Source organism: Heterodontus francisci, chromosome 36, assembly GCF_036365525.1.
Source record: "Heterodontus francisci isolate sHetFra1 chromosome 36, sHetFra1.hap1, whole genome shotgun sequence".
Lineage (NCBI taxonomy): Eukaryota > Metazoa > Chordata > Chondrichthyes > Heterodontiformes > Heterodontidae > Heterodontus > Heterodontus francisci.
In genome coordinates, this window is record NC_090406.1 from 27722748 (window position 1) to 27794836 (window position 72089).

Below are 72089 nucleotides of genomic sequence, written 5' to 3' on the forward strand. Positions count from 1 at the left end.
GTGCTGTTGTTGTATGGCGTACCGACCTCTACCTTGCAGAGGCTCAGAGCCAACTCTCAGACACTTCTTCCTACCTCCCCGGACCGTGACCTCACCACCAAACATCAAGCTACTGTCCAAAGGACTGTCACTGAACTCATCTCCTCTGGAGATCTTCCCTCTACAGCTTCCTACCTCATGGTCCCAAAACCCTGGACAGCCCGCTTCTACCTCCTTCCCAAAATCCACAAACAGGACTGTCCCACCAGACCCATTGTGTTAGCCTGCTCCTGCCCCGCTGAACTTCTTCCTATCTTGACTCTATCTTTTCTCCGCTGGTCCAGTCTCTTCCCACCTACATCCATGACTCTTCTGACGCCCTACGTCATTTTGACAATTTCCAGTTTCCTGGCCCCAAACGCCTCCTCTTCACTATGGATGTCCAATCTCTCTACACCTCCATCCCCCACCAGGACGGTTTGAGGGCTCTCCGCTTCTTCCTTGAACAGAGGGCCAACCAGTCCACCACCACCCTCCTCCGCCTGGCTGAACTTGATCTCACACTGAACAACTTCTCCTTCAACTCCACTCACTTCCTTCAAGTAAAGGGTGTTGCTATGGGTACCCGCATGGGTCCTAGTTATGCCTGTCTTTTTGTGGGATATGTCGAACATTCCTTGTTCCAGTCCTACTCAGGACCCCTCCCCCAACTCTTTTTCTGGTACATCGATGACTGTATTGGTGCCGTTTCCTGCTCCCGCCCCGAACTGGAAAATTTTATCAACTTTGCTTCTAATTTCCACCCTTTCTCACCTTTACATGGTCCATCTCCAACACTTCCCTTCCCTTCCTCGACTTCTCTGTCTCCATCTCTGGGGATAGGCTGTCTACTAATATCCATTATAAGCCCACCGACTCCCACAGCTACCTCGACTACACTCCTTCACACCCTGCCTCCTGTAAGGACTCCATTCCATTCTCCCAGTTTCTCCGTCTCAGACACATCTACTCTGATGATGCTACCTTCCATGACAGTGCTCCTGATATGTCTTCCTTTTTCCTCAACCGAGGATTCCCCCCCACTGTGGTTGACAGGGCCCTCTACCGTGTCCGGTCCATTTCCCGCACCTCTACCCTCACCCCTTCCCCTCCCTCCCAGAACCGTGACAGGGTTTCCCTTGTCCTCACTTTCCACCCCATCAGCCTCCATATTCAAAGGATCATCCTCCGCCATTTCCGCCACCTCCAGCGTGATGCCCACTACCAAACGCATCTTCCCCTCCCTTCCTCTGTCAGGATTCCGAAGGGATCGTTCCCACCGTGACACCCTGGTCCACTCCATTACCCCAACCACCCCGTCCCCTTCCCACGGCACCTTCCCCTGCAATCGCAGGAGGTGTAATACTTGCCCATTTACCTCCTCTCTCCTCACTATCCCAGGCCCCAAACACTCCTTTCAGACCAAGCAGCGATTTACTTGTACTTATTTCAATTTAGTATACTGTATTCGCTGCTCACAATGTGGTCACAATTGGGGAGACCAAACGCAGACTGGGTGACCGCTTTGTGGAACACCTCCGCTCAGTCCGAAAGCATGACCCCGAGCTTCCGGTTGCTTGCCATTTCAACACTCCTCCCTGCTCTCATGCTCACATCTCTGTCCTGGGATTGCTGCAGTGTTCCAGTGTACATCAATGCAAGCTCGAGGAACAGCATCTCATTTACCGATTAGGCACACTACAGCCTGCCGGACTGAACGTTGAGTTCAATAATCTCAGAGCATGATGGGCCCCCCATTTTACTTTTATTTTTAGTTATTTTTTCTTTTTTTTTGTTTTATTTAATTTCATCTTAGCTTGTTCAGTTTGCTTACCCACTGTTTTTTTTCATGTTTATACTTGTGGCTGTTCGATTTTCAGTCCGGTAACACCTTATCTGTACGAATGCTTTGTCTTTCAACACACCATTGACATATTGTTTGCCTTTGCTCCATGACCTTCTGGTCAGCTATTCTGTGACTCTGTCCTATCTACACCTTCTCCTTTGTTACCTCTTGTCCCACTCCTGCTTTACTTGCTTAAAATTTTTCACATTTCTAATATTTCCAGTTCTGAAGAAGGGTCACTGACCTGAAACGTTAACTCTGCTTCTCTCTCCACAGATGCTGCCAGACCTGCTGAGTATTTCCAGCATTTCTTGTTTTTATTAAAGTAGTAGTAGCAGGGCACCTGGAAAATCACAATATAATTAGGCAGAGTCAACATGGTTTTGTGAAAGGGAAGTCATATTTGACAAATTTATTAGAGTTCTTTGAGGATGTAACAATCAGGGTGAATAAAGGGGAACCAGCAGATGTAGTATATTTGGATTTCCAAAAGGCATTTGATAAGGTGCCACATAAAAGGTTACTACACAAGATGGGAGCTCATGGTGTTGGGGTGGTTTGTTAGCATGGATAGAGGACTGGATAAATCACAGGAATCAGAGGCCATAATTTTTTTGTTGGGCGGGAGGCCCAGTCCACCCATCGAAAAGTCGATGGAGAGTTGGAGCCAGACTGGGATTTTGCACTCCCAGGCTTTTAATTGGTCTTGGGCAGGACATCCACCTCCTTGAGGCAGGAAGTCACGCCTAATGGAACTGCCGGCCAATCAGTGGGCCGGCAGCTCTTAGTCCCAGCAGTGCCACTGGGAGTGGTGACCACTCCTGGGTTTACACCCAGCTCCAGGAGGAAGAGGAAGGACAACCCAGGAAAGGAAGTAGGTTTTTGAGGCCTCATCAGGGACAATCGGTCAGGCACCAGCAAGGCAAGGGGGGTTGGTTGGGGGTTGCGGGGGGGGGGGGGGGCGCGTGGGGAGTTTTGTGCATTGGGGGCAGTTGGGACTCTGGGGCGGCCCTCCGTGGGGCACAGGGTGCCCAATCAGGAGGGACCCCGACCAGCCCGCAAGAAGGCTGCCTGGTTTCATCAGGTGGGCTTTTTGAGGCTTCTGCCGTCCAGCTGCCCCAGCAGCAGGCGGAGGCCCTTAAGTGCCAGTTAATTGGCCACTTAAGGGCCTTGATTGGCTTGGGGTGGGCAGGCGAGCCATTTCTTGCTGCCACCCCGCGTAAAGTTACAGTAGGGGTGGGAGGGCGTCAGGAACGGCCCCCCTACATCCCAATTAATTTTGCCCTACATGCCTCCCCACCACCAGCCCGCCGTTTGTGGGGCATAAAATTCTGGCAAGAGGGTCAGGATAAATGGGTTATTTTCAGGATGGCAAACTGTAACTAGTGGAGTGCCACAGGGATCTGTGCCAGGGCCGCAACTATTTACAATCTATATTAATGACTTGGATGAAGGGACCGACTGTATTGTAGCCAAATTTGCTACATAGTCAGTGGGCATAAAATTGGCAGGTGGAGTATAATGTGGGAAAATGTGAGGTTGTCCATTTTGGCAGGAAGAACAGGAAAGTAGAATATTACTTAAATGGAGAGAGACTGCAGAATGCTGCGATACAGAGGGACCTGGGTGTCCTTGTACATGAATCACAAAAAGTCTGCATGCAGGTATAGCAAGTAATTAGGATGGCAAATGGATTATTAGCTTTTATTGCAAAGGGGATGGAGTATAGAAGTAGGGAAGTCTTGCTACAACTGTACGAGACATTGGTGACACCACACCGAGAGGACTGTGCAGTTGCAGTCACCTTATTTAAGGAGAGACATACTTGCATTGGAAACAGTTCAGAGAAGGTTCATGAGGCTAATTCCTGAGATGAGGGAAAGGTTGAGCTGATTGGGCCTATACTCATTGCAGTTTACAAGATGGAGAGGTGATCTTATTGAAACGTATAAGATTCTGAGGAAACGTGACAGAGGAGATGCTGAGAGGATGTTTCCCCTCATGTGGGAATCTGGAACGAGGGGGCACAGTTTCAAATTAAGGGATCTCCCATTTAAGATGGAAATAAGGAGGAATTTCTTCTCTCAGAGGGTCATTAGTGTTTGGAATTCTCTTCCCCAGGGAGAAGTGGAGGCTGAGTCATTGAATATATTCAAAGCTGAGTTAGACAGATTTTCATTTGACAAGGGAGTCAAGGGTTGGCAGGGGCAGACAGGAAAGTGGAGTTAAGGCCACAATCACATCAGCCATGATCTTATTGAATGGGAGAGCAGGCCCGAGGGGCTGAATAGTCTACTCCTGCTCCTATTTCTTATGTTTTTATATGAATTGCATATTAATTGTGTTTAATTGTATGCAGGTGGTGGGTATTAACAGGGGATTCACTTGTGTCCCTATAAATAGGCACAGACTGAAATTATGGTTGTTGGGTTAGGTGGTATGTGCTTCTAATGTGTAACTCTGTACATAAATGCTTATAAAATGTATGTAAAGATTGGCTCCACTTCTACCCTTCAACTGGCCTTCTGGATTACAACACTGTAATAGTGATGATGGGCAATCTTGACCGGCTGCTATCCATGTGGCTTTTTTTAAAAATTCATTTAAAGGATGTGTGTGTCACTGGCAATGCCAGCATTTATTGCACATCATTAACTGCCCTTAAGAAGGTGGTGGAGAGCCACCTTTGAAAGCGCTGTAGTCCGTGTGGTGAAGGTACGTCCATAATGCCATTAGCGAGGGAATTTCAGGATTTTGACCTAGTGTCAGTGAAGGAACAGCAATATATTTCCAAGTCAGGATGGTGTGTGACTTGGAGGGAATCTTGCAGGTGGTGGTGTTCCCATGCATCTGCTGCCTCATTCTTCTCCGTGGTAGAGGTCACAGGTTAGAGAAGTGCTGTGGAAGAAGCCTTGCGAGTTGCTGCTTGCATGTTGTAGATGGTACACGCTGCAGCCATGGTGCATTACTGGTGCAGGGAATGGATGTGTAAGATAATGGATGGGGTACCAATCAAGCATGCTACTTTGTCCTGGATGGTGTCGATTTGCTTGAGTATTGTTGGAGCTGCACTCATTCGAGCAAATGGAGAGTATTCCATCACATTCCTGACTTGTGCCTTGTAGATGGTGGAAAGGCAGGGATAGTCAGGAATCGAGTCACTGGCTGCAGAATACCCAGCTTCTGACCTACTGTTTTACTTTCATTCATTCGTTCATGGGATGCGGAGATTGCTGCACATCCCTAATTGCCCTCAAGAAAAAACAATCACAGTAATTATGTGGCTGTTCCAGTTAAGTTTCTGGTCAATGATGATGCCCCAGGATGTTATGTTAGGGTTTTCAATGATGGTGATGCCAGCGACTGTCAAGGGGAGGTGGTTCGACCCTCTCTTGTTGGAGATCATCATTGACTGGGACTTGTGTGATGAGAATGTTATCAGCCCAAGGCTGAATGTTGTCCAAGTTTCACTGCATGCAAGCATGGAGTTCTTCATTATCTGAGGAGTTGGAAATGGAACTGAACATTGTGCAATCATCAATGAACATTCACACTTCTGACTTTATGATGGAGAGAAGGTCATCGATGAAGCAGCTAAAGATGGTTGGGTCCAGGATACGGCCGTGACGGACTCTTGCAGTGATGTCTCTGGGGCTGAGATGATAGGCCTTCAACAACCACAACCATCTCTCTTTGTGATAGGTAAGACTCCAGCCAGGGAATATTTTTCCCTGATTCCCAGTGACATCAATCTTACTAGGGCTGCTTGATGCCACGCTTAGTCAAATGCTGCCTTGATGTCAAGGACAGTTACTGTCATCTCACATCTGGAATTCAGCTGTCCATGTTTGGATCGAAGCTGTAATGAGGTCTGAAGCTGAGAGCTCCTGGCAGAACCCAAAGTGAGCACAGTCAGCAGGTTATTGCTGACTAAGTGATGCTTGAGAGCACTGCCAATGGCCCATTCCATCACTTTGCTGATGATCAAAAGTGATCTGATGGAGCGGTAATTGGCCAGATTAGATTTGTCCTACTTTTTGTGGACAGGACATCTTCTTCTTCTTTGGCCTCCTTGTCTCGAGAGACAATGGGTAAGCGCCTGAAGGTGGTCAGTAGTTTGTGAAGCAGCGCCTGGAGTGGCTATAAAGGCCAATTCTAGAGTGACAGACTCTTCCCCAGGTGCTGCAGATAAAATTGGTTGTCGGGGCTGTTACACAGTTGGCTCTCCCGCGATCACCTTTGTGCTTATAGAGGGTGATGATATTGGCATCGCGCATGTCCTGTGGTACTGCTCCCTCATCCCAGCACAGGCAAAGCAGTTCATGGAGTGCTGAAAGTATAGCAGGCTTGGCACTCTTGATTATTTCAGGGGTAATGCCGTCCTTCCCAGGGGCCTTTCCACTAGCTAGAGAATCAATGGCATAACTGAGTTCCGATTTTGTTGACTGTTCGTCCAGCTCATCCATGACTGGCAGAGACTGGGCTGCATTGAGGCGATCTCAGTAACAACATTTTCCCTGGAGTATAGTACTAGGTAGTGCTCAACCCAGCAGTCCGTTTGCTTGCGTTGGACATACCTGGGCAATTTTCCATATTGTCATGTAGATGCCAGTATTGTAGCTGTACTGGAACAGTTTGGCTAAATGCGCGACTAGTTCTAGAGCACAAGTCTTCAGCACTGCAGATGGGATGTTATTGAGGCCCACTGCTTTGCTGTATGCAGTGCACTCAGCTGTTTCTTGATAGGACGTGGAGTGAATCGAACTGGATGAGGACTGACTACTGTAATGGTGGAACCTCAGGAGGAGGCCAAGATGGATCACTGACTCGTCACTTCTGGCTGAAGATGGTTGCAAATGCTTCAGCCTTGTCTGTTACTCCCGCCTGTTGAAATCCACCATCAATGAGGATGGGGATGTTCATGGAGTCTCCTCCGCTCGTTAGTTGTTTAATTTTCCATCACCATTCATGACTGTATGAGGAAGGACTGCAAAGCTTTGATCTGATCCACTGGTTGTGGGATCGCTTACCTCTATGTATAGCATGCTGCTTCTTCTGTACAGCATGCATGTAGCTCTGTGTTGTAGCTTCCCCAGTTTGGCACCTCATTTTTAGGTATACCTGGTGCTGCTCCTTCTAAACTCCTCATTGAACCCGGGTTGATTCCTTGGCTTCGTTGTAACGGTAGAGTGAGGGATATTCCTGGCTGTGAGGTTACAAATTGTGGTAGAATATAATTCTGCTGCTGCTGATGGCCCACTATGCCTCATGGATGCCCAGTTTTGGGCTGCTAAATCTGATAATTTAGCATGGTGGCAGTGCCAGACAACAGGATGGAGGGTGTCCTCAATGTGAAGATGGGACTTTATCTCCACAAGGAATGTGCGGTGGACACGACAACCAATACGGTCATGGAAAGATGCATCTGTGACAGATTGATGAGAACAAGGTCAAATATATGTTTTTCCCTCATTTTTGGTGCTCTCACGATCTGTTGCAAACCGAGTCTGGCAGCTAGGTCCTTCAACGTTTGGCCAGCTCAGTCAATAGTGGTGCTACCGAGCCACTTTTAGTGATAGAGTATGTTCTGTGCCCTTGCTGCCCTTAGTGCTTCTTTCTAGTCGTATTCAACATGGAGCAAAACTGAATTGTCAGCTGAGGAAGGGCAGTAGGCAGTAATCAGCATATTTCCTGCTGATAACAACCTACATACAACTCATTTGTAATCATGTAGTCAGCTCTTTTAAGGTGCATAATTCATTATTTCCATTCAACCACCGAATCCATTATATTAATGTATGTAGAAGATGAGTCTCTTAAAAGACAAACTCTATTTGTAACCTTTGCAATCCTTTGTTGCATATAGCCGAAAGTTCTTCACCAATCTATCGCAGAATAAACGTTACTGAAATGAATGGTCAAGCATATTTTCCTTTGTTATCACTCACCAGGCAACAAGCCTTTGGGGCAACTTGTAACTTCCATTCTAATCCGGTGTAGAGTTCACAGAGTGGCTGCAACCTGCCCGAAGCCAGAGTCAGGAGGCTCGATTGGAAATATGCGCACACATCTCAGACTCAATTTTCAAGAATTAGGAGGCCATATAGCACCTAAAAATGGGTGCTACAGAGCCCAATGTATCCCCCAATTTCCTACAAAAAGCATTTGGAAAAGAGTTACATTTAAACTTTGTGTTTTTGAAGCAAAACTTGTTCATGTAGGGTAAACAAAGCACTAAGGTGAAAGGTGGTTAAAATGCTAATGATATAGGCTTTTAAGTTGTTTTCCCAGAGACTGAAAACAGTGAGTAACTCTTTAACCTGTATTAATAATCCATAAACAGCTCTTACCCATTGTGTTGGGAGATCCCTGATCCCAGAGACTCGGCAGGGGTGCAAGAACACAAGAAATAGGAGCAGGAGTAGACCATATGGCCCATCAAGTCTGCTCCACCATTCAAAACAATCATGGCTGACCTTAGGCTTTAACTCCACTTTCCTGCCCGCTCTGCATATTCCTCGAATCCCTGAGAGACGAAGAATCTGTCTATCCCAGCCTTAAATGTATTAATTGATGGAGCATCCACAACCCTCTGGGTAGAGAATTCCAAAGATTTGCAACCCTTTGAGTGAAGTAATTTCTCCTCATCTCAGTCCTAAATGATCGGCCCCTTATTCTGAGACTATGCCCCCGTGTTTTAGATTCCTCGACCAGCGGAAACAATCTGTCAGTGTCTATCCTATCCAGCTCCTTCAGAATCTTATGTGGTTCAATGAGATCGCCTCTCATTCTTCTATACTCGAGAATCTAGGCCCAATTTACTTAGCCTCTCATCAGAGGACAACCCCCTCATCCCAGGGACCAATTTAGTGAACCTTCACTGTACTACTTCCAATGCAAGTATATCCTTTCTTAAATACAGAAACCAAAACTGCACAGAGTACTCCAGATATGGTCTCACCAAAACCCTGTACAATTGTAGCAAGACTTCCTTATTCCTGTGCTCTAATCCCCTTGCAATAAAGGTGAACATGACACTTCCTTCCTAATTGCTTGCTGTACCTGCATGCTAACGTTCTGCATTCCTTGTACAAGCAGCCCCAAGTCTCTTTGAACATCAACACTTAAAGGTTTCACACCTTATAAAAATATTCTGCTTTTCTATTCTTGTGACCAAAGTGAATAACTTCACACTTCCCTACATTATCCTCCATCTGCCATCTTGATGCCCACTCATTTAACCTGTCTATATGTCTTTGCAGCCTCTCTGCGTCCTCCCCGTAGCTTACCTTTTCACCTACCTTTGTATCATCAGTAAACATAGATACATTACTCTCTGTCATAGATTGTAAATAGTTGAGGCCCCAGCACTGATCCTTGCGACACTCCACTATTTACTGCCTGCCAACTTGAAAATGCCCCGTTTATGCCCACTCTTTGCTTCCTGTCTGTTAACCAATCCTCTATCCATGCTAATATATTACCCCAACTCCATAAGCCCTTATCTTGCCAATTAAACTTTTGTATGGCACCTTATCGAATGCCTTTTGGAAATCCAGGTATACAACATCTACTGGTTCCCATCTATCTATTCTACTAGATACATCCTCAAAAAACTCTAATAAATTTGTCAAACAGGATTTCCCTTTAGTAAAACCATGTTGACTTGTTCAAATTGTGCTTTTCTAAGTGCATTGTTAAGACTTGCTTAATAATAGGTTCCAGCATTTTCCCAATGAATGATGTTTGGATAACTGGCCTGTAGTTTTCTCTCTTCCCTCCTTTCTTGAAAAGCAGTGTAACATTTGCTAACTTGCAATCTGATGGGACATTCCTGAATCTGAAGAATTTTGGAAAATCATAGCGAGCACATTCACTACATCTGCAGCTATCTCTTTTAGAGCCCTTGGCTGTAAGCCTTCACGTCCTGGAGATTTGTCAGATTTTAGTCCCTTAAGTTTCTCCAATTCTTTTTCTTTGCTGATATTAATTTCCTCACTCTTTTTAGCCCCTAGATTACTGTCTATTTCTGGTATGAAACTTGTGTCTTCTACTGTGAAGACAGACACAAAATATTTGTTCAATCCTCTGCCATTTCCTCATTCCCCATGATAATTTCTTCTGTCTCAGATTCTAAGGGATCAACGTTTACATTAGCTACTCTCTTCCTTTTTATATACCCATAAAAGCTCTTACAACAGTCTGTTTTTATATTATTGGCTAGTTTACTCTCATATTCTTTTTTTCTTTTTTTTAATCAACTTTTTGGTGACCCTATGCTGGTTTCTAAAGCGCTTCCAATCCTCAGACTTGCTACTCTTTTTTGCAACATTGTAAGCAAATTCTTTTTAATCTAATACTACGCTTAACTTCCAAGCATGCTACTTTGACTCAAGGTGTAAGCAGCGTGATGCTGCCTGGATTTTGTGGTGGTTTGGTGGTTTTCTTTCAAGCAATAGGATTGCATAGTGTACTGATACTTTTGTACTTACATTTTTTTAGATTAGAGATACAGCACTGAAACAGGCCCTTCTGCCCACCGAATCTGTGCCGACCATCAACCACCCATTTATACTAATCCTACACTAATCCCATATTCCTACCAAACATCCCCACCTGTCCCTATATTTCCCTACCACCTACCTATACTAGTGACAATTTATAATGGTCAATTTACCTACCAACCTGCAAGTCTTTTGGCTTGTGGGAGGAAACCGGAGCACCCGGAGAAAACCCACGCAGACACAGGGAGAACTTGCAAACTCCACACAGGCAGTACCCAGAATAGAACCCGGGTCCCTGGAGCTGTGAGGCTGCAGTGCTAACCACTGCACCACTGTGCCACCCTAACATATGCTATCTAATGTGTCTTGTGCTTTTGAGGAAGCAACTACGTGCCTATTAAAGTGGTGGTTGACCTATCCTTCAAAGAAAATAATGATTTTATTTGAAAAGTAAATATAAATAATGTGTTGTTCATTGTGGCGGAAGAAAATGAAAATTTTTATCTGTGTGGTGCTCACCATGTTTCTAAGAAATTTCCCCAGGGTGTTTCACACACAATGAATTACTTTGAATTGAAAAGACATGTTATGTAGTCATCTGTGTTTTTGCGTACTTTATTCTTACTGGACAAAGCAATCAGTATTTTAAAATTTGATTTCAAATCATGATTAAAATATTTTGAGCAAGTCTGTAGTTTTGTTTCTGATAGAATGCAATCATTTGCTGTTTTGTGCCAGCAGATATAACTTTATTTTAGTACGTTTGAGCTGTATATGGAATGGGTAAGGGAAATTGCGACCAGGAATTGATGCTGGGAGGGAGGAAGGCAACAGTGAAAGTGGAATTCAAGGAATGGCTGATTTGGACCAGGAAACACAGGGACTGGATCAGGTCAGAAAGCAGCCTTAAATAGTGTAAATGGAGTTGAGGTACAGTTCAGTCATAATCTAATAGAATGCAGAACAGGTTCAAGGGACTGAAGGGCCTACTCTTGTTCCATATTCCTATGTTTTACTGGATTGGGCTGACCAGGCCAGCCAGAAAAGATGGCATGGATAGGTTAAACCAAGCTGAGAAACTGGTAAAAGGCACTGATGTGTGTGCATGGTGCCTTGAAAATATCAGGAGGGAAAACAAATAAATGAATGAAATGTCCAACAAGAACACAAGAAAGAATAGGCCTTTGCAGGCAAAACATATCAGTAGATTTCCAACCTAAGATGGGTAATTTTATCTGTATGTTCAAAGTTTCTTTTGAGAATTACTTATGTTAGAAATTGTATTTCTTAGGCATACATAATCCACTAGCTAAGGAAACTACATTTTTTTTTCACACAGCTGATTGTTCTCAACTGGCAGTTTTGGAAAAATCTGAATAATTCTTTTAGTTTTGTATGAGTTTCTAGTTCATGTCTGGTAAAATTCCATTGACATGGTGAAATTACAGATAGTGATTATTTGAGCAAATCACATAAAATTTGATGGGCAATTTGTTGCCACACACAATGGACACATGTTAGATGACTCTAGATGCAAGACTATTAATTCTATAGATTATTGAATATTCACATTTCTGTATGTAGACTACAAAAGAGTCTTTTCATCATATGTTCATACATTAGTCCTTGAAATTCAAAATATCTCTTAACAAGTTGCTTTTTCCCCGTCACCCAATATTTCCATGCCTCTATTAACCTAGGCAATGCAGGCACAAATTTATTAAACAAGTAAGAATTCATGTTTTATCTGTAGCTGATCAGAATTTCTTTGGGAAAAAAGACGTAAATAGCTCAAAATATTACTGCTTAAATATAAGGACTTCTAAATGTGGCCTTTTTCCACTGGGTTATGAAAAGTTGTAGCTACTGGATAGGGTACCTGGATATACAGGGCGTAGAAGAGCTTTGGATACATGAATGTTATGACCGAGGTGGGAAGAGTGCACTGTTTTTTTAGTTCCACTTCTCCACGGGTCACAACATATATTTAGATTTTTTTCCCAGTTGCCAATACAGTCAAATGGTATACCAGAATAAAATGCACTAACCAGGTTTCTTTAATAAACAATAACATTATCAGTTTATTATAAAACAAGTCTTAACCAGTAACGAAGCAGCATAAACACACAGATTGAAATATGCAAGTTCCCTTTTTACCTTAGTCCCTCACACACGTATGTTGCAACCGATCGCTCAAATCAAAGCCCCCAATCACAATATACAATTCTGATTGTGGTGGGAGAAATGCACTGTTGATTCAGTTCTTAGTTAAAGTTATCAAGTTACTCAGGGGAACATTCTGCTTTCCCAAAAACTCTGCTGCAACCACTAATGCCATTACAATGGTATAGACTGTACCTTATTATACAAGACTCCTGGTTCTTTTATTTCTTTGTAATTGCCATTAGATTTAGATCCCAACAATCGAATTTTCAATTGCTATGATCCCAAAAGCGAGAGCAATTAAATATGATGCCAAACACAAGACCCCAATTTAAATATGTTATCCCAAAGACAAGTAATTAATATGGTTCCAAATGCAAGCCCTCCAAATTAGTATGATCCCAGATGCGAGCCACTGAATTAAATATGATTCAAGCCCAGAAGAGCCCCTAATTTAATATGTTATGACCGACCGCTCTAGTCAAAGCCCCCAGTTAAAATATACAATTCTGATTGTGGTGAGAGAAACGCACTGTTGATTCAGTCCTGTCCCTCCACAGATCACCTAACATATCATTTTTAAACTTTCCAAATTAAAGAAAGACCTAGCCAAATTGTACCATCTACTAACCCCCGAATGAGGCTAACCAAACCAGGTGTCTTTAGATTAACAAATTAGCTGTTTAATTAGAAAAACTACATTCTTAAACAATACTAAGATATAAACAACATTTAAAATAAAAATATTAGTGTCCTTGCATATTTACACTTCTGCTGAAGTGAAATCTTTCAATGTGGAATAGTCCAAGGTTGCTTAAAGTCCTCACAGTCATCCAACGGGGGGAAAAAAAGGTTCTTCAACAGTAGAACAGTCCGTAGTCTAGCTCAGCAGTTGAATTGATGCTCTTCTTTTCCAGCGATAAATTTCAACAATTACAGTTTAGTAGTTAAAGTAATTTGGTCATTTTCTTGTAAGAAATTAATCTGGCTTGACATCAGGATTCTGAGAGTATAATAAATAGGATTTAAATAAACCAAGAGGGAGCTCTCTTTTCCTTCAACATATGCTGTCTGACAATCTGTGTCTGTCTGTGTATCTCTCAAAAGCCAGTTTTTCAGCTCGTTTCAAACATCAATTGGCAACAATGTATCTTTTTCTTATACATTCATGGGATGTGGGCAATGCTGGCCAGGCCAGCATTTATTGCCCATCCTTAATTGCCCTTGAGAATGTGGCGATGAGCTGCCTTCTTGAACCGTTGCAGTCCACGTGGGGTAGGTACACCCACAGTGCTAGCGGTTAGATATAATTGAGTGGCTTACTAAGCCATTTCAGAGGGCATGTAAGAGTCAACCACATTGCTGTGGGTCTGGAGTCACATGTAGGCCAGACCAGGTAAGGACAGAAGATTTCCTTCCCTAAAGGACATGTCCTTGGTCCTGAGTTGCTGTATCCTATGGCAATGAGAATGCTTATTTGAAGCTGGCTGTATCCTATGGCAATGAGAATTGATCCTTTGGCTCAGTCCCTGGAGCTTACTGCCTTAAAGCAATACTGATCCTGTTACAGCCTGAAATGCACACTGCATACTTCCTGAAAAAAAAAAACTACAGGATCATAACACATGCACCAGTTAATCGAAAAAAGAGATTTTCTTTTTAGAGCTCTATTACAAACAAAAAAGCAAAAAAGAATACTTTGGCCAAATACTTTATAATTCTTTAAGAAAAATATTAGAAGAAATGGAAAAATGTCAGATGTCCTTATTTTCCGGTTTGGCATCCCAAGTATGCGGAGGTAGCTGTCACTGGATCTTCTTAGAGCTGTTCGGTTCAGGCGACGTTGAAGATCAGTTTGGGCAGGCTTTCCAGGAGAAATGCAGAAACGGGGGTTTCAGTCTGTTTCTTATACTTGCTTCTCAGGGCTTTTTAAAGAGATGGAAAAACTGGCAGGCTTTTTAAAGAGCTGGAACAGACAGAGTTGGGGGTTTGTCCTTGGCAGGTTGATTCTTTAATTCCTTTTCAAAACTCTGTCCATACCCCAACTGCCTTTCCAAAGCGAAACCAAAAATATCTCAAGAGTCAAGCCTCCAGACCCCTAGAAATCTTGACCTGTCACTTCTCTATAAACATCTAACACCTTCCCCAAGTCAAAAAAGTCCACTGCTAGGTATTTATCTGAAAAAAGGTGCCTTCCAGTAATTGTTGTTTACAAGCCAGGTCCAACAGACCTTCTGATGACCTCTTTTTAAATAAAAAAAACATGTAGTCCAGCATCTATGGAATCCTTTTTTCAGTTTGAAAACACAAGTTCTCAAAACTTAACAAAAAAATGGAAGCACTCGTAACAAAGAAAAGTAAATATAAAACTTACCCAAAAAAGAGCTACCCCGCTTAATTATTTCATTGCTGACAGTTCCAGAATTCCATTACGTATAGTGGGAAAGGTTTATTTTTGCAAAGGACAAAGTTAAACATAAATTTACATTGAGATAAATCAAGATATCTTATTTACTTCCAGATGACGAATTTGACTATCATTGTTTACATGACATGAAAATTGTTAAAGCCGTTATGCTTTTATTTCCTAAAATGTTCTAATCAGCAGAGAAATTTAAAATTAAATTATATTATTTAAAGTGCATTGTTTAAAGGATTATAATTGGAGACAATTCACTCATATTCATTATTTTTTGACATTTTTGAATCACTAATCTTTTTCTGTTAGTGTCATACTCCTGTTGAGAATAATCTTTTAAAATGTATGTATCTTTGCCACCATTATTTGGATGGCAAAAATTTTCTCAGTATCATTTATAATAACATATGAAACAGGCAACTTTCCGCAAGGCCATTGAATATTCAATGTTCATATTTCTTTGTCATTACATCAACATCATAAACTGTCTCCTGCAAATATCTTCAAACAGAATTCGCAGAATTTCAAGATCAATTAATCTCAGCCTGTCTGGCTCATACCACTTCCTAGTGTACATATGACAAATATTGTACTTTACAGATAAGGAATATTTTCACCGAAATTGAGAGATTTCTGAAGTTGACATCTGACTTCCTTTTTTTGTCTGAGAGCTAGCAAAACCACTTTGATTCATCTGACGTTCAGTTTATGAGTGATAAGGTGCTGTAGTGGTAATGTTTTAATTTATTTTCTTGATACTTTCAGATTAGAATTTGTTCATTGTTGTTTTTAATACTTTATCGCTACACTTTGAAAAAAATTATTGCTAATGTTACTGAGAAACTATTGGTTTGGCTATTAACAGTACAGTTAATCTTGAAATAGCAAAAATATCCCAATTGGATGTGCCAATTTCTTTAGCTTTTTAGTATCAATTGTTTATTTAATTGTGCATTGCCTGGAGACCAAGCCCAGAATTCTAAAACTTATGTTAAGTACAGTTAACACCAGCTATGTGGCGTTATTACCAATTAAGTATGAGGTAAGATTTACATCACATTAACTCCTAAGACACTGGCAGTATCCTACAGTATACAAGCACAATGCTACTGTATATTCTGCAATGCAGTGACAATGGAAGCTTCAGTATTGCTAACCATAGTAAGAGGTGGGAATACGTGGAAAACGTTCCTTGCTTTTAGGGAAATACAGAGAAGTGACATGGACAACACTTAACTTAAGAAACTAAGCTGTGAAGAAAGGCTCAAGCAGCTACATATATTTTTGCAAGAGATAACTGAGTACAGGCCCTCAAAATAAATAAAAGTGCAGATGAAGTGAAAGAAAACAAGTAACTTACCTTGAATGAACATAGGAGTCCAGATCAGTAGCCCAAAAGTCCTAACTCTCAAACAAGGATAGGGAACACAATAATGGTTTTTTTTGCCACAGAATGGTAGATAGGTGGAACAAACTCACAGAGGGAGAGATTCAGAATTAATCGGCATATTTAAAAACTAATTGTATCGAAATCTGTTGAGAGTGGATAAATTGAGTTAAAGAAATTTGAAAGTATTGTTTCATTTTTTTTGTAGGGAAGGTCTTGGAAATGTTTCCTAAAATGGATATTAACATATACCGTGTGAGGGAAGTCCATAATAGAATAATCATACATGGACTCTGGATGGAATGGGCCTGATGGGCTGAATGGCCTTTTCTGATTCAGGATTATCTTGTGTTTCCAGGTCAATCATCCATGGTGATTTCAACTTTCATGCAGATTTCCCCCCGCCCTTCTTGCCTCATTACTTTGCATTTTTGTTCTCAATCTCATACTCCAAATAAAATCGTCCATCTACACTCACAACCAGCCCCTCAACCTCACCATCTCATGTAGTCGTGACACTTTTTAAGATTTCTACCTTTGTTAAAACCATCTCTGGCCATATAATTCGCCTTAACCTCTAGATTGCTTCAGAATCCAAACTCCTCTAGAATTATCCTCTGATCTGGGGGGGAGAAAAATCTGTCTCCCAGGTCCCATTCCACTACCTTCTGAAAATCCCAACTTCCTCTGCTCTTGACCTCTATCTACCTCAACATATTCATTGCACTGAACCTACTCAGCTGCTCCATTGTTTCTGCTTTCGATGGCCTCACTCTCTACAAGTTCTTTACTGTCTGCCACCCTCACATTTTGCTTTGTATAATTCTCATCTTTGTGCCCTTAAAACAGAGGGCCACAGGCTAGAGTGAACCTGGTGCACAAAGAAGATCTAGCTCGATCATTCAAAGCAACATTCCACCTACCTCTCCTTGTACAAATCCTCCCCGTAATCCAGGATTATCATGAACAATAATGGCAACCACAGGATTCTGTTCTCTAAATAATCTATCCCCTTGATCTACGTCCTCTGCTCCTCCCCCTTTAACTTCTAATACTAAATGTAAGAAGCTCATTAATCTTTTTCTTTCAAAGATTCAGGGCAGCTGCTAAACTGCCTCCGCTGTCTCTTTTTCCTCTTCCTTGCCCCACCACACTTGCTTTGACCCATGTTTCTGTACACCTTATTCCCCCAGCTCCCAACAAAATTGTCTTCTTCATGTGACTAATCACCTGCACCTCTGACCTCCCCCAACCCAACTTCTCATCACAGAATTATCCCTATCCAGCTCAATGCTTACTAACATCAGAGTCTGTTCCCTCCTGCCTTCAAAACTGCTGTCAACATCTTCCTCCTCAAAATAACCTATCCTTAATCCCTCCATGCTTTTCAGGTACCATCTTAATTCCAACCTCTAAAGTTCTCAAATATATCATTGCCACCTAGCTTGTGCTAACTTCTCAATTCATCTCCTCATTGAATCAATTTTCTACCCTTCCTGCAGCATGATGGCTACTTTAGTTAAAAGTGACCAAAACATGCTGTGTAACCGTGACTGCCATATACTTTCTCTCTTTGGCCCTTGACCTCTGCAAGGTGTTGAACACTGTCACCCACTCCATGCTCTTCCCTGTCTCTCGTACCTTTCCCCACAAAGTCAGCATATCTCCTGTAATGGTTTCTCCTCCCACTCGCATATAGTAATTTCAGCTGTGTGACAAGTCTCCATCCTTGGCCTTTTTTACTTTCCCTATCTGTGTGCTATCCCTCGGTACCACTAAGTCCTGGACAAGCAAAAACATTCCTTCACCTCAACTTTACCAACAAAGCTCTTCAAGATCTAAAGAGTTTCCTCTCATAGAGGATAAGTCGACAGAGGATTGGGATTTTCCACTTTCATAGTTCATGCTGCCATGTCCATGAAAAAGAATACAAAAAGTTACAGTAAGATACAGTAAAATCCAGTTATCAGCCTGCAACCTATGATGGGGAGATTACAACAGCATGCATGAATCAATAAGATTCTAATTGGGCCTTTTAATAGGGTGATTAGGTAGGAGGGTTTCAGTGCAAGAACCCTTCCAGATGAAGGATGGGGTTGTAATTTAATATTGTGCAGATTCCTGGGCATATATAAAAAGTAATTAAGACTTTACCAGAGTGCAAGGGAGTTGACTGAGTAACTGACATGATTAGGTCAGTGCATTCTTGGAAGATACATCAGCCTCTTCTTACTGCCAATGGTAAGATTATTCAGCTTTCACTAGCAATGAATTGCCATAGTCGAGGTGGTCAACTTGGCAATCACTGCCCTTGTCACCTACAGTCACTGTGCCAGTGGCTTTCTGTGCCAGATCATGCCTCATTTTTTTTATTTATGCATTCACCGAATGTGGGAGAAGCTGGTATTTATTACCCATTTCTAACTGACCTCAAGAAGGTGGTGGTTAGCCGTCTTCTTGAGTAGATGCAGTCTGTGTGGTGAAGGTACAATCACAGTGTTGATAGGTAGGGAGTTTCAGCAACTGTGATAAATTTCCAAGTCATGATTTTGTGTGACTTGGAACAGAACTTGGAAGTGGTGGTGTTGCCATGCGCCTGCTGCCCTTGTCCTTCTAGGTAGTAGAGTTCACGAGTTTTGGAGGTGCTGTCGAAGAAGCCTTGGTGAGTTGGATCAGTGTACCTTGTAGACTGTGCACAATGAAGCCACATTGCACCTGTGGTGGAGGGCATGTTTGTTTCAGAGTGTGGATGGATGCCAAACAAGCAGGCAGCTTTGTCCCGGATGATGTTGAGCTTCTTAAGTGATATTGGAGCTGCACTCATCTAGGCAAGTGGAGAGTATTCATTCACACTCTAGACTTGTGCCTTGAAGATGGTGGGAAAGGCTTTGGGGAGTCAGGTTGTGAGCCACAAACAGCAGAATATCCAGGCTCTAGCCTGCTGCTGCAGCCAAGGTATTTATGTGGTTGGTCCAGTTAGGTTTCTGGTCAATGGTGACCCCGAGGATGTTGATGGTGGGGCAATGATGGAAATGCCATTGAACATTAAGACAAAATGGTTAGACTCTCTCTGGTTGGAGATGGCCATTGCCTGGCATTTGTGTGGCTTGAATATTACTTGCCACTTATCAGCCCAAGCCTGGATGTTGTTTAGGTCTTGATGCATGTTTAGTATCTGAGGAGTTGCAAATGGAACTGAACACTGGGCAATAATCAGCAGACATCCACACGTCTGACCTTATGATGGACAAATTCATCAATGAAATAACTGAAAATGATTGGGCTTAGGACATGGCTCTGAGGAAATCCAGCAGCAATGTTCAACAACCACGACCATCTTCCTTTTTTATAGGTATGACTCCAGCCGGCAGAGAGTATTTTCCCTGATCTTCATCACCTTCTATTTTACTAGGGCTCCTTGATGTCACTCCCGGTCAAATGCTGCCTTGATGTCAAGTGCAGTCACTTCAACCTCACCTCTGGAATCTCATTTACATAGAAGCAATTCACTGGGTCTTCCAACCCATCAAAATGCCAACATATTCATGTTTGGCAGCAATGGTTTGGCTCTGCTGTTAATCTCATTGAGGTGGTTATTCTGATGTTCCTTATCCTGTAGATGGCCTGGAATATTCCAAGATTATAAACTGAGAAAATAATGGCCAGGAATTTCATTGGAATTGCTTCCACTCTGCTGATGTAGATTTTCAGAAATGTGTTAGAAACCCCATTTAAGCACATTTGCACTGTTATGGTAGATGATCTCTCTAGGTTACACATCTTCTCACTCCAACCATAATCCTATCAGGATGAAGCAGGTGGTTGAGAGTGGGCAATTGCTAGCAACAAATATGTTTCAGCATATGACTAGAGCTGTTGCAAAAACATCTGGAACCCCTGTGGATATGAGCATCCTAGAAGGTTTGGGCATCCCACCTTTACCTGTGCCACAATTATTGTTCCTACTGGGGAAGCATTTTATCACCATGTAAGGTTAAGACAGAGGTCAGGAGCACCTTACGTGGTCACCAAGGGAAGCACAGATATAGGAAATAGAGCACATGAATGTGGAATATTAACACAAGTTATTTATAAGACTTTGGCTGAATTTTAAAAGCTCGCCGCCAATGACATAGTGGGGGCGGGCATTCCGTCCCCTGCAACGATGTCCGTCGCCACCGTGCAGGCACTATTTTTAAAGGGCTTCAAGTCCTTACAAGTTATTTACATTTTTAAAGAGTGGCATTTAAATTTACAAAGTGATTATTGACAACGCAGCCGGCAGCTGACGTCATCAGACTTCGCCAATCTGTGCACGTGCGCAGGTTGGCTCCTACTCTCTGTGCATGCACTGCATTCCGCATTGCCAGGACTGGTTGTCAATTGCGCAGATGACGTCATCGCGTAACGCGGACAGAGCGCGGGAGAGAGCAGGGGTGGGGAGAGCGGGGGGACAGCAGGGGTGGGGAGAGCGGGGAGGCGGAGGTACGGGAAGCGGGGAGAGCGCAGCCGGAGACCATGGCGGTGGCGAGTGTGCCACTGCAGCGCCACCTAGTGTCAGAAAATGCAGCCTTAAATTTAAACATTCAATAAAAGATCGAAGCCCCTCTTCCACCACCCCTGCCAATGACCAAACAAGTTAATTATTTCCCTCTTCCCCTTGAAAACATTTTTGCCTCTCCTGAACTTTCACCCCCAAACTTTAACTTTCTTTGACTTTCAACCCCTTCCCACCATCCCCTCAGCCAATAGTAAGAGTTTTCCCCACTCCCCTGACCTAAAAACATCACTTCCCCTCCTCAGCAGTATTCTGCCTCGGATCGCCGAACGGAGATCCAAAGGCACAGGATTTCCGACAACAGTCGGAATATCAGCTTGGGACAGCCGTCGTGGAAAGGTAAGTAATTATTCAGTGATTTAAATGTATTTATATACTGAATTAAGGGTCCAGCGCCGAGTGGCGAGGGGGCCACCATGAGGTCTCGCTGCCGCTGGTAAAATGAGACGGGGCCTTCCTAGCATTGAGGCCCATGGCGGGCCTCTCTTGGAAGGATTTTCCAGGCACCCCACCCTACACCCCCGACCCCGGACCCAGGCTGCTGGTAGAATTCAGCCCTTTACTTTCTCCTTCATTTGGTGGTTGAAGGGGGAAAACAGTAAGTGTCAGTTAACCTCAGACAGATCAACACGTGAACACTGCAATCAATGGCACTGCCATTCTATGAGATATAATAGGTTGATGAAGGATGGTAGGTGCAAGTCAATGCCATTCACTGGAAGTAGTCTTCTCTCAAAGTTTTTATCCAAGCCCTCCACATATCCCTCAGCTTCTTGGTCCCCCTCTTTTTGTGGGCCTGCAATGCCTTTGTCTTCCTCCATCTAATGAAAAGATTTGGCACTATGCACTAGACTGCAATGATTTATCACCGCTTTAATGCACTATAAAACAACACTCTGCCAAAGTGATCTAGGTAATAGAGTTGCTGCCTCTGCATTCCAGTGGTGTACACCACAAATACTCAGGTGGTTATCTGTGCCATATGTCTCTGTTCTCTTCTGCAGTGTGGAGGTTTCTAATCAAAGTCAAAAGCCATGGTGCAAAGGATAATCCTTCTCTTCCAAGAGATATCCATGTGTTTTCTTGGCTTCTTCAAACAATACAGACATTGTAGACTACAGCAGAGATAAAGCATCAATGATGATCCATTTATATCAGGCATTAACACACAGGATGACATTGATGTAGACCAAAACAATCTTCATATTAATGGCGCAGTATCTTTTCCTGTTCATGTATGAAAAGGAGAACACAGGACCAGGAGTAGGCCATTTAGCCCCTCAAGCCTGTTTCGCCAACACTGAGATCATGGCTGATCTGTGACCTAACCTCTTTGTCCCATGTCCTTAATACTTTTGGTTAACAAAAATCTATCAATCTCAGTTTGAAATTAACAATTGATCCAGCATGTTAGAAGCTATTGTTAAAGACATTATAGTAGGGCACTTAGAAAAATTCAACGAGGCAGAGACTACATGGTTTTCTGAAAGGGAAATCATGTTTAACCAATTTATTGGAGTCCTTTGAAGAAGTAATGTGCTGTGGATAAAGGGGAACCGGTGGATGTACTGTACTTAGATTTCCAGAAGGCATTTGATAAGGTGCCACATCAAAGGTTATTGCAGAAAATAAAAGCTCATGGTGTAGGGGGTAACATATTGGCATCGACAGAAGATTGACCAGCTAACAGGGGACAGAGAGTAGGCATAAATGGGTCATTTTCTGGTTGGCAAGATGTAACGAGTGGTGTGTCACAGGGATCAGTGCTGGAGCCTCAATCTTTACAATTTATATAAATGACTTGGATGAAGGGACCGAAGGTATGGTTGCTAAATTTGCTGATGGCACAATGATAGGTAGAAAAGCAAGTTGTGAAGAGGACATAAGGAGGCTATAAAGGGATATAGATAGGTTAAGTGAGTGGGCAAAGATCTGGCAAATGGAGTATAATGTGGGAAAATGTGAAATTCTTCATTTTGGCAGGAAGAATAAAAAAGCATAATATCTAAATGGTGAGAGATTGCAGAGCTCTGAGCTGCAGAGGGTTCTGGGGTGTCCGAGTGTATGAATCGCAAAAGGTTAGTATGCAGGGAGAACAAGTAATTAAGAAAGCTAATAGAATGTTATCATTTATTGTGAAGGGAATTGAATACAAAAGTAGGGAGCTAATGCTTCAATTTTACAGGGCACTGATGAGACCACATCTGGAGTATTGTGTGCAGTATTGGTCTCCTTATTTAAGGAAGGATGTAAATGCGTTGGAAGCAGTCAAGACTAGACTAATACCTGGAATGGGTGGGTTGTCTTATGAGGAAAGTTGGACAGGCTAGGCTTGTATTCACTGGAGTTTAGGAGAGTAAGAGGTGACTTGATTGAAACATATAAGATTCTGAGAGGTCTTGACAGGATGTGGAAAGGATGTTTCCTCTTGTGGGAGAATCTAGAACTAGGGCTCACTGTTTAAAAATAAGGAGGTCACCCATTTAAGACAGAGCTGAGAAGAAATTTTTTCTCAGTGGGTTGTGAGTCCTTGGAACTCTCTTCCTCAAAAGGCAGCGGAAGCAGAATCTTTGAATATTTTTAAGGCAGAGGTAGATAGATTCTTGATAAGCAATGAGGTGAAGGGTTGTTGGATGTAGGTTGGAATGTGGAGTTGAGGTTACAATCAGTTGTGCCATGATCTTGTTGAATGGCGGCGCAGGCTCAAGGGGCCGAGTGGCCTACTCCTGCTCCTAATTCGTATGTTGGTATTTTGACCTCAACAAGAAGAACTACCACAATACTTGACGCTTTCTGTATGACAAGCTACAGCAGATGGCATAGCTCAGTTACTGCAATTACAGCGAAACAGAACTACTGAACACAAACTTCATAGGTTTTGCCAGGTAGAAGTGGTGTGGTCTGCAAGCATGGGTAGTGGGTACTGGTACGTAGTAATTGAGCTGTCTTTGCACCTGCAGATATTGTCCTATCCAGATCATGCAGCAAGCAGTATGGAATGTAAAATAACAGGAGTCCCATTTTCCTTTTTAGGTGTCACTTGTATTCCTGCAGCTATTTGCAATTTTAAACGCAAATGATTGTGCCAAAGGCATCACCAGATAAACAAAAAAAACCTAATATTCAATAAACAAGCTGCAAAATATTTTGGCAAAAAGACATAAACTTTTAAGTGCTGTCTAAACAACAGCAAACTGTTCACAAGGAGCTCTACTGAGCAACCCTGGCCTGCTCTGCACTTATATGCCCAGTTTTTATGGGTCAGCATTACACTATGGGCAGGGTCATGCTCAAATTCATGAAATTCTACAGGAAACTAATTTGTAATATATTAGGCACTGAAATTGGGCCTGTGCATGTTAGGAGCACAATTTCCTTGCCCTGTACCCCATTCAAAATCAGTCTTCAGAAAATCAGGCATAGCGAGAATCAGGACTTATGAGTTATCAACTCAATTCTCTTGAAATGTATATACTTCCTGAAAGTTATTTTGTATCAAAGAACAAAGAACAGTACAGCACAGGAACAGGCCATTTGGCCCTCCAAGCCTGCGCCGATATTGACGCCTGCCTAAGCTAAAACCTTCTGCACTTCCGGGGCCCATATCCCTCTATTCCCTTCCTATTCATGTATTTGTCAAGATGTCTCTTAAACATCGCTATCGTATCTGCTTCCACCACCTCCCCTGGCAGCAAGTTCCAGGCACTCACCAAACTCTGTGTAAAAAACTTGCCTCGCACATCCCCTCTAAACTTTGCCCCTCGCACCTTAAATCTATGTCCCCTAGTAACTGACTCTTCCACCCTGGGAAAAAGCTTCTGACTATCCACTCTGTCCATGCCGCTCATAACTTTGTAAACCTCTATCATGTCGCCCCTCCACCTCCGTCGTTCCAGTGAAAACAATCCGAGTTTTTCCAACCTCTCCTCATAGCTAATGCCCTCCAGAGCAGGCAACATCCTGGTAAACCTCCTCTGTACCCTCTCCAAAGCCTCCACATCCTCCTGGTAGTGTGGCAACCAGAATTGCACGCAATATTCTAAGTGTGGCCTAACTAAGGTTCTGTACAGCTGCAACATGACTTGCCAATTTTTATACTCTATGCCCCGACCGATGAAGGCAAGCATGCCGTATGCCTTCTTGACTACCTTATCCACCTGCGGAGCCACTTTAAGTGACTTGTGGACCTGTACGCCCAGATCTCTCTGCCTGTCAATACTCCTAAGGGTTCTGCCATTTACTGTATACCTCCCACCTGCATTAGACCTACCAAAATGCATTACCTCACATTTGTCCGGATTAAACTCCATCTGCCATTTCTCCGCCCAAGTCTCCAACCGATCTATATCCTGCTGTATACTCTGACAATCCTCATCATTATCCACAACTCCACCAACCTTTGTGTCATCCGCAAACTTACTAATCAGACCAGCTACATTTTCCTCCAAATCATTTATATATACTACAAACAGCAAAGGTCCCAGCACTGATCCCTGCGGAAAACCACTAGTCACATCCCTCCATTCAGAAAAACACCCATCCAAATACCCTCTGTCTTCTATGACCGAGCCAGTTCTGTATCCATCTTGCCAGCTCCCCTCTGATCCCGTGTGACTTCACCTTTTGTACCAGTCTGCCATGAGGGACCTTGTCAAAGGCTTTACTGAAGTCCATATAGATAACATCCACTGCCCTTCCTTCATCAATCATCTTCGTCACTTCCTCAAAAAACTCAATCAAATTAGTAAGACACGACCTCCCCATCACAAAACCATGCTGTCTCTCGCTAATAAGTTCGTTTGTTTCCAAATGGGAGTAAATCCTGTCCCAAATAATCCTCTCTAATAGTTTCCCTACCACTGACATAAGGCTCACCAGCCTATAATTTCCTGGATTATCCTTGCCACCCTTCTTAAACAAAGGAACAACATTGGCTATTCTCCAGTCCTCTGGGACCTCACCTGTCGTCAATGAGGATGCAAAGATTTCTGTCAAGGCCCCAGCAATTTCCTCCCTTGCCTCCCTCAGTATTCTAGGGTAGATCCCATCAGGCCCTGGGGACTTATCTACTTTAATGCTTTGCAAGACACCCAACACCTCCTCATTTTTGATAATGAGATGACTGAGACTATCTACACTCCCTTCCCTAGGCTCATCATCCACCAAGTCCTTCTCTTTGGTGAATACTGATTCAAAGTACTCATTTAGCACCTCGCCCATTTCCTCTGGCTCCACACAGAGATTCCCATCTCTGTCCTTGAGTGGGTCAACCCTTTCCCTGGTTACCCTCTTGCTCTTTATATACGTATAAAAAGCCTTGGGATTTTCCTTAATCCTGTTTGCCAATGACTTTTCATGACCCCTTTTAGCCCTCCTAACTCCTTGCTTGAGTTCCTTCCTACTGTCTTTATATTCCTCAAGTGCTTTGTCTGTTCCTAGCCTTCCAGCCCTTACAAATGCTTCCTTTTTATTTTTGACTAGGCTCACAATATCCCGCGTTATCCAAGGTTCCAAAAACTTGCCAAACTTGTCTTTCTTCCTCACAGGAACATGCTGGTCCTGGATTCTAATCAGCTGACGTTTGAAAGACTCCCACATGTCAGATGTTGATTTACCCTCAAACAACCGCCCCCAATCTAAATTCTTCAGTTCCTGCCTAATATTGTTATAATTAGCCTTCCACCAATTTAGCACCTTCACCCAAGGACTACTCTTATCCTTATCCACAAGTACCTTAAAACTTATGGAATTATGGTCACTGCTCCCGAAATGCTCCCCCACTTGACCACCTGGCCGGGCTCATTCCCCAATACCAGGTCCAGAATGGCCCCATCCCTAGTTGGACTATCTACATCCTTTTTCAAGAAGCCCTCCTGGATGCTCCTTACAAATTCTGCCCCATCCAAGCCCCTAGCACTAAGTGAGTCCCAGTCAATATCGGGGAAGTTAAAATCACCCACCACCACAACCCTGTTACCTTTACATCTTTCCAAAATCTGTCTACATATCTGCTCCTCTACCTCCCGCCGGTTGTTGGGAGGCCTGTAGTAAACCCCCAACATCATGACTGCACCCCTCCTATTCCTGAGCTCCACCCATATTGCCTCGCTGCATGCCTCCTGTGAGGTGTCCTCCCGCAGTACAGCTGTGATATTCAGATTTGCGATAACTATTCCAGTCTATGTCAAAATACAATAAATACAAAATTATGAAGAAACATATTAGTTGTACAAGTGAAGCTGTAAAGGAGTTTGTTTTCAATTGAAATTGTGCAACTATAAAGTAACACTTATCATTGTTTTTTCCCACAGAATTTTATTGCATATGTCCCATGAGCTCTGACAAGATTGTAAAATGTCACTAAGTGAAAAATAGTAACAGACTCTGCGTTCAGATTGATACCGTTGTTTTGACTTTCCAGTCAAACGTTCGTGTAGGTTATGCTGCTGAAAAGGTCGACCTATGAGTATTTTGTAAAACTGAATGTAATGCTCCTTATATACTGTTCCAATTTTGGAAATAAAATATATAGCCAATGGCAACATGAGCCTCATTATAAGTCACAAATTATGAGTTACTGTTAACAGTATCGTCACAATGTGGAAAAACCCCAGGCTTTGTGCATCACACCTCCCACTGAAATTTTTAAATTTTAAACCACTGGTCATCACATTTGTATGAAACATGTATGTAAACTATAAAAAAAAAAGTTCATGTGGGAAAAACTTTTCAACTTATCTTGTTTTTTCAATGTCTGACCTATACATCAAACATATGCAGAAAAGTAAAACAAAGTGAAAGCAAAATACAAGAAATGCACAGCTCAGTTATACACATATGACCTGATCTTCTGAGGCTCATGTTGCAATGCAGAGCCTCACTGTGACACAAAATCTGGAATGCACGTCAGTACACTCAATTTGCAACTAGGTGCATTTTGTGGAGGTTCAAATTTTGGTGGCAATACTTATGGCCAGTGTAAACATAAGAAATAGGAGCAGGTGTAGGCCATTCGGCCCCTCAAACCTACCCCGCCATTCAATAAGATCATGGCTGATCTGCCCCGGACCTCAACTGCTCTTTCGTGCCAACTCCTCACAGCCCTCAATTCCCCAATATTTCAAACATCTATCTACCTCCTCTTTCAATACTTTCAGTGATCTAGCCTCCACAACTCTCTGGGGTACAGAATTCCAGACATTCACTACTCTCTGTGAGAAGATATTCCTTCGCATCTCAGTTTTAAATGAGTGTCCCCTTATTCTGTAACTATTCTATCCCCTAGATCGAGATTCCCCTGCTAGTGGAAACATCTTCTCAACATCTGCCCTGTCAAGCCCCCTCAGAATCTCGTACGTTTCAATAAGATCACCCCTCATTCTTCTAAACTCTAATGAATAAAGGCCTAACCTGCTTAGCCGTTCTTGATAAGTCAACCCCTTCATCCCAAGAATGAGCCTCGTGAATCTCTTTTGAACTGCCTCCAATGCCAGTATATCCTTTCTTAAATATGGTGACCAAAACTGTACGCAGTACTCCAGCTGCGGTCTCAACAACACCCTGTACAGTTGTAACAAGACTTCCCTATTTTTAAACTCCAATCCCCTGGCAATAAAGGCCAACATTCAATCTGGCTTCTTAGTTACTTGCTGCACCTGCATGATAACTTTTTGTGTTACATGCACAAGTGCACCCAGATCCCTTTGTGCTGCACTTTTTTTTAGAGTCTCTCTCCATTTAAATAATAGTCTGCCTTTTGATTCTTCCTACAAAAGTGCATGACCTCACACTTTCCTACATTAAACTCCATCTGCCAAGTTTTTGCCCACTCATTCAACCTATCTATATCCCCTTGCAGATTTCTTATGTGCGCATCACAACATGCCGTCCCACCTATTTTTGTATCGTCAGCAAATCTGGATATATTACACTCTGCCCCTTCCTCCAAGTCATTAATATAGGTAGTAAATAATTGAGGCTCTGAGACTGATCCTTGTGGCACTCAACTAGTTACGTCTTTCCAAACTGAAAAAGACCCATTAATCCCGACTCTCTGTCTTCTGTGAGTTAACCAATCCTCAATCCATGCTAATACATTACCTCCAAACTCCTATCTTGTCCAATAATCTTTTATGTGGCAACTTATCGAATGCACGACATCTAGTGGTTCCCCTTTATCAACTCTGCTTGTTATATCCTCGAAGAACTCTAGAAAATTTGTCAAACATGATTTCCCCTTTCACAAAACCATGTTGACTCTGTTTGATTGCGTTAAGCTTTTCTAAATGTCCTGCTATTTCTTCCTTAATAATGGACTCTAGCATTTTCCCAATGACCGATGTTAGGCTGACTGGTCTATAGTTTCCTGCATTTTGTCTCCCTCCCTTCTTGAACAGGGACGCACATTAGCAGTTTTCCAATCCACTGGGGCCCTCCCGGAATCCAATGAGTTCTGGAACATTTCAACCAATGCCTCCACTTTCTCTGCAGCCACTTCCTTTAAAACCCTTGGATGCAGGCCATCAGGTCCCCTGGTCACTTATCTGCCTTTAGTCCCATTAGTTCATCAAATACATTGTCCCTCGTACAGAGACTGTTACAAAATATTTCCTCCCATTAGCTCCTTGCTTATCTGATATCTGTGGGATATTTATAGTGTCCTTCACTGTGAAGACTGATGTAAAATATTGGTTTAAGTTATCTGCCATTTCCCTGTTCCTCCAAGGGTCCCACGCTCACTTTAGCTACTCTCTTTTTATATACCCAAAGAAGCTCTTGCTGTTTGTTTTTATATTTCTTGCCAATTTACCTTCATAATCAATTTTCTCCCTCTTTATTAGCTTTTTCATCATCCGCTGCTGGTTCCTAAATAATTCCCAATCCTCTGGCATACCGCTATTTTTCGCCGCTTTGTATGCCTTACTTTTTGATTGGATACTCTCCTTGACCGCCTTTGTTAACCACGGATGGTTCATCCTTCTCATTGAGACCTTCTTTTTGAACAGGATAAAATTTTGCTGAGCGTTATGAAATATCTGCTCATCCACTGACCTTCCCCTAAGTCTATTTTCCCAGCCTGTTTAGACAACTCTTTCTTCATACCTCTGCAATTGCCCTTATTCAACACTGGTTTGAGACCCGAGTTGCTCGCCCCCAAACTGAATTTGAAATTCTACCATGTTGTGATCGCTATCCTCTAGAGGATCCTTAACTACGATATCTCTTATTAATCCTACCTCATTACACATTACTAGATCGAAAATAGCCTGTTCCTGGGTAGGTTCTGCAACATATTTCTCTAAGTAACAATTCCTGATGCACTTGACAAATTCTTCTTCCATGTTACCTCTGCCAATCTGATTTGTCCAGTCAATATGCAAATTAAAATCAGCCATGACAATTGTAGCACCCTTCTTACACGCTGCCATTATTTCCCGATTTATACCTTGTCTTACAGTGAGGCAACTCCTCGGGAGCCTTTAGATGACTCCCACCCGTGACTTCTTCCCCTTGTAATTCCTTATTTCCACCCAAGCTGATTCCACATCACGATCTATTGCACCTATATCACTACTCACCGATACCAATCACTGATACCTTCCTTTATTAACAAAGCTACCCCACCTCCTTTTCCTTTTTACTTATTTATTCGGAATGTTGAATACCCTTGAAAATTGAGTTCCTAGTCTTGGTCACCCTGCAACCACATTTCTGTAAGAGCTATCAAGTCATACTCATTCATTTCTATTTGTGCCGTCAACTCATCTATCTTGTTACAAATGCTGCGTACTTTCAGACAAAGAGCCTTACGCTTTGACATTTTACCATTATTACTCATTCTGGTTATAATTTCTGCTGCACTCTTCTGCTTATATTTTCTGCCCCGTCCTGTCACACTTTGATTACCGTTCGCCTCTTCACTATCCTGCACCTCTGCTCTCTCGTTTCATTTTGATTTTTTAAACTTCCTTCAATTGAAACCTCCCCCCTACTAATTAGTTTAAAGTCCTATCTACCACTCCAGTTATACGATTCGCCAGGATACTGCTCCCAGCATGGTTCAACTGGAGCCTGTCCCAACGGAACAGCTCTTTCCTTTCCCAGTACTGGTGCCAGTGCCCCATGAATCGGAACCCATTTCTCCCACACCAATCTTTGAGCCACATGTTTATCTGTCTAATCATATTTACCCTATGCCAATTTGCACATGGCTCAGGTAGTAATCCGGAGATTATTACCTTTGAGGTTCTGCTTTTTAATTTAGCCCCAAGCTGCTCATTGTCCCTTAGCAGAACCTCTTTCTGAGTCCTACTTATGTCGTTGGTACCTACGTGGACCACGACAACTAGATCCTTCCCTTCCCACTCCAAGTTTCTCTCCAGCCCAGAAGAGATGTCCTTAACCTTGGCACCAGGTAGGCAACATAGTCTTCAGGACTCCCTGTCTTTGCTGCAGAGAACAGTATCTATTCCCCTAACTATGCTATCCCCTATTACTACAACATTTCCCTTTCCTCCCCTCACTTGAATGGCACTCTGAAGCACGGTGCTGTGGTCAGTTTGCTCATCCTCCCTGCAGTCTGTGCCCTCCTCCACACCGGGAGCAAGAACATCATACGTATTGGAAAAGGGCATTGGCTAAGGCTCCGCCAAAGCTAAATTCTGGATCCCCATACCTGCCTCACTTGCAGTCACACCCTCCTGTCCCTGACTTCATTAAAATTTCAAATGTAACTAAATTGGCCCATTACTGGATACTGCAGCTTTCTTATCATTGCCTGGTGACAATAATGCCTGATAATTTGAAAGGGTGTTTTGGTATTTGGATGATCTGGACTCTGAGAGTATGCTTCTTATTGGTGAATATGGCTTTTCTATTTTTGGTCAAGCATTTATTGCTTTTTTTTTTTTACTGGTGCGCTGATTTTAGTTGCTGTTTAGGCCTACTTTTTTACCTTGCAAGGCTTCTTACAACAGTCTTAATTCCAGTTGTAGCAACTGAAATAGAAAGGATGGGAATTTGTTTGGAAACACAGATTTGGTGATATCTTGTGTTATGTATGCACATATCCTGGCCCAGATAGTCCATTCTCGTTATGTCAGAAGACATCTGTATTTGGTTCCATGTCCTATCGAAAGTGAGTCTGGGGAATTAATATGGGAAAATAAGGAAATGGCAGATGAATTGAACAGGTATTTTGCATCGGTCTTCACCATAGAGGATACAATAACATCCCAGAAATTGCTGTAAATCAGGAATCATAGAGTTATACAGCTCCGAAACAGGCCCTTTGGGCCATCGAGTCTGTGTCAGCCATCAAGCACCTATCTATTCTAATCCTATTTTCCAGCACTTGGCCCATAGCCTTGTATGCTATGGCATTTCAAGTGCACATCTAAATACTTTTTAAATGTTGTGAGGGTTCCTGCCTCTACCACCCCTTCAGGTAGTGTGTTCCAGATTCCAACCACCCTCTGGGTGAAAAAACTTTTCCTCAAATCCCCTCTAAACCTCCTGCCCCTTACCTTAAATCTATGCCCCCTGGTTATTGATCCCTCTGCTAAGAGAAAAAGTTCCTTCCTATCTATCCTATCAATGCCCCTCATAATTTTGTATACCTCAATCAGGTCCCCCCTCAACCTTCTCTGCTCCAAGGAAAACAACCCGAGGCTATCCAATCTCTCTTCATAGATGAAATGCTCCAGCCCAGGCAATATCCTGGTGAATCTCCTCTGCACCCTCTCCAGTGCAAACACATCCTTCCTATAGTGTGGTGACCAGAACTGTACACAGTACTCCAGCTGTGGCCTAACTAGCATTTTATACAGCTCCATCATAACCTCCCTGCTCTTATATTCTATGCCTCGGCTAATAAAGGCAAGTATCCCATATGCCTTCCTCACCACCTTATCTACCTGTGCTGCTGCCTTCAGTGATCTATGGACAAGTAAACCAAGGTCCCTCTGACCCTCTGTACTTCCTAGGGTCCTTCTATCCTTTGTATATTCCCTTGCCTTGTTAGTCCTCCCAAAACGCATCACCTCACACTTCTCAGGATTAAATTCCATTTGCCACTGCTCCGCCCATCATATCAGCCCATCTATACCTTTCTGTAATCTAAGGCTTTCCTGCTCACTATTTACGACACTACCAATTTTCATGTCATCTGTGAACTTACTGATCATACCTGCTATATTCACATCTAAATTATTAACGTACACTACAAACAGCAAGGGTCCCAGTACCGATCCCTGCAGTACACTACTGGTCACAGGCTTCCACTCTCAAAAACAACCCTTGACCATCACCCTCTGCCTCCTGCCACTAAGCTAATTTTGGATCCAATTTGCCAAATTGCCCTGGATCCCATGGGCTCTTACCTTCTTAACCAATCTCCCATGCGGGACCTTATCAAAAGCCTTACTGACGTCCATATAGACTACATCAACTGCCTTACCCTCATCTACATATCTAGTCACCTCCTCAAAAAATACACCAAGTTTGTTAGACACAATCTCCCCTTGACAAAGCCATGCTGACTATCCCTGCTTAATTCCTGCCTCTCCAAGTGGAGATTAATCCTGTCCCTCAGAAGCTTTTCCAATAGTTTCCCTACCACTGATGTTAGACTCACTGGCCTCTAACTGGTTTATCCTTACTACCCCTCTTGAATAATTGTACCACATTCACTGTCCTCCAGCCCTCTGGTACCTCTCCTGTGGCCAGAGAGGAGTTGAAAATTTGTGTCAGAGCCCCTGCTATCTCCTCCCTTGCCTCACACAACAGCCTAGGATACATCTCATCTGTGTCTGGGGATTTATCCACTTTTAAGCCTGCTAAAACAGCTAATACTTTCTCCCTTTCAATGTTAATATGCTCAAGTATATCACAATCCCCCTCCCTGATCTCTACACCTACATCGTCCTTCTCCATAGTGAACACAGATGAAAAGTAATCATTTAAAACCCCACCTATGTCCCCCGGCTCCACACACAGATAGGCCCCAATCTTTCCCTGGTTATCCTCTTGCCCTTAATATACTTATAAAACGCCTTGGGAGTTTCCTTTATCTTGCCTGCCAGTGTTTTTTCACATCCCCTCTTCGCTCTCCTAATTACTTTTTTAAGTACTCCCCTACACTTTCTATACTCCTTTAGGGCCTCCCTGTTTCCAGCGCTTTGAATCTGCCATCAGCCTCCTTTTTTCCCTTATCCAAGCTTCTATATCCCTTGACATTCAGGGTTCCTTGGACTTGTTGGTCCTACCCTTCACCTTTACGGGAACATGATGGCCCTGAACTCTCACTATTTCCTTTTTGAAAGACTCCCATTGGTCTGATGTAGACTTTCAGACAAGTAGCTGCTCCCAGCCCACTTTGGCCAGATCCTGTTTTATCATATTGAAATTGGCCTTCCCCAATTCAGTACTTTTATTTCCGGTCCCTCTTTGTCCTTTTCCATAACTACCTTAAATTTTACAGAGTTAGGGTCACTATCCCCGAAATGCTCCCCCACTGACACTTCTACCACTTGTCCGGCTTCATTCCCCAGTATTAGGTCCAGTACAGCCCCTCTCTAGTAGGACTTTCTATGTGCTGGCTCAAAAAGCTCTCCTGGATGCATTTTAAGAATTCTGTCCCCTTTAACCCTTTTGCACTAAGACTATCCCAGCTGATATTGGGAAAGTTGAAATCTCCTACTATTATTACCTTATTATTATACCACCACCTGCAAGTTCCCCTCCAAGCCACACACCATCCTGACTTGGAACTATATCACCGTTCCTTCACTGTCGCTAGGTCAAAATCCTGGAACTTCCTTCCTAACAGCACTGTGGGTGTACCTACCCCACATGGACTGCAGCAGTTCAAGAAGGTAGGTCAGCACCGCCTTCTCAAGGGCAATTAGGGATGGGCAATAAATGCTGGCCTGGCCAGCGACACCCAGATCGCATGAATGAATAAAAAAAAATTTTTTCCACCTCTCTGAGATTTGCCTACATATCTGCTCCTCTATCTCTCCCTGACTGTTTGGAGGCCTGTAGTACACTCCCAGCCGAGTGATTGTCCCCTTTTTGTTTTTAAGTTCTACCCATATGGCCTCATTTGAGGAACCTTCTAAGATATCATCCCTCCTTACTGCAGTAATTGACTCCTTTATCAACAGTGCAATGCCACCTCCTCTTTTACCCCCTCCCGTCATGCCTGAAGATTCTATACCCTGGAATATTGAGCTGCCATTCCTGCCCTTCCATCAACCATGTCTCTGTGATAGCAATAATATCATATTCCCATGTGTTAATCAATGCCCTCAATTCATTTGCCTTAGACTCCTGCGTTAAAATAGATGCAGTCCAGCCTTGCATTATTCGTCTGTGCCTTAACAGGTCTATATTTGCTCTGCCTTCCAGACTGACTCTGTTTCTCTTCTATATTTGACTGTGCATCACCCCATACTGTACCTCCACTCTGTATCCCATCCCCCTGCCAAATTAGTTTAAGCCCCCCCCAACAGCACAAGCAAACCTCCCAGCAAGGATGTTGGTCCCGTTCCAGTTCAGGTGCAACCCGTCCAACTTATACAGGCCCCACCTTCGCCAGGAACAGACCCAGTGATCCAGGAAGTGGAAGGGAGGGAGGAACTCCAGAAAATTACAATCACCAGGGAAGTGGTACAGAGCAAATTGTTGGGACTGTGGGCTGAGAAGTCCCCAGATCCCGATGGGCTTCATCCTAGGGTCTTAAAAGAAGTGGCTGGTGAGATAGTTGAATCGTTGGTTTTAATTTTCCAAAATTCCCTAGATTAAGGGATGTTCCATCAGTTTGGAAAACAGCGAATGTAACTCCTTTATTCAAAAAGGGAAGGAGATAGAAAGCAGGAAACTACAGGCCAGTTAGTTTAACATCTGTCATTGGGAAAATGTTGGAAGCTATTATCAAAGATGTTATAGTAGGGCATTTAGAAAAATTCAAGGTATCAGTCAGAGTCAACATGGTTTTGTGAAAGGGAAATCATGTTAAAACAATTTATTGGAGTTCTTTGAAGAAGTAACATGTGCTGTGGGTAATGGGAAACCGGTGGATATACTATAGTTAGATTTCAAGAAGACATCTGATAAGGTACACATCAAAGGTTAGTACGGAAAATAAAAGCTCATGGTGAAGTGGATAACATATTGGCATGGACAGAAGATTGGCTAGCTAACAGGAAACAGAGAGTAGGCATAAATGGATCATTTTCTGGTTGGCAAGATATAATGAGTGGTGTGCCACAGGTATCAGTGCTGGGACCTCAACCGTTACAATTTACATCGATGACTTGGATGAAGGGGCCGAAGGTATGTTTGCTAAATTTGCTGATGACACAAAGAAAGATAGGAAAGTAAGTTGTGAAGAGGACATAAGGAGATTACAAAGGCATATGGATAGGTTAAGTGAGTGGACAAAGATCTGGCAAATGGAGTATAAGGTGGAAAAGTGTGAAATTATCCACTTTGGCAGGAAGAATAAAAAAGAAGCATATTATCTAAATGGTGAGATGCAGAGGGATCTGGGTGTCCTACTGCATGAATCGCAGAAGGTTAATATGCAGGTACAGCAAGTATTAAGAAAGCTAATAGAATGTTCTTGTTTTTTGCAAGGGGAATTGAATACAAAAGTAGGGAGGTTATCTTTCAGTTATACAGGGCATTGTTGAGACCGCATCTAGAGTACAGTGTGCAGTATTGGTCTCCTTATTTAAAGAAGGATGTAAATGCGTTGGAAGCGATTCACGGAAGGTTTACTAGACTAATACCTGGAATGGGCAGTTTGTCTTATGAGGAAAGTTGGACAGGCTAGGCTTGTATCCACTGGAGTTTAGGAGAGTAAGAGATGACTTGATTGAAACATATAAGATCCTGAGGGGTCTTGACAGGGTGGATGTGGAAAGGATGTTTCCTCTTGTGGGAGAATCTAGGATGAGGGCCACTGTTTAAAAATAAGGGTCACCCATTTAAGACAGAGATGAGGAGAAATGTTTTCTCTCAGCGGGATTTGAGTCTTTGGCCTTCCTCAAAAGGCAGTGGATGCAGAGTCTTTGAATATTTTTAAGGCAGAAGTAGATAGATTCTTGATAAGCAAGGGGATGGAAGGTTATTGGAGGTAGGCGGGAACGTGGAATTGAGGTTACAATCAGATCAGCCATGATCTTGTTGAATGGCAGAGCAGGCACAAGGGGCCGAGTGGCCTACATCTTCTCCTAGTTCGTATGTTTGTATTTCACAAAAGAGTTTGTTACACAGATATGCTGTGTCCTAGAGACAGACATGCAGAAAACTTGTACCATAAGGATGATTCTTCCCATGTGTATGAAAATCACTACCACTTTAAACTTTTATGCTACCAGTTCCTTCCACTAACAATTGCCAAATTAGTGCTGTCTACTGATACACCAATCAAATGACAAGGTCTTGTTGTAAAATGTAACATGTTAATCATTTTCCTTGTTGAAAGGAGATGCTAGCTCACCAGGATACAAGAGCTCCATTTTTAACCTAGTCTGCCCAGAGGATTTGCATTGGACTTCCATTTTTACATCCCAACTGATTTTATTCTGCATTGAAGCAATGGTCCAGTAAATTTGGATGGGATGTAAAGCCAGCATCTGCTCCAAGCCCGCTCCCTTCCTCCAGCCAGGTTCGGTTACAATCAAGGTTATGATCTATCCAGGGTGCTAAAATTTTCAAATTTGCACAGCATCAGAGATGACGCCCAACTACTGACAGGCTGCTGTGGCTGGCCACCACCTTCTGAACAGCAAGATGCACTGCTGTCCTCTGGACATGCAGTGTGAAGCAGGCCAACCTCCCTTGCACCCATCTCAAGCAGAACCGGTTTCAATTCAAGTCAGTGCCAAGAGCTTAATTTGCATTGGTGTCAAAGATTGGCAAAATACCAGATTTTAAATAAACGTAAAATAAAAATGGTCTGCCCAGTGTTTTTTAACTGGAGAAATTTATCAACGTATTCAAAAAGTCACCCAATTAAGTACATTATATCGGCCTGGACAGCATTTACTTACTGCTCAATACAAATACAGCATTTCTGCACATGCAGGTCTTCGACAAAAAGAAAAATGGTGTAATTTCCTCACTAATTGCAAGCTAGAATGGAAAAAGATTACTAGACGGAACAAATGTGTTTTTTCCACTAGAAAAATGTTACAGGGGAAAACCAGTAACTGTGGTGTATGTTACCGAATGCCCAAATTTTATAACAAAGTTTGATAGTATTTTATGCTGCATTTCATGAATAGCATCTTTGCACAGAGTGCTTGTAAAGTGTTAGGAAAATATGTCTCTATTTAAGAGCCAGCAGAATCCAAGCCAATGCTACATTATTATTTAAAAGACAGGAGCCATATTTTAAAAGAAAGCCACAAGGGACTGATGATTCCAGGGCCTTCACATCTTTCATAACATTGCAAAGGAAATACAATTTTCAACTGCAGATGAAGATAGACATTGTCTTAAAAAGATATGCAACTCAAAGGCCAACGGTGATCAAAGAAAACATACATTTCAAAAGTCATAAAAATATTATGGCTCAATGCTGGGCTATCTGACCTTTGATAGGGTGGTTACAATGGAGCAGGCAGGAAAAAAGATAAACCAGTTCCTGATGGATATGCAATGATCCCTGCTGGAATGTAAACACACATTCAGATGTTGGGTAAGGACACAAACAATCTCTGTTATGATACTTTTACAGCTGAATATCCTGCTACATGGCATCATGCATGGTCATCGAACAGAGCTGCAATAGTGAGGCCAGACTGTACATTAGCATCAGTAATTAGATCCAGAAGACAAGGGGAGAATATTGGGTCGGGGGGGATAAAGAATATTATGGTAATTATAACAAATCTGTTTCAACGTGAAGCCTGGCAATTATTGTGCACATGATTGTCGCCCCCCTCAAGTCTAAATCAGGGGACACGATCACTGACCAATGCAAACAAATGGACCGCTGGGTGAAGCACTACCTAGAACTGTACTCCAGGGAAAATGTTGTCACTGAGACCACCCTCAATGCAGCTCAGTCTCTGCCAGTCATGGATGAGCTGGACGAACAGCCAACAAAATCGGAACTCAGTTATGCCATTGATTCTCTAGCCAGTGGAAAAGCCCCTGGAAAGGATGGCATTACCCCTGAAATAATCCAGAGTGCCAAGCCTGCTATACTCTCAGCACTCCATGAACTGCTTTGACCATGCTGGGATGAGGGAGCAATACCACAGGACATACGTGATGCCAATATCATCACCCTCTAAGAACAAGGGTGACCGAGGTGACTGCAACAACTACCGTGGAATCTCCCTGCTCAGCATAGTGGGGAAAAGTCTTCGCTCGAGTCGCTTTAAACGGACTCCAGAAGCTGGCTGAGCATGTCTACCCTGAGGCATATTGCAGCTTTCAAGCAGGGAGATCCACCATTGACATGCTGTTCTCCCTTCGCTAGCTACAGGAGAAATGCCGCGAACAACAGATGCCCCTCTATGTTGCTTTCATAGATCTCACCAAAGCCTTTGACCTCGTCAGCAGACGTGGTCTCTTCAGACTACTAGCAAAGATCGGATGTCCACCAAAGTTACTAAGTATCACAACCTCATTCCATGACAACATGAAAGGCACAATTCAGCAGAGCAGTGCCTCATCAGACCCCTTTCCTCTCCTGAGTGGCGTGAAACAGGGCTGTGCTCTCGCACCTACCCTGTTTGGGTTCTTCTCCCTGCTGCTCTCACATGTGTTCAAGTCTTCAGAAGAAGGAATTTTCCTCCACACAACATCAGATGGCAGGTTGTTCAACCTTGCCCGTCTTAGAGCGAAGACCAAAGTACGGAAGGTCCTCATCAGGGAACTCCTCTTTGCTGACGATGCTGCATTAACATCCCACACTGAAGAGTGTCTGCAGAAACTCATCGACAGGACTGTGGCTGCCTGCAACGAATTTGGCCTAACCATCAGCCTCAAGAAAACGAACATCATGGGACAGGACGTCAGAAATGCTCCGTCCATCAATATTGGTGACCACGCTCTGGAAGTGGTTCAATGGTTCACCTACCTAGGCTCAACTATCACCAGTAACCTGTCTCTTGATGCAGAAAGCAGCAAGCGCATGGGAAAGACGTCGCTGCTATGTCCAGACTGGCCAAGAGGGTGTGGGAAAATGGCACACTGATACGGAACACAAAAGTCCGAGTGTACCAAGCCTGTGTCCTCAGTACCTTGCTCTATGACAGTGAGGCCTGGACAAAGTATGTCAGCCAAGAGCGACATCTCAACACATTCCATCTTCGCTGCCTCCAGAGAATCCTTGGCATCAGGTGGCAGGACCGTATCTCCAATGCAGAAGTCTTCGAGGCAGCCAACATCTCCAGCATATACACCCTACTGAGCCAACGGCGCCTGAGGTGGCTTGGCCATGTGAGCCGCATGGAAGATGGCAGGATCCCCAAGGTTGCATTGTACAGCGAGCTCGTCACGGGTATCAGATCCACCGGCTGTCCATGTCTCTACTTTAAAGACGTCTGCAAATGCAACATGACGTCCTGTGACATCAACCACAAGTTGTGGGAGTCAGTTGCCAGTGATCGCCAGAGCTGGCGGACAGTTATAAAGGCAGGGCTAAATAGTGGAGAGTCGAAGAGACTTAGCAGTTGGCAGGAAAAAAGACAGAAGCGCAAGGAGAGAGCCAACTGTGTAACAGCCCCGACAACCAATTTTATCTGTAGCGCCTGTGGAAGAGTCTGTCACTCTAGAATTGGCCTTTATAGCCACTCCAGGCGCTGCTTCACAATCCACTGACCACCTCTAGGCACTTACCCATTATCTCTCGAGACAAGGAGGCCAAAGAAGAAGATTGTATGAATGATAAATCCATTTCAATCAAGTTCTTCCTTCTGCTATTGAGTTGCAAAATAAGTAAAATCTTTCATTAAAAGAGGGAGAGGAGTACTATAAGTCTTCATGTGATTACATCACTCAGCAATTGCAGTAATAATTAAAATTAAGTTGAATTAAACTACATACATTTTATTCTGTACAAAAATATGGAAGTATATTTTGCCTCAGTGGTAGCACTCGCTTCTTAGTCAGAAGGTGGTGGGTTCAAGTCCCAATCCAGAGACAAGGACATAATTTTGGCTGACACTTCACAGCAGTACTGAGAGAGTGCTGCACAGAGATACCACCTTCCGGATAAGATGTTAAATTGTGGTATCTTCTTCCCTCTCAAGCAGATGTTAAAGAACCTACAGCTCTATTCACAGAAGAGCAGGGTAGTTCTTCTTGTGTCCTGACTAACTGCCAACTTCATAACATTGGTCTATTCCACCTCTCCCTTAGCCCATTTGCTTTTGAAGCTATCATCACCACCGCCACCTCCCCCCACCAACTCAGACTGAATTACTCCAATGCTCTCCTTGCTGGCCTACCCATAATCCCCACTCCATGAATTCCAGATCTCCAAAACTCCACTGCTTGAATGCTACTCTACACAACTTTTCACTGGCCCTGCAATCCTATCTGTGCTGACTGACATTGGCACCCTATCTATCAATGGTTCAAATTAAAAATGTTTATCCTTAAAACTACAGGCTGCTGCCAGCCACAGCTTGACGATCACCCCCTCGATCCCCTCTCCTAATCGCCGCTTTGACATCCATCCAATTGTGCCATCTCCTGGCTGCCCCTTCTCATGGTCACTCCCCAACCCCGAATGCCCCTCTCCCAGTCACCCCCTCCTGATTGCCCTGCTCTCCCTTTCGTCCCCTCCCAATTGCACCATGCCCTACCTGACTGCCTCCCTTCCCAGTCGCCCCCTCCCTGATCATCCCCACTTCCCCTTTGAACATTTATCTGACGATTCTGCCAGCAACAAAATTCCAAGTCTCATTTAAATGAGGCCCAAGGCTCAATATCAGGTATGCCATAAGCATATCTGCTCAGGTCTGGAGATCATTCCTCATGTCTACTGGTGCAAAAGAATTTTCTGGCCCATATCTCTTCAGTTTAAGCTGCTCAAATGCAATTTCTCATTCCAATGCAATGCAAATATTCAAGCTCATAGCTTCTTCTTAAAGTGGAATGGCCATTGTGCAGCTATCCACCCGTTAACCACTCCTTTCCTTACGTCATCAGTATACGACAGCAACAAGCAGAGTAAAAACAGCCACAGGAACTTGGGCTGTATGCTTCGGCTACACCCAGCCTGGTTTACCAAGTGCCTCACTACATTTTGCACTTGAAAGCAACAGCCTGGTAACACTCAGCAGGGCTGGTTTAGTTAGTGAGACTGAGAACCTGATAGGATGATGCAAAGAGCATGAGCAGGCTGGAGGAGCTACAGGTGGAAGATTTGGAGGTAGTCATTGCTGACCAGATGAACTGCAATGAGTTTCCCTCAGCTGAGCGGACTTGAGATGCAGATCACAGGGGTCTTGCATTTAAAAGAAGAAACCTTGCAGAGTATCAAACATAGTACAGGCACTGGCCAGTGGGGTTCTTGTGTTGATACAGCTTTGACTAAACTTTGGAAGTTTTCAAACTGCCAAGATCAGGACACATTTTGAATATGTTTGACAGCATATCAGAACAGGAAGACCTAATCCATTCACGACAGCAACAATGTGCTGTGGTGGGATTAGCACATGTAAAGGAGAGTGGTGCACAGGAAGGAGGTGCACAAGTAAAAGATGCTTAGGCTGGAATTGCATGGAAAGGAGGTGCAGAGAGGGGCTGAGGTCATAGGAGGTACTACCCATCTCACAGGGTTTACAAACAGAAGAGCATTGCTTCTGCAGGCTGAAGTTGTCACATCAGGTGGTGGCAGACATTAACAGCCTTCTAGAAGTCCTACTACCTGCTGGACCTGGTGGACACGCATTATCAATGGCTATGAAAGTCACAACTGCCCTCAACTTTTTTTGCCTCTGGTTCTTTTCAGGATGCTATCAGACACTGCACAGGTCCAGTTTGTTCAATAAGAATACAGTACATGACTGGACCAGCCAGGATACAATTGGAAACATCAAAGGTATCTGCATGTTTTAACAGAATTGTTGCTTAGCATCAGCAACAAGTTTCACATTAAGTAAAGAAAACAAAAATAATAATAAATATGTATGTTTAATTGTATACTTAACTTTTATACAGAAAAAATTCTTGTGCGACAGGGGGTCTGTGGATGTCTATAACACGGGGTGGAAGTCTCTAAAGTAAAAAGGTTGAGAATCCCTGATCTTGAGGATCTCACACTCTGCTACACATAAATGATTCAGGCAGGTAACAAATGGATTATTTGCCAGGGCTGGGATATATATAAACTTCCCTGTGATGATATTAGCCAGAATAAGCAGTCAATCGGATTTGTGTCTCTGGCTGGATTCCTAAAGGGGTACAGGCTGCCATTGATTGCACACATGTGGCAATCCGAGCACCACCACAACCACCAGCAGTTTTATAAACAGCAAGGGTTATTCGTCCATTAAAGTGCGGCTAAACCACCAGAGGCTCATGCAGGTGTACAGCAGATTTCCTGGGATCTGTCATGATGTATTCATACTGCAGCAACCCAACATTCCAGGCCTTTTCACTCCACCAAAAAGACTTACGGGCTGTTTTTTCAAACAGTCAAGGGTTCCTCCTTTCAAACACTTCATGATACCTGTGAGGAACCCTACTCATGAATTGCAGTAACACCAGATAAGCCACGTGACCACCAGGCGTGTCATAAATCAAACCATCGGAATGTTGAAGATGTACTTCAGGTGCTTCAGTAAGTCTGGCAGTGACTTGGTTAGGTCATTACACCATTTCCTGTGTTGCATCCAAGATAGGGGCACAATGCTCCTGCTGATCACCTCCTCAGCTACCTCCAACCACACCTTTTTGGTGAGAGCTGCAGGTTTCCTCTTCCCAATGCTGTGGAAAAGTATGTCCCTCCTTCTCCGAACAGTAACTCCAGTGATGCATCATTGATTCTGGGTGCTGCTCTGACTCTAAGTGTAGCACCAATGATGAACACTCCCTGGCTCCTCCAATTTCCATTTGAACATTGTCCCTTTAAATAGTGCTGAGATCACACCCACTGCACAGCTTGGAGGCATGAAACCCAGAAGACATAATTTATTGCTTCAATTCAATTATGATCAAAGACTGCAATCCACTGAGTTGATTTCTGGGTTTCATCCATGCAATTCCACATACCTGTAACATGAAGCCCTCCTGCTCAGAGGCTCTCTTCAGATTACTATCAGGCGAGTGTCTCAGAACTGCTATCAGCGATCACCATGGTGGATGTATGCACAGCTATACACTCAACACTGGAGATCATAATAACTTCAGTTGATGGTGAAAATGTAATTGAGAGCATGCTCCCTACAGGAGCAGATCTGAAGCAGGAACCCCAAAAAGAGAGGACGTAAGCTTCTGGCATAGCACCTGCAACTACTGCTATAAAGGTCATAATTGTCAAAGTGAAGAAGGTTATGTCTCAGAGCTTCAACAATTTGATAACATTTTGTCTGCTTTGCTACTGATAACTGGACAAGCAGAGCCAGTGTGCGTTCCTGCCAGCCCCTCAGATGTCTGCACATATAGAAGAAAGCAGCCAGGGCCAGGCTGACCTTATAGCAGCACACAAGACATAATGGAGTGGATTCCATTGGCTGCACAGCTGTGTTGAAAAAAGAGCTACCTCAATCCATAAAAGCTCCTCTGGAAAGCACTAGCCAGTCATCTCAGAGCCACCTGCCACTGAGAAAACACTAAAAAGTCGGACGCAAGAATTGAAAACATCAGTCAATAGCAAACATAAAGGGGAGCCATGGTGGTGGGAAACAGTAGGATAGCACTTATATTTCTAATCATTAAAGAACTTTTTGTACTGACTAAATGTGCAGATTGATATGTGGCAAGATGGGGAAGAAATATAGCAGCTTAAATCGGAACTCGTAGCATTGGTACTTTGCAGCAGAGAAGAATATCAGCATATGATTGATTGGATGTATATTTATGAAGCCAGGACTAGTGTTGCTGTGCTCACTGCTACAATTTAGCTGAAGGTATCCTTTATGAGTTCTGCCTACTGATGATAAAAGGCTTGTTCTCATTCAGGCCTCACGTGCCTGGTGATTCTGATTGCCTTTCTCATCATCCTCTGCACCATTAGTTAGCAATGTTCTTATTTCATGTGGTATCAGGTATTTAGAGTATATTTAAATATTGGTTCTGTGATCTTGGGAGAACCTAATCCTTCTGTGGTAATTAGCATCAATACATAACCTGGCTGCACAGTTGGTCTTTGGCAAAACCATCTATTCCAAATGGATTTTCTTTCATTGTATCTTTTTATTCACAAACAAATGAAGTCAACAGTTGCTTGGTGACTAGGATAGACTATTTGAAAGCATATGTGGTTGAGGAATCTGTCTAATTGCTTAACCATTGAGGGAAATGTATGGTGGAAGCCGTGAATATTCAAATATTAACACATTCGCTCACAAGGTGTGAGATCTGTCAAACTCTGGTCTTTGTAACCTCCAGCAGTCCTACAACCGTCCGAGATATCTGTGTTACTCTAATTCTGGCTTCTTGTATATCTATGATTTTAATCGTTCCACCAATGCCAGTCATACCTTCAGCCCTAAGCTCTGGAATTCCCTCCCTGCCTCTCTACCTCTCTTTCCTCCTTGAAAATGCCCCTTAAAACCTAGCTCTTTGATCAAGCCTTTGGTCATCTAACCTAATATCTCCTTATGTGGCTTGATGCCAAATTATGTTTGATTACACTCCTGTGAAGTGTCTTGAGATGTTTTACTACATTAAAGGTGCTCAATAAATGCAAATTGTTGTTATTTACATTAAGCAAATGGTTATAACATTAAAGACATCCAATGAAATAAATCATAACTGTCACTGCTCAGCTTTAATTCTGACAAGAGATTCAAACGCATTTCAACGAGATTTGTATAGTCCATGATTAACATTGCTCCTCGATTAATAAAGAGACAAACCTGTCTGTATTATTGGTAATATGGCTCTGTAAGAACTGCATTGGAAAAGGGATATTTAATCTCTTAGATTTGTTCTAATTTCATAATTTTAAGTATTGTATTGATTCAGTAGCTTGCTTCTGTGTATTGAATAATCAATAAATAGATTTAGCAGGGTGGTTTTAGACAATCTGTAAAATAACTAACTGTTGCAAGAGGTTGTAACAGTGCAACATGCTATTTATTATATAGGCTTTCACCAGCCTCTGTTCCAACCTCAGCTCAGAAAATGCCTTGTTCCAGCCCTAACTTCTGGAACATATAAGTTGATAGGTAAATTGGCCATTATAAAATTGCCCCTCGTGTAGGTAGGTGGTAGGGAATATGGGATTACTGTAGGGTTAGTATAAATGGGTGGTTGTTGGTCGGCACAGACTCGGTGGGCCGAAGGGCCTGTTTCAGTGCTGTATCTCTAAATAAAATAAATAAATGAAACATATTTACTCTCGGCCTCAGCTTCAGGAATACTTCTAATCCTATCCTTAGCCCTAGCAATGTCTCCACTTCCATTCGCAACCCCAGTATCTCCAATTCTTCTCTGAAACCCAGAAGTTTCTATTCCTAGACTTAGCCCCAGGAAGACCACTTAACTCATCCTCATCTTCAGGAACACCTCAGGTCTTGATATCAGCCCCAGAAATACCACTGCTTCAGGCCTCAGCTTTAGAAATGCCTCTGCTCCTGACCTCAGGCACAGGAAATCCTCCACTTCCACCTTCAGCACCAATGGTTGAAGTGAACTGGAATGTTCCAATAAATCTAGTATCTACTTAATATAAGTCGAGAATTTAGGCTGCTATTTAGTGTAGTACTGAGAGAGTGCAGCATTGTTAGAGATGCTGGCTTTTGTTCTAAAGCCATTTGCTGTTGTGTTACTGCTTTGATATAGAAATAATGTACCAAACAATCTTAGAAGTTGAGTGTTATAAAATTGTGGGTTCTTTATTTGTGGAGTAACACATTTACAAGAGAGCTCAATCTTACACGTGTGACTAGACGTCTTGCTCAACGCCGCACCCCTAGCCAAGCTGTTCCCATACAGCTACAACACTGGAATCTACCCGATAATGTGGAAAATTGATCAGGTATATCCTGTCCACCAAAAACAGGACAAATCCGATCCAGCCAATTACCAGTCTATCAGCCTACTCTCAATCATCAGCAAAGTGATGGAAGGTGTCATCGACAGTGCTATCAAGCGCCACTTAAATGGCAACAACCTGCTCACTGGTGCTCAGTTTGGGCACCAGTAGGGCCACTCGGCTCCTGACCATATTCCAGTCCTGGTCCAAAAATGGACAAAAGAGCTGAACTCAAGAGGTGAGGGGATGAGCAAAAATCTCTATCAGCAAAACCAAAGCCTTTTGCTTAGCTCCTGCCCAAGATAACATATGTGACTCTCCAGCCTCGATATTAAGCCCTCCGTGATAGGCAGGAGGAAGTCTGGTGGGTGGTGGGGGGGTGGGGGGCAGGAGATCCCAAAAAAATGTGAAACACAACACCAACCTGACCTATGAGTGTCTGCCACTAGGTAGCAAAGCATGCGAGCGTCCCATTTTGGAGATTTAAAATATTTAAATCAAGCTCCTGCAGTGCAATTGGGAGTGTGATTTAAATTTAACTGATGTCACATGGGTTTCTCAAGGCTCAGGAAATCCAGCAGCGAAATGGAGCTAGGTGCTTCCAGCTCCAGAAGGTTTTAAAAACACGATTTTTATAATACTCATTGTGGGCAAGAAGGAGCAGGAATGCTCCCCAAGTCCCTCAGAAGCCTTATGGCTTCCTTCTGCCGATCGTAGCCTCACTCGAGACCCTGCTGCGATTCCAAACCTGTAGCAACCCTCCTAAACCACTGTTCGCATCTCGCTGACTCACCCACTCCTGTAGTCACAGCTGAATCCCTGCCCACCCGAGCACCAATCTGGAACTTTCTCCTCTCCCGATTACTAGGGGCCGTCCCCAAAGATCCCCAGTTGCACTCTTTTGTCAATGGTTTTCCCACCTGGCGGTTGGCCAGCCTGTCAGTTTGGCTGTCTGCCAGACGGGATAAAGAATATAAAAATAAAAATGATTTCTTGCTCTTAAATAATTAATAACAAAGCATACAATATCCTATGCTTTATTAATAGGGGCATAGAGTACGAAAGCAAGGAGTTTATGTTAAACGTATAAAACACTGGTTTGGCCTCAACTGGAGTACCGCAACCACTCCAGGGCGTCCACACTTTTGGAAAGATGTGAAGGCAGCGGACAGAGTACAGAAAAGATTCACGAGAATGGTTCCAGGGATGTGGAACCTCATTTATTCAGACAGATTAGAGAAGTTGGAACTGTTTTCCTTGGAGGAGAAGGCTGCGAGAAGATTTGATAGAGGTATTCAAAATCATGAGGGGTCTGGACAGAGTACATAGGGAAAAATTGTTCCCACTTGTGAAAGGATCAAAAATGAGAGGGCACAGATTTAAGGTAATTGGCAAAAGAAGCAATGACGACATGAGGAAAAACTTCATCACGCAGCAAGTGGTTAGGATCTGGAATGCACTGCCAGAGAGCTTGGTGGAGGCAGGTTCAATTGAGGCATTCAAAAGGGAATTAGATAGTTATCTGAAAATGAAGAATGTGCAAGGTTACGGGGAGAAGGCGGGGAGGAGAAGGCGTTGGGGGGGGGGGGGGGGAAATGAAGGCAGGGGAGGCGGTGGTGTAGTGGTATTGTCACTGGACTAGTAACCCAGAGACCCAGGGTATTGTTCTGGGGGCATGGGTTCAAATCCCACCACAGCAGAAGGTGGAAATTGAATTCAATTAATAAATCTGGAATTAAAAGCTAGTCTAATGATGGCCATGAAACCATTGTCGATTGTTGTAAAAACCCATCTGGTTCACTAAATGTCCTTTAGGGAAGGAAATCTGCTGTCCTTACCTGGTCTGGCCTACATGTGACTCCAGACCCACAACAATGTGGTTGACTCTTACATGCTCTCTGAAATGGCCTAGCAAGCCACTCAGTTGTATCTAACCACTACGAAGTCAACAAAAAAGAATGAAACTGGACGGACCACCCGGCATCGACCTAGGCACCAGAAACGACAATGGCAAACACAGCCCTGTCGACCCTGCAAAGTCGTCCTTACTAACATCCGGGAGCTTGTGCCAAAGTTGGGAGAGCTGTCCCACAGACTAGTCAAGTAACAACCTGACATAGTCATACTCATGGAATCATACCTTACAATGTCCCAGACACTGCCATCACCATCCCTGGATATGTCCTGTCCCACCAGCAGGACAGACCCAGCAGAGGTGGCAACGCAGTGGTATACAGTCGGGAGGCAGTTGCCCTGGGAGTCCTCGACTTGAAATCCAGACCCCATGAGGTCTCATGGCATCAAGTCAAACATGGGCAAGGACACCTCCTGCTGATTATCACCTACCACCCTCCCTCAGCTGCTGAGTCAGTACTCCTCCATGTTGAACACCATTTGGAGGATACACTGAGGGTGTCAAGGGTGCAGAATGTACTCTGGGTGGGAGACTTCAACATCCATCACCAAGAGTGGCTCAGTAGCACCACTACTGACTGAGCTAGCCGAGTCCTAAAGGACACAGCTGCTAGACTGTGTATGCAGTAGGTGGTGAGGGAACCAAGAGGGAAAAACATACTTCACCTTGTCCTCACCAATCTGCCTGCCGCCAATGCATCTGTCCATGACAGTATTGGTAGGAGTGACCACCGCACAGTCCTTGTGGAGACGAAGTCCCGCCTTCACATTGAGGATACCCTCCATCGTCTTGTGTGGCACTACCACTGTGCTAAATGGGATAGATTTCGAACAGAACTAGCAATATAAAACTGGGCATCCATGAGGCACTGTGGGCCATCAGCAGCAGAACTGTACTCAACCACAATCTGTAACCTCAAGGCCCGGCATATCCCCCACTCTACCATTACCATCAAGCCAGCAGACCAACCCTGATTCAATGAAGAGTGCAGGAGGGCATGCCAGGAACAGCACCAGGCATACCTCAAAATGAGGTATCAACCTGGTGAAGCTACAACACAGGACTACTTGCGTGCCAAACTGTGTAAGCAGCATGCGATAGACAGAGCTGAGCGATTCCATGACCAACGGATCAGATCTAAGCTCTGCAGTCCTGCCACATCCAGTCGTGAATGGTGGTGGACAAGTAAACAACAACTGGAGGAGGTGGCTCCACAAATATCCCATGCTCAATGATGGGGGAGCCCAGCACATCAGTGCGAAAGATAAGCCAGAAGCATTTGCAACAATATGCAGCCAGAAGTGCCGAGTTGACGATCCATCTTGGCCCCCTCCTGAAGTCCCCAGCATCACAAATGCCAGTCTTCAGCCAATTCGATTCACTCCACGTGATATCAAGAAACGACTGAAGGCACTGGATACTGTAGAGGCTATGGGCCCTGACAACATTCTGGCAATAGTACTGAAGTACTGTGCTCCAGAACATGCCGAGCCCCCTCGCCAAGCTGTTCCAGTACAGCTACAAAAATCTGGCATCTACACAGCAATGTGGAAAATTGCCCAGGTATGTCCTGTACACAAAAAGCAGGACAAGTCCAACCGGGCCAATTACCACCCCATCAGTCTACTCTCAATCATCAGTAAAGTGATGGAAGGTGTCATCAACAGTGCCATCAAGTGGCACTTGTAGCAATAACCTGCTCAGTGACGCTCAGTTTGGGTTCCACCAGGGCCACTCAGCTCCTGACCTCATTAAAGCCACGGTTCAAACATGGACAAAAGAGCTGAACTCAAGAGGTGAGGTCAAAGTGACAGCCCTTGACATCAAGCAGCATTTGACGGAGTATGGCATCAAGAAGCCCTAGCAAAACTGAAGTCAATGGGAATCGGGGGAAAACTGTCCGCTGGTAGGGTCATACCTAGCGCAAAGGAAGATGGTTGTGGTTGTTTGAGGTCAATTATCTGAGCTCCAAGACATCACTGCAGGAGTTGCTCATGGTAGTGTCCTAGGCCCAACCATCTTTAGCTGCTTCATCAATGACCTTCCTTCAATCATAAGGTCAGAAGTGGGCATGTTTGCTGATGATTGCACAATGTTCAGCACCATTCGCGACCCCTCAGATACTGAAGCAGTCCGTGTAGAAATGCAGCAAGACCTGGAAAATATCCAGGCTTGGGCTGATAAGTGACAAGTAACATTTTCGCCACACAAATGCCAGGCAATGACCATTTCCAACAAGAAAGAATCTAACCATCTCCCCTTGACATTCAATGGCATTACCATCACTGAATCACCCTCTATCAACATCCTAGGGGCTTCCATTGACCAGAAACTGAACTGGAGTAGCCACATAAATACAGTGGCTAGAAGAGCAGGTCAGAGGCTAGGAATCCTGCAGCGAGTAACTCACCTCCTGATGCCCAAAGCCTGTCCACCATCTACAGGGCACAAGTCAGGAGTGTGATGGAATACACTCCACTTGCCTGGATGGGTGCAACTCCAACAACAGTCAAGAAGCTTGACACCATCCAGGACAAAGCAGCCCGCTTGATTGGCATCCCATCCACAAACATTCACTCCCTCCATCACCAACGCACAGAGGCAGCAGTGTGTACCATCTAAAAGATGCACTGCAGCAACGCACCAAGGCTCCTTAGACAGCACCTTCCAAACCCACGACCTCTACCAACTAGAAGGACAAGGGCAGCAAATGCATGGGAACACCACCACATGCAAGTTCCCCTCCATGTCACACACCATCCTGACTTGGAACTATATCGCCATTCCTTCACAGTCACTGGGTCAAAATCCTGGAACTCCCTTCCTAACAGCACTGTGGGTGTACCTACCTCACATGGACTGCAGTGGTTCAAGAAGGCAGCTCACCACCACCTTCTCAAGGGCAATTAGGGATGGGCAATAAACACTGGCCCAGCCAGCAAAGCCCACATCCCATGAATGAATATTAAAAAAATGGCACTAAGTGAATTGCTTTTTCAGAGAGCCGGGTAGACACAATGGGCCGAATGGCCTCCTTCTGTGCAGTAACAAATCTGTGAACTCAGGATGACCTCCACATCCCCAGCAGCAACAGAATCTCCAGCTGCTTTTGGCCTCTCTGGTAGCTTTTTCATACCAAGTCTGGTAGTGCACAACCTCAGTATCCTGTTTTACTCTGAAATGAGCTTCAACTCTCATTTCCTTGCCTACACCAAACTGTCCATTTCCACCCCAACTGCCTCTATACCAGCTGTGGCTCCATTGGTAGAACACTCACCTCTGAGTCAGAAGGCTGTGCATTCAAGTCCCATTCGAGAATAGAGCACAAAACCTAGGCTGACATTGTAGTGCAATACTGAGGTCTTTCAGACAATATGTGAAACCGAAGTCCCATTTGCCCGCTCAGGTGGACAGAAAAGATCCCAAAGCACTATTTTGAAGGAATGCAGGAGAGTTCTCCCCAGTGTCCTGGCCAATAGCTATCCCTCAACCAACAACATTAAAACAAATTATCTGGTGATTATCACATTCTATTTGTAGGGCCTTGAAGCATGTAAATTGCCTGCCACTTTCCCTACAACAGTGACTACAATTCAAAAGTGCTTAATTGCTTACAAAGCACTTTGGGAGGTCAAGGTCGTGAAAGGCGCTGTACAAATGCAAGACTTTTTGTCCGTTGTATCATAAGATTTAGGCTAACTATGGAAAAGGACAAAGAACAATCCAGAGTAAGGACAATTAATTGGGGGAAAGCCAATTTCAAAGTAGTAAAAACAGAGCTGGAGCGAATAAATTGGAGTCAAAGTTTGGCAGGTTGCTGAACAATGGGCTACCTTCAAAGAAGAGATAGTTCAGGCACAGTCAACTTATGTTCCCTCAAAGGGGAAAGGTAGGGTAAACAAATCCAGAGCTCCCTGGATGACAAAAGAGGTAGAGATTAAGATAAAGAAAAAGTGTGCTTATGACAGATGCCAGAGAGAAAATACTACTGAGAACCAAGCTGAATAGGTCCAGAGGGGATGTGAAAAAGCAAATAACAGAAGCAAAGACAGAGCATGAAAAGATACTGGCAGCTAACATTAAAGGGAATCCCAAAGTTTTCGTTAGACATAGTAAAACGGTGGCAAAAGGAGGAGTTTGGCCGATTAGGGACCATAAAGGGGATTTACGTAAGGAGACAGAGGGCATAGCTGAGGTATTAAATGAATACTTTGCATCTGTTTTTACCAAGGAAGAAGATGCAACCCAGGCAATGGTGAAAGAGGAAGTAATTCAGGCACTAGAAGGGTTTAAAATTGATCAGGAGGAAGTATTAAATAGGCTGTCTGTACCTGAAGTGCATAAAACACCAAGACCGAATGAGATGCATCCAAGGATACTGAAGGAAGTGAGGGTGGAAATCGCGGATGCACTGGCCATAATTTTTCAGTCTTCTTTAGACTCAGGGTGGTGCCAGAGAACTGGAAAATTGCAAGCGTTACAACCTTGTTCAAAAAAGGGTGTAAAGATAAGCCGAGTAACTACAAGCCAGTCAGGTTAACTTCGGTGGTGGGGAAAGTTCTAGAAAGAATAATTCAGGACAAAATTAATAATCACATGAACAAATGCAGGTTAAAGAAATACAACATAGATTTCTTAAGGGAAAATCATGTTTAACTAGCTTGCTGGAGTTTTTTGAAGAGGTAATAGAGACGGTTGTCAAGGGCAATGCAGCTGATGTGGTGCACATGGACTTTCAAAAGGTGTTTGATACAGTGCCACATAACAGACTTGTGAGCAAAGTTTTTACTCATGGAATAAAAGGGACAGTAGCAACATAGATAAGGAATTGGCGGAGTAACAGGAAACAAAGAGGTTTATGGATGCTTTTCGGGCTGGAGGAAGGTTTGTAGTGGAGTTCCCTAAAGGTCAGTGTTGGGACTCATGCTGTTCCTTATATTTATTAATGACCCAGACCTTGGTGTACAGAGCACAATTTCAAACTTAGCGGATGATACGAAACTTGGAAGCATTGCGAACTGTAAGGAGGAGAGTGTAGAACTGCAAATGGACATAGACAAGTTGGTGGAACGAGCGGATAGGTGGCAGATGAAGTTCAATGCAGAGAAATGTGAATTGATTCATTTTGGTAGGAAGAACATGGAGAGACAATATAAAATAAACGGTAAAATTCTAAAGGGGGTGCAGGAGCAGAGGGACCTGGGTGTACATGTGCATAAGTCATTGAAGGTGGCAGGACAGGTTGAGAGCACGGTTAATAAATCATAGTCTCCTGGGCTTTAGTAATAGGGGCATAGAGGACAAGAGCAAGGAAGTTATGTTGAACTTGTATAAGACACTACTTCGGCCTCAGCTAGAGTATTGCGTCCAATCTGGGTGCCTCACTTTAGGATAGATGTGAGAGCTTTGGAGACAGTACAGAAAAGATTCACGAGAATGGTTCAATTGAAGCATTCAAAAGGGAATTAGACAGTTATATGCAAAGGAAGAATGTGCAGGGTTATGGGGAGAAGGCGGGGGAATGGCATTAGGCGAATTTCTTTTTCGGAGAGCCAGTGCAGACACGATGAGTGAACGGCCTCCTACTGTGTTGTAACAATACTGTGATTCTGCAATATCTCCCCCACCACTGCTGAAACACTGATGCACAGCTTCATCATCTCCAGGCTTGATTACTCTGACACTATCCTTACCAACTTCAACTTATATTTATATAGCACCTTTAACAGTAAAACATCCTGAGGTGCTTCACAGGATCTGATACTAAGTCACATAAGCAGATATTAGGGCAGATGACCAGAAACTTGGTCAAAGAGATAGACATCAATGAAAGTATTAAAGGAGGAAAGAGAGATAGAGAAGTACACAGGTTTAGGGAGGGAAATCCAGAGTTTAGAGCCTTGGTAGCTGAAGTCATGGCCACCAATGGTGAAGCAATTAAAACTGGATGCTCGAGAGGCCAGAATTGGAGGAGCACAGGTATCTAAAGGCTGTTCGTGTAGAAGCTGGGATTTTAAAGATAGCAGCCTTTTTTATTACCAGATTTTTTAAACTGAATTCACATTTTCAAACTGTCATGGTGGGATTTGGAACTCACATTCTCTGGAATATTAGTTAAGGTTCCTGGATTACTAGTCCAGTATCATAAGCACCACAATACCATACTCCTTCCATTAGTCATTGGTTAGAATAAAGCAGGAACACAGCAACAGATAGGGACGAATGATATTTGAACAATCTCCCAGGATAGTGAAGGTGGTTTAGTGAGGCTAATCAGCAGATGTGGTTTGCAGATTTAAGAAATAGGGTAGCTCTGGCTTTTATTCAAAGGTATCCTGAATTTGCTTGTGGCAATCAAGTATCAATCCTGCTTACTACACTAGTGGTTTTAAAACTCATTTTTCATTGTCACTTTCAACTTCATGCTGTTGGCATGGGTTTAGCATCCTGTCAATCTCTACTGTGAGGACTCTTTGCAAGTCAAAATGATGGAGCACGCAGCAGATAACAATTACTCATCTGACTTTTCGGGGTTGTTGTACTATAAAGTATCCCTCATTAGTTGAAAGAGCTGTTTCAAGATCCAAATAGTATATTTGGTATTCATTCTGATTCCAGCATGAGTATTATTTTTATCAATGCCAAATTTCTGTAAGTAGTTGCCATCTATAGCTGTAGATGCAGGGATGCAGATGTCGGGATAGCTTTGGTGTCCCAGGAGTCATCATTCCACTTCACCTTAAAATAAGTGTAGTATACAAATTGCATTAAAATGGAGGCATTGCTGGACACAGGCATTATTTTGTACTTGTTGTCATATAGCAGCTGGATATTCCATATGGCTCATCATTGAGCACTAATGGCAACACGAGTAGAATCAATGACTCCCGAGCTCTTAGAAATTCAGCTGACCTGCACAATTATGTTGCCTTATCATGCTATTGCTACTAGTGAGCTGCAATAGTGAAGTTACTGGCCCAGCTGAATAATGCACCTGCAACCCCCTTAATACATCCACAAACAACATATTGGGTAATACTGCAGATATCACCAGAACTAGCCTTGGAAAAGACTAATATACAAAAAGAGCTAAAGTGACTTCGATGTCTACTTACAGTGCCATGTGGATGATTCATTCTTTTTGGAGCTCTTCATTAAGGAGATGGCACAGTTCTGTCACAGCCTCTCTGCTTAGCCACAGTCGCTTAAGGCACTGTTCTTCTGTAATTTTCAGGTAACTCTGGCTGAGATGGCAGAAGTGGTGTGTTGTGTGTCATGAAGGTGCTTCTATTATTAATATTTTTTGAGAACTTGTGTTTAAAAGACTGGAAAATACCTGAGGAGATGCTGGATTTTTTTTTTAAAAAAAGGTCATTGGAAGGACACTTGGGACTTTGTTTAAAAACATTTACTGGAAGTCACATGTCTTAAGATAAGTAAAAGTCGGAGCCTTATGGACTGCAATTGTTTGGACTCCGAGAAGTCACATGGTTGAGTTTATGGCTTAGGAGTTTCGGTTTCATTCTTGGACATTGTTTGGAGTTTAGTTGGTGTGTATCCTGCAAAGAAGGAAGCCATCCAACTCATCCTTTGCCACCTATGCTGAAAATTCTTCTGAGACTCCAATAGCCGAACCCACTGATGCAGTAATTCTCCCGAAAAGCCTGCAAGACTTCCTCTCGACATCCCCTGAATGAACTGCTTCTGAAAAGATCCCAGTGATAACTGCATGTGTCTAGTGACACCCGTCTATGTGTACCAGGACACCAGATGTAAGTCATCCGGAACATTTCATATCTTATCCTTTTTTTTTCTTCAAGAATTAACAATTATTTCGCTGAAGTATTTCTGTTTTGGTAAAGTTGATCTCCGCAGAGAAAGCTTCTTTATATTTCCTTTAACTGGTATGTGTGTGCGGGTGTGTTGGGCTATTTAGAAGGGAATGTATTTCTACTTTCATATTTTAACCTGTGTGTTAATAAGTTTTGCATCTCTATAGAATAAGTCTTGTTTTATAATAAATTAATAATTTTGATGTGAAACAGGGCTGTGTTCTCGCACCCACACTTTTTGGGATTTTCTTCTCCCTGCTGCTTTCACATGCGTTCAAGTCCTCTGAAGAAGGAATTTTCCTCCACACAAGATCAGGGGGCAGGTTGTTCAACCTTGCCTGTCTAACAGCGAAGTCCAAAGTACGGAAAGTCCTCATCAGGGAACTCCTCTTTGCTGACGATGCTGCTTTAACATCTCACACTGAAGAGTGCCTGCAGAGTCTCATCGACAGGTTTGCGGCTGCCTGCAATGAATTTGGCCTAACCATCAGCCTCAAGAAAACGAACATCATGGGGCAGGACATCAGAAATGCTCCATCCATCAATATTGGCGACCACGCTCTGGAAGTGGCTCAACTATCACCAGTAACCTGTCTCGAGATGCAGAAATCAACAAGCGCATGGGAAAGGCTTCCACTGCTATGTCCAGACTGGCCAAGAGAGTGTGGGAAAATGGCGCACTGACACGGAACACAAAAGTCCGAGTGTATCAGGCCTGTGTCCTCAGTGCCTTGCTCTATGGCAGCGAGGCCTGGACAACATATGTCAGCCAAGAGCGACGTCTCAATTCATTCCATCTTCGCTGCCTCCGGAGAATACTTGGCATCAGGTGGCAGGACCGTATCTCCAACACAGAAGTCCTCGAGGCGGCCAACATCCCCAGCTTGTGCACACTACTGAGTCAGCGGCGCTTGAGATGGCTTGGCCATGTGAGCCGCATGGAAGATGGCAGGATCCCCAAAGACACATTGTACAGCAAGCTCGCCACTGGTATCAGACCCACCGGCCGTCCATGTCTCCGCTTTAAAGACGTCTGCAAACGCGACATGAAATCGTGTGACATTGATCACAAGTCGTGGGAGTCAGTTGCCAGCGTTCGCCAGAGCTGGCGGGCAGCCATAAAGACGGGGCTAAAATGTGGCGAGTCGAAGAGACTTAGCAGTTGGCAGGAAAAAAGACAGAGGCGCAAGGGGAGAGCCAACTGTGCAACAGCCCCGAGAAACAAATTTCTCTGCAGCACCTGTGGAAGAGCCTGTCACTCTAGAATTGGCCTTTATAGCCAATCCAGGCGCTGCTTCACAAACCACTGACCACCTCCAGGAGCGTATCCATTGTCTCTCGAGATAAGGAGGGCAAAGAAGAAAGAAGAGGAATAATAAGTCAATAATTTTAATGTTTATTAAAGAAATGTGGTCGTTGGATTTGTATTGGATATGAAATGGATAAAGTATATAATTGGCCATATCCATAATTGGTTAAAATCATTTTAAATATATGACAGTGGGGGGGGGGGGAAGAAGACAACACTGGGGGGGGGAACGGCACTGGGGGGGGGGGGGAGGCGACACTGGGGGGGGCAGACGGTGGGGGGCAGACGGTGGGAGGGGGGCAGACGGGGGGCAGGCAGACGGGGAGGGCTGACAGGGGAGCAGACGGGGGGGCAGACGGTGGGGGCAGACGGGGGGGCAGACAGGGGGGGGGGGGGAACGACCGGGGGGGGGGGGGAAGACAGGTGGGGGCAGACGACGGCGGTGGGGGGGGACAACGGGGGGCAGGGACGACGGGGGTTGGGGACGACGGGGGGGGGGGGAGAAACGACGGGGGGGGGCAAACCAGGGGGGGCGGTGGGGGGGAGAGAAGAGGACAGGGGGGACGACGGGGTGGGATGACGGGGGGGGGGGGAGGGAGGGACAATACAGGTGGGGGGGGACTACGACGGGGGGGGGGTGAGAGGACGGGGAGGGGACGATGACGCGGGGGGGGGGGAGTGGGACGAGGGGGGGGGGGAACAACGATTTCTACGCTCTGGCTTGCACTAATTTCACCTGGGACACAAACTCAGTGACATATCAAAAGTTGCTGGAATTTTACTTCTGTATAAAGGTTGCAATTCCTCTGTTATCCATTTAGAATCACATTGTTCCAGAACTTGTATTGAGGGGAAAACAGGCAATCAATTTCAAGGAATCTCCAGAAGCAAGCACTGTAAGTTCCTCATGAGTACAACAGTGCAGTGTAATGGGTCTGAGTGATATTGGCAAAAACAGGATGCTGCTGACCCACAGACAATAGTCAGTAAATACAATGTAATGGATAGCTTTAATAAACCTTAATCTATGATGAACTGTCTACGATTCCTTAACAAAATCTATGCTGCATTTGCAATTTTTAAAACTGTCGGGGAAGACATAGTAAAAAATTATTACATTTCCGTTACCATATTAGAAACAGCCATTAACTGACTTTTTTTTTTGCTGTGAATTAAAGGACAAGTTTTACGAGTATGTCAAAGATCACTAACTGAAATGTGTATCATTTACTATCCAGTTTGAGGGCAGATAACCTGAGTGTTCAATGTCACTTGAAAGTTGTCTATATCATATAATCACACTATGTTAAAAGTGTACCTTTGCTAACAGGTAGTAGCTTTGGCTTGGACACAAATTGTTTAGTCTGGAGTGCAATCTTACAGATAGTAACTAAACATTTTGTAACTGAATAATACATGAAGTAACTGCTTAACTTTTTGCGGCAAAGCTTTTTGTGAATAATTATCTTGTCAGAGCAGAATCGGAATCGACAGTGATAGACTGAGATAGAGACATAAGTGAATTTAAGAGAATTGCTTTATTGGAGGAACTGAAGGGCGCTCTTCATTTGTAATTGTGTTTATCTAATTATGTCATTAGCTTTGGTGAGCAAATGACATTTTGTTCATGAGAGATTCTGTTGTTCCTGTATTTTAGAATCCAGACCTAGTTTAACAGCCTTTCAAGATAAATAAACTAGTCTTGGCTACCAACCATTAATCTTTCTGTCCCTCCCTGTCCCACTCTCCTTTTCTGTTTCACATGGCTCTTCTCAAGTACTATCTGCTCCATTCTATAAAATTCTCCTGATTTGGAGATCACTGCCCTTTTGTTGGCTATCCTACCTTCTCACACATATTACAAGTGGGTGGAGATGTTCTACAAACATTGACCATCATGGATTAAATTGTCTTGTGACAACAGCAGTGTAAGAAATGGTCCATCTTCACACTGCTGATTTTTCTACTGCCTCACCTAAGTAACCACAATTACAATCCTCTCCTTGAGTGTCCAAGTTTATTGGATGAATTTGTACTCCTGACACAGTGTGAATCCAGAGAGATCATCCGATAAGAACCTCTACCACCCTGTGACATGGTGGAGCTAGCGCTATTCTGTCAATGAAAGCAATTCACATTGGCATTGCGTACTCTTCTGCTTGCTAGCTAGCTGATACAGTTGTGCTACTCTCCATTGATGTTTGTATGCTTAGCTACTTCATTTATAGGGAGAAATGTGTTTTAAATTGGACCGTGTTTTGATGGCATTAGATTGGCTCTATACTTTATTCACAGATTAATTGCCCCCGTGTTCGTGATTGTGTCAATAATCGTGTTAAATGTCCATGGTGAAACATGTCGGTGCCTATCCCTGGTGCGGAAATACTAACAGACTTCAGGAGGACATAAACAGACTGGTGAAATGGGAAGACACATGGCAGATGAAATTTAATGCAGGGAACTGTGAGGTAATGAATTTTGGTAGAAAGAATGAATATAAACTAAATGTTACAATTTTAAAGGGAGTGCAAGAATAGTGAAACAAATCTTTGAAAGTGGCAGGACAAGTTGAGAAAACGTAAACAGGGGCACAGAGTACAAAAGCAAGGAAGTTATGCTAAATCTTTATAAATCACGGTTTTGACTCCAGCTGGAGTAATGTGATCATTTCTGCACACCACACTTTAGGACATATGTCCAGGCCTTAGTGTTCATACACAGGAGATTTATTAGAATTGTACAGGAATGCAAGGCTTCAGTTACTTGGAGAGATTAGAAAAGGTGGCTGTTGTACTTAGAGAAGGTTATGGGGAGATTTAACAGAAGCGTTCAAAATTGTGATGGATTTTGATAAAGTAGGAAGAAACTGTATCTAGTAGCAGAAGGATCAGTAATCAGAGGACAGAGGTTTAAAGTAAATGACAAAAGATCCAGATGAGAATGAAAATAATTTATTTTTACACAGCAGGTTAGTATGATGTGGAATGCATTGCCTGAAAGGGTGGTGGAAGCAAATTCAATAACAACTTTCAAATGGAAATTGGATAAATACTTGAAGGGGAAACATTTGCAGGGCTATAGGAAGTGGGACTATTCGGATACCTCTTTCAAAAAGCTGGCACAGGCACAATGGGCTGCATGGCCTCCTTCTGTGCTGTATCATTCTATAATTTCACGATAACCTTAAAATTAGAGCTAGATCATTGAAGGATAATAAAAGAAAGTTCTTTCTTCAAGCACAAAGGGTTGTGGAAATCTGGAACACTCCCCCCCCCCACCCCCCAAAAAAGCCTATGGCAACTGAAAATCTCAAAAATGACACTGGTATATTTTTGTTGGGCAGGGGTATTAAAAGTTATGGAACCAAGGCAGGAAGGTGGAGTTAGGCTACAGATCAGCCATGATCGAACTGAATGATAGAATGGGCTCAAGGGGCTAAATGGTCTATCCCTATTCCTAGGTTTAGGAGACAGAGGTATTTGAGTCTTGGGGAACAGAAGGCGTGTTTGGGGTCCAAGAGTACGGCAAGTGGTACGTTGAAATTGCTGGGAGAAAGCGTTGGTGGGTTTTACACTTGGTCTAGAAATAAAACTTAGTCCGGATTTCAAGTCAGTGGTGAAACATTGGCACTTGCTGCTATCATAGAAAAAGCACTAAAATCCCAATTGGTTATTAATATCAATCAGACAGACCTTTTTCCTCTTCATAATATGTACATATAGGACTGAATTGGAATTTACTATTGATCTTTAAGGTTTATAAATGAACTATTTTATATTATACAATCCAAATCTAAATGACATTACCAATTTCTGAAGACAAATCAATAACAAGGATGTATTCCAAAACTGAGTGAGGTGTAATTAATTCCTTCTTGTCAAGCTCAAAGAAAAAGCTGCACACATTAACTAAGCAATACTTTATTTGACTATATCAATGATTGCACAATCAATACCATAAGATTAAGCACTGTAGATTACAGAAAGTACTCACTTACATTATTGTTAATTAACAGAGTCCAAATCATCAAATGTACGAGCAATTTAAGTGTTTCACAATATCCCAGCAACAGCTTGGCTGTGCTTAACAGTATAGCAGTTACACTATTCAAGATTACAGTATTGTTTAGGTGGTTAATTTTACAATTTGGAATCATTGAAACATTCCAGCATTTGTAGTTATATTTATGTATTCTCGTAGCGACTAATCTAAATTTGTTGCACTTCTTTTTCACACCCTTCAGTGCTATTTGAGTTTCTGAGCAAATGCAGATATACCGAGTAATTCATGAAACAGAACTTTATTAATGGGACAGCATCTGATCCCAAAAGTTACCAACTCTTTTCTCATACATGCCATCTATCAGGATAGTAAAATTGTAAGCAGAAAACCAGGGTTATGAATGTTATGAACAGCAATTACCTATCCATTCTGAGTTCCATACTAAAGAGCTCCCAATAAGGAATTCAGGAGAAACTTCTTCATCCAGAGATTCAAATGTGGAAGTCAGTTTAACAAGGAGTAGCTGAGTGACTATCATTTAAGAGGAAGCTAAATAACAGGAGGGATAAAGAAATAGAAGGATATGTTGATGGAGTTAGATTAGGAAGGGCGGGATGTAATACCGTGTTACAACTCTATTTACAACCTTTTTGAAAGAATGTATACAGCTGTTTAACTGCATGAGACATGACCATTATGCCAATTTCTGCCAGACAAGATTATCAAAGTCATGAGGCAGAAATCCGACCAGAGAAAATCCACATGTACTTGACAGTTTTGGGTAGGCCCTGCTCATGAACAGAACTGGGTGAACTTTAATATTTCTAAAGGATATATTGTTGTTCTTTCATTTTATAAAATATCTAAACATTTTATACTATTTTGCGAGTGGTTAAAACTTATACAATTCAAAGGCTAACCTAAACTAAAATTCTTCTGTAGCACCATCATGCTATTCTTGCTATATTGTAGTGTTGAGATTCATACTAAAGTAGGTAATAACCAAAACTTTCCGAACTAGGTCAGTGTGGTTTGTTGTTTTGATCCGTTAGGATTATTAGTAATTTTGAAAGTTATGTACAAAATATGAATCATAGGAGAATGCTAGAGAAATTTTACTTGAGTGAAGTTTGGGAATACCATGACAATCACCAGTGCCGCTTACGGTATTGCTACACTCAAATCATCTTACAATTTCCATTATAGACTTCAGGTGGAGAAAAAGCAACTGCACTGTAAAACTTGTGGACAGCGGATACGTGACCCACATTTAGCTCAATACTTTTTCTGGGTACCCTTCAACCTAGGAACCAGCCACATGCAAACGATGTGGCAAATATCCCCTCTACAAAATTAATATGTGTTTCATCATCGCTTAGAAATGTATACCTATCCTTTAAAGCCCACAGAATTTTCAAACCTCATTTGGGATATGACATTTACTGTGAATCATTACAAACCTTAAGGTAAGGGGGCAACCCTGCAAAGTTAACCACAGAGAGTATGTCTGATTGTCTATGTTAACTGTATCATGTTGATTGCAGAATAATATGTACTTCCCCACTAATTTCCCCATTTACACTATGTAACAGTTTTTTATATTCATTTCATGGGATGTGGGCGACACTGGCAAGGCCAGCATTTGTTGCCCGTCCCGAATTGCCCTCGAGAAGACGTGGTGAGCTGCCTTCTTGAACTGCTGCAGTCCATCTGGTGCTGGTTCACCCATAGCGCTGTTAGTGAGGGAGTTCCAGGATTTTGATCTAGTGACAGTGAAAGAACAGCAATATATTTCAAAGTCAGGATGGTGTGTGGCTTGGAGGGGAGCTTGCAGATATAGGTGTACCCACATGTCTGCTGCCCTTGTCCTTCTAGGTGGAAGAGGTTGCGGGTTTGGAACGTACTATCGAAGGAGCCTTGGTGAGTTGCTGCAGAGCATCTTGTAGATGGTACACACTTCTGCCATTGTGTGTTGGTAGTGGTGGAAAGAGTGAATGGTTAAGGTGGCGGATGGGGTGCCAATCAAGCGGGCTACTTTGTCCTGGATGGTGTCGAGCTTCCTGAGTGTTGTTGAAGGCGCACTCATCCAGGCCAGTGTAGAGTATTCCATCACACTCCTGACTTGTGCCTTGTAGATGGTGGACTGGCTTTGGGGAGTCAGGAGATGGGTTACTCACCACAGGATTCCCAGCCTCTGACCTGCTCTTGTAGCCCTGGTATCTATATGGCTATTCCAGTTCAGTTTCTGGTCAATGGTAGCCCCTATGATGTTGAAAGTGGGGGATGGTAATGGTGTTGAATGTCATGGGGTGATGGTTAGATTCTCTCTTGCTGGAGATTGTCATTGCCTGGCACTCATGTAGTACGAATATTACTTGTCACTTATCAGCCCAAGCCTGAGTGTTGTCCAGGACGTACTGCATATGGACATGGACTATTTCAATGTCTGAGGAGTTGCAAATGTTATTGAACATAATACTTACATAATACGTAATCATCAGTGAACATTCCCATTTCTGACCTTATGATGGAGGGAAGGTCATTGATGAAGGAGCAGATGATGATCAGGCCTAGGACACTACCCTGAGCAACTCTTGCAGCAATGCCCTGGGATTGAGATGATTGATCTCCAACTACCACAACCATCTTTCTTTGTGCTAGGTATGATTCCAACAAGTGGAGAATTTTCACCCTAATTCCCATTGACTTCAATTTGGCTAGGGCTTGTTGATGCCTTACTCAGTCAAATGCTGCCTTGATATCAAGGGCAATTACTCCCACCTCACCTCGAGTTCAGCTCTTTTGTTCATGTTTAGACCAAGGTTGTAATGAGGTCAGGAGCCGAGTGGCCCTAGCGGAACACAAACTAAGCATCAGTGAGCAGGATGTTGCTGATTAAGTAGTGCTTAATAGCATTGTCGACGACACCTTCCATCAATATGCTGATGATCGAGAGTAGACTGATGGGCTACTAAATTTAAAATTTAAACAGACTGCTTTAAATACTGAACATTTATTTTGATTAAGATAATGGTGCATGCATGCAATGATCTTAATGCGATGCACCACTACATTGGTGCCATGTGTGATATATTTTAGTTCCACTACTACATGATGTCCTATTAGAAGGAATAGGTTTTGGGAATTCCTGGAAAATCTTAAGGACCTGCTGATCATACTGCTGACTACCTGTGTTGTGGACGCATGTACTCTTACTTATGGGCCGGATATGTTGGATTTGCACCCAACTGTAACCTCATCTGCTGACCCAGCCAAAGTATGGTCAAAAAGAAGGTCCCTTAATTTGGAGGCCATTGGCAGATGCCTGCACAACTAGGGTCATATTAATGTGCTTAACCTATACAGCCGGCTGCAAAATGTGACAGGTTCTTTGACAAGGTCCCTCATGGCAGACTGGTACAAAAGGTGAAGTCACACGGGATCAGAGGTGAGCTGGCAAGATGGATACAGAACTGGCTCGGTCATAGAAGACAGAGAGTAGCAGTGGAAAGGTGCTTTTCTGAATGGAGGGATGTGACTAGTGGTGTTCCGCAGGGATCAGTGCTGGGACCTTTGCCGTTTGTAGTATATATGAATGATTAGGAGGAAAATGTAGCTGGTCTGATTAGTAAGTTTGCGGACAACACAAAGGTTGGTGGAGTTGCGGATAATGATGAGGATTGTCAGAGGATACAGCAGGATATAGATCGGTTGGAGACTTGGGCGGAGAAATGACAGATGGAGTTTAGTCCGGACAAATGTGAGGTAATGCATTTTGGAAGGTCTAATACAGGTGGGAAGTATACAGTAAACGGGAGAACCCTAAGGAGTACTGACAGGCAGAGAGATCTAGGCGTACAGGTCCACAGATCACTGAAAGTGGCAACGCAGGTGGATAAGGTAGTCAAGAAGGCATACGGCATGCTTCCCTTCATCGGTCGGGGCATAGAGTATCAAAATTGGCAAGTCATGTTGCAGCTGTACAGAACCTTAGTTAGGCCACACTTGGAATATGGCATGCAATTCTGGTCGCCACACTACCAGGATGTGGAGGCTTTGGAGAGGGTACAGAGGAGGTTTACCAGGATGTTGCCTGGTCTGGAGGGTATTAGCTATGAGCAGAGGCTGGATAAACTCGGATTGTTTTCACTGGAACGATGGAGGTGGAGGGGGGCGACATGATAGAGGTTTACAAAGTTATGAGTGGCATGAAGAATGGATAGTCAGAAGCTGTTTCCCAGGGTGGAAGAGCCAGTTACTAGGGGACATAGGTTTAAGGTGCGAGGGGCAAAGTTTAGAGGGGATGTGTCAGGCAAGATTTTTACACAGAGGGTGGTGAGTCCCTGGAACTTGTTGCCGGGGGAGGTGGTGGAAGCAGGTATGATAGCGACGTTTAAGAGGCATCTTGACAAATACATGAATAGGATGGGAATAGAGGGATACGGACCCCGGAAGTGCAGAAGGTTTTAGTTTAGACAGGCATCAAGATCGGCGCAGGCTTGGAGGGCCGAATGGCCTGTTCCTGTGCTGTACTGTTCTGTGTTCTTGCTGAGTGTGGTGCGGGACCCCATGGAAACTTCTAAACTGTGATCCCAGTGGCCTCCATGGCAAACAGACCACTCTAGGAAAATGGTTTCTTAAAATGGTTATGCTTGGGTTGTGCAAGGCACTATAAAAAACAAACTACTGCAGATTCTCACACTAGGCTGCAACCCATCTTATCCCAATCACAAGAGTGAATTTTGCAAGATTTCTCCTGCTCATTCAACCTTAATTCAGAGTAGTAGTGCAGGAATCCCAAAAATGATTCAACGCAATTAAGTATTGAACTTATATGCGTAATGACTTCTTGAACAGTAGCAGCTACAGAGTATGTAATGATAATAGATGCTTGCCAACTCTAACTTGTGCATTGTTTAAATAGTGTTGTGTGATTTGACCTATCATGTGCTTCATACCAGTGAAGAATCCCTCAGGTGACGTGGATGTTAATTTGTCTCTTGCTTAATTGTTATGTTCCTATACCCTTTTACCACTTCATCTAGCAGTTGGAAACTATTTGCATGCACAGGCATGGCACAGTCCCTGAAAACTATATTCTGTTTATTCGTACATTTCATTAAAATAAACCAGTTTGTTGGTCTACAATAGCTTTCATCTCATTAGAGTGTTTTTGAATTCACCTTTCATAAAGATAGAAGGCTTGTGATAGCATGAGGGAGATTACAATATCCAGTAAATATACGAGGGGTCTCTTTGTTTTCGTCCCTGGACATGCTAGCATTTAACTAGGTATTGGGCAGAAAATGTGCCCTCCACAAGGTCCACTTATGGGAGTTATCGATGAGGCTAAGCCCATGACACTATCTATTGTGGACCCTTGTGGCCCTACATTGCTGCTTGAGAACATATTAACCTCTATAACCGACAGTAAATATGCTGAGCAATTCTCTTTCTTTCTCAGTCCAAATCTGATATCTGAAAAATGCTGAGACCCAAAAATTCAACCTGTGTCATCTCAAAATCAACAATAGCTATATATCTGCTATTGATCTCTCTTAAAACATCATGTTGATAATCCTGCAAATATAATAGTTTAACAAAAATAAATTGCTCGTTATTGACCGCACTCAAGGAATTATCACAATAAGCAGGCACAATCATAATAACTTATTGAAAGTTTTTAAAATTTATAATATTTTGCAATATTCCCAGAACTGCATTGCCGTTTACAATAAAAAAAATCAACTTTATGCTTTTCTATGGTACTAATGCTAACCAGATGATTTTCCTGATTTTTGTTTTGAATTCAGCCACACTCCCCTATATTTTCTAATTCTTGGCACCATCCTTGTTTCTGTGCAGTGGGCAGTAAACTTCATCACAATCAGTCAACTTGCAATGTGTTTATATGATTTATGACTGATGATAGCTGGAACTTTTTATTCCCCTCCTCTGTGCTCCATCTGGTGGTCAGGTTAAGTACTGGTAAAAATCATCCAAGAAGTAGGCCAGTTCAAACACGAGTTTTGTCTGGAAATCAAACTTGCAAATTGAGAGCCCAATGATACATCAGTACACAAAAATGTTAATATTAACTAATTTTAATATTCCTAGACCTTGAGTAACGTGATCTGGGTCTAAGAATTGAATCATTTCAGGAAAAGTTGATAGCGTTCAAGAGCATTTTAAGTAACTTGTGCAATCAGAGTGGCATAGGAATTTAAATGGGGAAAAAGTTGACACAAAAGCATGAAAAAACAAGTCAAAAGGGACTGGATTTTCACAAACCCACGAGGGCGTGGAAGGGTGTGAGCACCCCTTTCAAATCGTGATCTCAGATGTTGTCACTGGATCCTGACACCTCTGGAAGATGATGTGATTTTCACAGGGAGGCGGGGGAGGAGCGGTGGGCAGGGTTGGGGAAGACGGCAACCCACATGTCTCCAATTAACCAACTGTTCAACTCATTGTGGCACTCATTAACAGTATTGGAGCAGCAATTTTAGATTTTCAATCAGAGGCACGGCGAAAACAGAGGTTTGGGACACGTTCGAGAGCAGCTGTCGTGAACCCAATGGGGAGCCATGAGTACTAACGGTCAACAGTTGTTAGAGACAGCAGATAAACTCAGCTGCTCAACCAGTGGCACAATGTTGCCATTGTTGGTGCTGAGAGGCTTGCATTTGTGAACAGTGAGTGGTTGGACTCATGAGAGAGACATGAAGCTGCTGGCATCACTTGACCATCAGAGGTGGATAGAGGAAGCCCCGTTGAACCAACAAGCAGCAGCTGAGGAGTTGAAATGAGAGAAGGCACTCTGACATTGGACAGAGTAGCGAGGAGGAGCTTCAGCAGATGCATCCATCTGGTCATGAGGAGGCCAGAGGAACTCAGCAAAGGGCTGCAAGGGGAAGAAGGTGCTACCCAAGACATCGGGTGTACGGCCAAGAGTTAGCTACCTGCAAATGACAGTGTACCAGTGCCATAGGAGACTGCACCTATCCAGGCAGTTGGTCTTGGACATTTGTGCTCGGGATGTGAGAGATGACAGTAGCGACTAGATGTGATGTGCTTGGTTTATAATCGAAGAATCTTCAGAATAGCAAGATAACCTGATACTTCAAGGCCCCATGACAGTCCCCTACCTGCACCTGTCAAGCTCACTGTCACCCTGAATTTTTATTCATCTGGGTCATTCCTGGCATCAGCCGCAGACCTGGATGGCATCTCTCAGTCGGCAGCTCATCACACCATCAGGCAAGTCACGGAGGCCCTATTCCAGAGGTTGGGAGCTACATCCATTTTGAGACAAATGAGCCAGCGCAGGCACAGAGGGCATCGGGCTTTGCCACCTTTGATGCTTCCCTCAGATCCAGGGGTTCATCGATTATGCACATGTCGCCATCAAGAAACTGACAGACCAGCCATCTAGATTCCTGAACAGAAAAGGCTTACACTCATTGAATATCCAGTTGGTCTGTGACCACAGGAAGCACATCTTGCAGGCCTGCACTCAGTTCGTGAGCAACTGTCATGATGCCTTTACCCTTGGAGATCCCAAATGCTGCATCTCTTCAGGTGAACATCCAGAGTCTGTGGGTTGCTGCTGGGAGGTAAGGGTTATCCCCTGAAGAGGTGGCTCCTGACACCAATCTGGTACACAGCCAGGAAAGCTGAGAGGCATTACAACCAAAGTCATCTACTAACATGGACCTGCACTAAACAGACCATTGGCATCTTGAAGATGCATTTCAATTGCTTTTACTGGTTGGGTGTTGACATCCAGTACAAGCCAACCAGGGTGTCTCGTATTGTGATTGTTTGCTGCACACTGCACAACGTGACAATTCAAAGAGGTCTAGAGCTGAACCTGGAACGCCACTCTTCCTCTGAGGAGGATAGGGAGGAGGAAGAGGAGGAGCCCAGTGGGCTTCCTCCAGTGCATTGGCACGCCTCGGAGGATGGAGGACAGACAGCATGCTCAGCTGGGCGCAGGTGCAGCACCTCAGGAGTCACAAGAAAGGAGGCTCTACTTAGATCATCAGCAACAGATGTGTACCTGCATGTCAGAGTTTCCTGAGGTAGTGCAGGGTAATGGGCTGAGGATGGAGGAGTCCATTCAGCTTATGTGCGCCACCATGGCTTTGAATTCATAAGCTCCTCCATTCAGAGAGTGCCCAACATCATGGAGAGGTGAATCCGGTTGCACTCAGGAGCGGATGCAGGAGTTGCACAATGACATGCATTCTTGACACTCTAGCACGGACCAGTGGCGCTGGTGGCGCAGAGATGTTTGGTGCTCCCCTCCAGCCATCCGGAGCGCCAAACAAGGGCTGAGGCAGTCACTGACGAGAATAAGGGTGCCACCCCTCACAGGATACCATCACCATCGTCCTCCTTGGCTCCTCTGATTCAGGGACCATCTATGCAGCAGGACCCAGTGACTGAGGTGCCCCTGCACTGTCACCTCTGGAGGTGCTCCCAATGGCACCTCTATGACAAGGACGAATGCCACGTGCATCTCAGCTACAAGCAGAGACACACAATCAGGCTGCCTCCACCTCATCCGAAGCCACAAGGGAAGCACAGTGTAGAAGTGGCTGACAGCAGAGACCACTGTGTCAGGAAGAGCACCGAGTGGTTCAATGGGGTTTGCCTCACCTGTAAATATGCACATTTTCTCTTTCTGAACATTATGTAAATATTGACACATGACACCAAAAGTGTGAGCTTCCATTCTTTAATGGCAAGACAGGAAAAGAGGGAAGAGGTGGGGAAGAGAAGCAAGGGTCATTGAAGGGAGACAATGAAACCTCTGGACACAGGAAGATCATTCATTGGTGCTAAAAGTGGATCTATTACCGGCCACGTCTACAATGGAAGTGTTCTCGCAGGCAATCAAAGTGAGATCCAGACCATGCTGTCTTCCTGGGTTAGAAGGGCTCAGCTGAAACGCCAGCATCCTGATGAGACCCTCAATTCCTGTGCCGGGCCTGGCCACCACAGTGCGCAGCCAGGGCACCTTTGTGTTCTGCATATTCCTCCTCCTCTTCCACTTTCGCTGATGAGCTGTGTCCATCCAGTGCCTCACCATCTCCAAGGTCCACACCTTTATGGAGGACCATGTTATGAAGAGCGCAGCAGACCACCACAATGCGCGAGATCCTTGCAGGAGTGTACTGCAGGGCACCATCCAATCAGTCCAGCTACTGGAAACACATCTTCAAAAGTCACATGGCCTTCTCAATGGCGGTCCTTGTGATCAAATAGCTTCAGTTGTCGCGCTTCTGTGCCTCCATCTTGGGATTGTGTAAAGGGGTGAGTAGCCATCTCTTCAGGGGATAACCCTTGTCCCCTCGAAGCTATCCACATAGTTTGGGGTGTAGAATGAAGAGCTGCGACACCCTGGACTGCTGCAGGATGAAGGAGCGATGGCAGTTGCCACCAGGAAAGTGAGCACACGCTTGCAGGAAGCTCCTTTCACAGATCAGTTGAACGTTAAGAGTGGAAGCCCTACCTGTTGATGAATCTTACTGGCCAGTCACTTGGTGCCTTGATGCCACATGGGTGCAATCCATGATGTCCTGCACCTAGGGGAATCCAGCAATGGAGGCGAAATCCATTGCCCTTTGAGTCTGCGAGGCCCCATCTGTCGGAAATTGAATGTACTGCCCAGCTCCCACAAATGGGGCATCAGTGATCTGCAAGATGCAGTGCTGTGCAGCAGTTTGCGAGACACCACCAAGATCCTTGGAAGGAGCCAGAGGCAAAGTTCAAGACCACAGTGACTTTGACTGCCACTGGCAGGGTCTGGCGAGCAGTGCTACGAAATGTGAAGGCTTCCATGATGAGGGTATCTGTGTGACCAGCTGCCTGGATAGGCGCAGTATCCTGTGGCATTAGTTCTCAGACATCTCAAGGTGGCTCCTTCTTTGTCAGTAGATCCTATGTTGAGGG